The following is a 53,884-nucleotide window of genomic DNA, read 5'->3' as shown; positions in this document are numbered from 1 at the left end:
CATCTCTACTAAAAATACAAAAATTAGCTGAGTGTGGTGACAGACTCCTGTAATCCCAGGTACTCAGGAGGCTGAGGCAGGAGAATTGCTTGAATCCGGGAAGTGGAGGTTGTAGTGAGCTGAGATTGCGCCGCTGCACTCCAGCCTGGGCAACAGAGTGCTACTGCATCTCAAAAAAAGAAAAAAGAGAGGGAAAGAGAGAAACCTGTAAACATGAAATACAGGATAGTGGCTAACTCTGGAAATGAGAGAAGAAAACATTCTGGATGGGTGAGAAGGACATGGATTGATTTAAATTATTGGTTATTAGTAATTTTCTGGTTCTGGGGTTGCTTGGTGAGTGTGTGTGTTAAAGCTGCAGAGCACATCATTTATGAATGACCTTAACTTTCAATAAACCCACATTGCTACCCTCGCAGGTTGCTTTCAATATTTTGCTATTACAAACTACACCACGTGTGGCCTTTCTTGACTTTCCTTCTTGTGAACCAGATTCCCAGAAGTAGATTTGCAGGTACAAAGGTGAAACGCATTTGAAATTTTGATAATATTACCATATTTCCCTTGATAGAGGTTGTACCATATTGTAATCCCACCAGTAGCAGATAAAATTACCTGTTTCCATCAAGCCTCATGAACAGACTGTGTGTCTAATTTTGGGGTTTTATTTTTAACTTTTATTTTAGGTTCAGGGATACACGGATAGGTTTGTCGTATAGGTAAATTGAATGTCATGGAAGGTTCGTGTGCAGAAGTATTTCATCAGCTGGTAATCAGCATAGTACCTGATTAGTTTTTTGATCCTCACCTTCCTCTCATTCTCTACCCTCAAGTAGGCCCTAGTGTCCATTGTTCCCTTCTTTGTGTCCATAGGTACTCAATGTTTAGCCTTCATTTATAAGTGAGAAAATGTCATATTTGCTTTTCTGTTCTTTTGTTAGTTTGCCTGGGACAATGGCCTCCAGCTCCATCCATCTTGCTGCAAAGGACATGGTCTTGTTCTTTTTTATGACTGCATAGTATTCCATGGTGTTTATATATAAAACATTTTCTTTATACAGTCTATCACTGATGAGCAATTAGCTTGATTCTATGTCTTTGATATTGTGGATAGTGTTGTGACACACATACTGCATGCATGTATCTTTATATATATATCTTTATATGCAATTGTATATATAAATATATATATAAAGATACATGCATGCAATATATATATATATATATATACTTTATATATATATATTTTGCATTTTAGGTTCTGGGGTACATGTGCAGAACATGCAGGATTGTTGCATAGGTAAATACATGCCAGTGTGGTTTGCTGCCTCCATCCCCATCATCTATATCTGGCATTTCTCCCTATGTTATCCCTCCCCAACTCCCTACCCCCCACTGTCCCTCCCTTATTCCCCCCCGACAGACCTCAGTGTGTGACACCACCCTCCCTGTGTCCATGTGTTCTCATTGTTCAACACCTGCCTATGAGTGAGAACGTGTGGTGTCTGATTTTCTGTTCTTGTGTCAGTTTGCTGAGAATGATGGTTTCCAGGTTCATCCATGTCCCTACAAAGGACACGAACTCATCATTTTTTATGACTGCATAGTATTCCATGGTGTAGATGTGCCACATTTTCCCTGTCCAGTCTATCATCGATGGGCATTTGGGTTGGTTCCAAGTCTTTGCTATCGTAAACAGTGCTGCAATGAACATATGTGTGTGTGTGTCCTTATAATAGAACGATTTATAATCCTTTGGATATATACCCAGTAATGGGATTGCTGGGTCAAATGGAATTTCTATTTCTAGGCCTTGAGGAGTCACCACACTGTCTTCACAATGGTTGAACTAATTTACACTCCCACCAGTAGTGTAAAAGTGTTCCTATTTCTCCACATCCTCTCCAGCATCTGTTGTCTCCAGATTTTTAATGATTGCCATTCTGACTGGTGTGAGATGGTATCTCAATGTAGTTTTAATTTGCATTTCTCTAATGACCAGTGATGATGAGCATTTCTTCATATGTTTGTTGGCCTCATGTATGTCTTCTTCTGAAAAGTGTCTGTTCATGTCCTTTGCCCACTTTTGAATGGGTTTGTTTGTTTGTTTGTTTTCTTGTAAATCTGTTTTAGTTCTTTGTAGATTTTGGATATAAGTCCTTTGTCAGATGGGTAGATTGCAAAAATTTTTTCCCTTTCTGTTGCTTACTGGTTCACTCTAAAGATTGTTTCTTTTGCTGTGCCGAAGCTCTGGAGTTTAATTAGATCCCATTTATCTATTTTGGCTTTTGTTACCAATGCTTTTGGTGTTTTAGTCATGAAGTCCTTGCCTATGCCTATGTCCTGAATTGTTTTGCCTAGGTTTTCTTCTAAGGTTTTATGGTGTTAGGTCTTATGTTTAAGTCTTTAATCCATCTGGAGTTAATTTTAGTGTAAGGTGTCAGGAAGGGGTCCAGTTTCTGCTTTCTGCACATGGCTAGCCAGTTTTCTCAACACCCTTTATTAAACAGGGAATCCCTTCCCCATTGCTTGTTTTTGTGAGGTTTGTCAAAAATCAGATGGTTGTAGATGTGTGGCATTGCCTCCAAGGCCTCTGTTCTGTTCCATTGGTCTATATCTCTGTTTTTGGTACCAGTACCATGCTGTTTTGACTACCTGACTATAGCCTTGTAGTATAGTTTGAAGTCAAGTAGCTTGATGCCTCCAGCTTTGTTCTTTTTGCTTAGAATTGACTTGGCTATGCGGGCTCTCTTTTGGTTCCATAGGAAGTTTAAGGTGATTTTTTTCCAGTTCTGTGAAGAGGGTCATTGGTAGCTTGATGGGGATAGCGTTGAATCTATAAGTTACTTTGGGAAGTATGGCCATTTTCACCATATTGATTATTCCTAACCATGAGTATGGAATGTTTCTCCATCTGTTTGTGTCCTCTCTTATTTCATTGAGCAGTGGTTTGTAGTTCTCCTTGAAGAGGTCCTTTACATCCTTTGTTAGTTGTGTTCCTGGGTATTTTATTCTCTTCATAGCAATTGTGAATGGGAGTTCATTCTTGATTTGGCTCTCTTTAAGTCTGTTATTGGTGTATAGGAATGCTTGTGAGTTTTGCACATTGATTTTGTATCCTGAGACTTTGCTGAATTTGCTTATCAGTTTCAGGAGATTTTGGGCTGAGACGATGGGGTCTTCTAAATATACAATCATGTTGTCTGCAAATAGGGACAGTTTGACTTCCTCCTTTCCTAATTGAATACGCTTTATTTGTTTTTCTTGCCTGAGTGCTCTGGCTAGAACTTCCAATACTATATTGAATAGGAGTGGTGAGAAAAGGCATCCTTGTCTAGTGCCAGATTTCAAAGGGAATGCTTCCAGTTTTTGCCCATTCAGTATGATATTGGCTGTGGGTTTGTCATAAATAGCTGTTATTATTTTGAGATACATTCTGTCGATACCTAGTTTATTGAGAGTTTTTTTAGCATAAAACGCCATGAATTTTGTTGAAGGCCTTCCCTGCATCTATTGAGATAATCATGTGGTTTTTGTCTTTGGTTCTGTTTATGTGGTGAATTAACGTTTACAGACTTGTGTATGTTGAACCAGCCTTGCATCCCCAGGATGAAGCCTACTTGATTGTGATGGATAAGCATTTTGATGTGCTGTTGCAATCAGTTTGCCAGTATTTTATTGAAGACTTTTGCATCTATGTTCATCATGAATATTGGCCTGAAGTTTTCTTTTCTTGTTGAGTCTCTGCCGAGTTTGGTATCAGGATGATGTTGGTCCCAGAAAATGATTAAAGGAGGATTCCCTCTTTTTGGATTGTTTGGAATATTTTCAGAAGGAATGGTACCAGCTCCTCTTTGTGTGTCTGGTAGAATTCGACTGTTAACCCATCTGGACCTTGGCTTTTTTTGGTTGGTAGGCCATTAATTGCTGCTTCAACTTCAGCCCTTGTTATTGGTCTATTCAGGGTTTTGACTTCTTCCTGGTTTAGGCTTGGGAGGGTGTAAGTGTCCATGAATGTATCCATTTCTTCCAGGTTTACTGGTTTATGTGCATAGAGTTCTTTGTAGTAATCTCTGATGGTGGTTTGTATTTCTGTGGAATCAGTGGTGATATCCCCTTCATTGTTTTTTATTGCACCTATTTGATTCTTCTCTCTTTTCTTTCTTATTATTCTGGCTCGTAGTCTGCCTATTTTGTTGATATTTTCCAAAACCAGCTCCTGGATTTACTGATTTTTTGAAGGGTTTTTTTGTATCTCTATCTCCTTCAGTTCTGCTCTGATCTTAGTTTTTTTTCTTGTCTTCTGCTAGCTTTTGAGTTTTTTTGATCTTGCTCCTCTAGCTCTTTCAATTTTGATGATAGCATGTCAATTTTAGATCTTTCCTTTCTTCTCATGTGGGCATTTATTGCTAGAAATTTTCCTCTAGACGCTGCTTTAAATGTGTCCCAGAGATTCTGGTACGTTGTGTCTTCATTCTCGTTGGTTTCAAAGAACATCTTTATTTCTGCCTTCATTTCATTGTTTATCCAGTCAACACTCAAGAGCCAGTTGTTCAGTTTCCATAAAGTTGTGCAGTTCTGAGTTAGTTTCTGAATACTAAGTTCTAATTTGATTTCACTGTGGTCTGAGAGACTGTTTGTTATGATTTCCATTCTTTTGCATTTGCTGAGGAGTGATTTACTTCCAATTATGTGGTCAATTTTAGAGTAGGTATTATGTGGTGCTAAGAAGAATGTACATTCTGTGGATTTGGGGTGGAGAGTTCTGCAAATGTCTATTAGGTTTGCTTGGTCCAGGTCTAAGTTCAAGTCCTAGATATCCTTGTTAATTTTCTGTCTCCTTAATCTGTCTAATATTGACAGTGGAGTGTTAAAGTCTCCCACTATTATTGTGTGGGAGTCTAAGTCTCTTTGTAGGTCAGTAAGAACTTGCTTTATGTATCTGGGTGCTCCTGTATTGGGTGTGTATATATTTAGGATTGTTAGCTCTTCTTGTTGCATTAATCCTTTTACCATTATGTAATGCCCTTCTTTGTCTCTTTTGATCTTTGCTGGTTTAAGTCTATTCTATCAGAGATGATAATTGCAACTCCTGTTTTTTTTTTTTTTTTTGTGCTCTCCATTTGCTTGGTAGATATTCCTCCACCCCTTTATTTTAAGCCTATGTGTATCCTTGCATGTGAGATGCGTTTCCTGGATACAGCACACTGATGGGTTTTGCCTTTTTATCCAATTTGCCAGTCTGTGTCTTTTGATTGGGGCATTTGGCCCATTTACATTTAAGTTTAATATTGTTATGTGTGAATTTGATCCTGCCATTTTGATGCTAGCTGGTTGTTTTGCCGATTAGTTGACACAGTTTCTTCATTGTGTCAATGCTCTTTACCATTTGGTACATTTTTGCAGTGGCTGGTACTGGTTGTTCCTTTCTATGTTTAGTGCTTCTTTCAGAAGCTCTTGTAAAGCAGGCCTGGTGGTGATGAAGTCTCTGAGCAATTGCTTGTTCATAAAGGATTTTATGTTTCCTTCACTTATGAAGCTTAGTTTGGCTGGATATGAAATTCCAGGTTGAAGGTCTTTTCTTTAAGGATATTAAATATTGGTCCCTACTCTCTTCTGGCTTGTAGGGTTTCTGCAGAGAGATCCATCTGGTCCAGTGTTGAGTTCAGGTCCCAAATATCTGTTACTTTTCTGCCTCAAAGATCTTTCTAATTCTGTCAGTGGGGTGTTAAGGTCTCCCTCTGTTATTGTGTGGTTATCTAAGTGTCTTCATAGGTCTCTAAGAACTTGACTTTGGGATCTAGGTTCTCCTGTGTTAGATGCAAATATATTCAGAATAGCTAGGTCTTTGTGCTGAATTAAGCCTTTCACCATTCTCTAATGCCCTTCTTTGTGTTTTTTGATCTTGATCAGTTTAAAGTTTGTTTTTTCTTAAATTAAAATAGAAACCCTGCACTTTTCTGTGTTGTGTTTGTTTTGGTAGACTTTTCTGCATCCCTTTACGTTAAGCCTATAGGTGTCATTGCTTGTGAGATAGACTCTTGAGGACAGCATACAGTTGGGTCCTAATTCTGTATCCAACTTGCCACTCTGTGCCTTTTAATTGGGACATTTGGCCTTTTTACATTTAAGGTTAATATAGATAGGTGTGGTTTTGATCCTGTCATCCTGGTTAATACACAATTTGATTGTGTGGTTGCTTTATAGTGTCAATGGTTTATATACTTAAGTGTGTTTTTCTAGTGGCTGGTTATGGTCTTTCCTTTCCATATTTAGCACTCCCTTTAGGACATTTTATAAGGCAGATCTGGTGGTAATGAATTCTCTTAGTATTTCCTTCTCTGAAAAAGATCTTATTTCTCCTTTACTTATGAAGCTTAGTTTGGCTGGATACTAAATTCTCAATTGGAATTTCTTTTCTTTAAAAAAGCTGAATATAGGCCCCTGATTTCTTCTGGCTTACAGGATTTCTGCTGACAGGTTTGTTGTTAGCCGATGGGCTTCCCTTTGTAGGTGACCTGCCTCTTCTTTCTAGCTGCCTTTAACATTTTTTGTTTTATTCTGACCTTGAAGAATCTGATGATTATGTGTCTTGGGGTTGCTCATCTAGCATGATATTTTGCAAGGGTTCTCTGCAGGTCCTGAATTTGAATGCTGGCCTCTCTAATGAGGATGGGGAAAAATTTGTGGGTAATATACTCAAATATATTTTCTAAGTTGCTCACATTCTCTTCCTCTCTTTCAGGAACATGAGTGAGTCATAGATTTGGTCTCTTTTCATATTCTCATATTTCTTGGAGGTTTTTCTCATTCTTCATAGTATTTTTTTCTTTATTTTTGTCTGACTGAGTTATTTTGAAGGACCAAAATAGCTTTGAGGTCTTAAGCTGTGAGATTCCTTCCTCATCTTGGTTGATTCTGCTGTTAATACTGGCAATTGTATTCTGAAAAACTTGAAGTGAGATTTTCAGTTCTATCAGATCAGTTTGGTTCTTTTTTAAAATGGACATTTAATCTTTATCTCCTATATCATTTTATTGTATTTCTATGATTTCATGGAATGGGTTTTTGCTTTCTCCTGAATCTCAGTGTTCATTCCTATCCATACTCTGAATTCTATTTCTGCCATTTCAGCCATTAAGCCTGATTAAGGACCATTCCTGGAAAACTAGTGTGATTATTTGGAGATAAAAACATACTGCCACTTTCTGAGTTGCCAGAGTTTTTGCATTGGTTTTTTTCTTATCTTTGCAGGCAATGTTCCTTCAACATTTGAGATTGCTGTCCTTTGAATGAGGGATTTTTTTTCTTTTATCTTCTTTGAAGGCCTTGGATGGTTGATTTCAGTCAACTGGGTGGTTGAGTTCAGTCAAATGGCAAATGGTGTGCATGTTCAGGCTGCACCCTCTGATCATGGGAAATGCTGTGCTTATACTGATGCTTCAATCTCTGATCATAACACCCTCTGCTATAGGCAGATAGCTTCTGGAGTGAACTTGTTGTAAAACCACTTCTTTGTTTCTGTAGTCTAGGGCAATTCAGGAATACAAAGCCCCATTGACTCTCAGAGCTAGGCTGTTAAACAACCCAAATGCCCATCGATGATAGACTGGACTGGGAAAATGTGGCACATATACATTATGGAATATTATGCAGCAATCAAAAATGATGAGTTCGTGCCCTTTGTAGGGACATGGATGAAACTGGAGAACATCATTCTCAGCAAACTGACACAAGAACAGAAAATGAAATATCACATATTCTCACTCATAGGCAGGTGATGAAAAATGAGAACATATGGACACAGGGAGGGGAGTACTACACACTGGGGTCTATTGGGGGGAATAGGGGAGGGACAGCATGGATGGGGGGAGCTGGGGAGGGATAGCATGGGGAGAAATGCCAAATGTGGGTGAAGGGGAGGAAGGCAGCAAAACACACTGCTGTGTGTGTACCTATGCAACTATCTTGCATGTTCTGCACATGTACCCCAAAACCTAAAATGCAATTAAAAAAAAAAAGATTGATCCAAACAAACAAAAAAAAGAAACCTTCCATTTGGTGAGAGCTATAAAAATTGTGGTACTCAGTCCATGGCCAAACTCCTTCCAGGAAGAGTGAGTATGCCTAGATTTACCTTTGGGCAAGCTGGATGGAAGGCTCAAGAAGTGCCAAACCCTGGCTCCAGCTGCCAGAGGCGATTGTTTGTTTACCCCATTAAGTCCCAAATGAAGTTCATTAGTCGCCAGGCCATTAATGAACTTCATTTGGGACTTAAAGGGGTAAACAAACAATAGCCACTGGAAGTGTGTGTTGTAAGCTCTTTCTGGAGAGAACACGAGAGCTGCACATTCTTGCTCCTTTTTTGCACTCCTTCAGGGGGGAGTAGCCTATGGAATTTGTTACAGTCCCATTTAAAATCAATTTTTTTGTTCTATAATCTAGAAAGACTAGAATATGCTTATCCCCTGTACACAGAGCTAAGAAGTTTAAGAAGGAGTCCATTAGGAGGTAGCTGTATGAGTTGGGGCAACTGCTATATGGCGTAAACACCTTCTGGGGGAAAACAGGGGACAGGGTTTTTCTATACCTCTTCTTACAATTCCTGGTCCATGTAACCCCCGGATATGCTCATATGCCCATATAAAACTGTCACATTTTTTACTGTGGTCTGAAGAGACATACATTCCAGTCTTCTCTGCTCCCAGGACTAGGAGGGTTAGTATACAGTCCCTCAGGTGGAAATTGTAAAAATTGGGCACTCAATGTATAAACAAATTCCTTCCAGGAGGAATTAATAGACTTAATTATCACTGGAGTGAACTGGGGAAGAAAGTTTAAAAAGTGCCTATATACTTCTAGGGTTAACACTTGTCTGTCTCTTTAACTCCCCAGTGCAAGTTAGTTAGAAGCCAAGCCACTAAGTAGCCACTGGAAGAGTATGTCATAAACTTCTTCCAAGAAAGAAAAAAGTAGCTGCATTTTTATTGTTGTTATTATTGTTTGCCTTTTATCTTTCTTTATTTCTTTCTTATTTGTTTTATTTGATTGAATCTACCTTTGACATTCTTGATTGTATTTTTTCATTTTATTCATTGCATTTTTCAGGTCCAATATTCTATCTGATCTTCAAAAATTATATTCAATCTCTCTGTTAAATTTTCCTGACACATTTCTGAATTGATTCTGTATTAGTCTGTTCTTACACTGCTATAAAGGATTGCCAATGACTGGGTAATTTATAAAGGAAAGAAATTTAATTGATTCACAGTTCTGTATGGCTGGGGAGGGTTAGAATTATGGTGGAAGGGGAAGTAAACACATCCTTTTTCACATGATGGCAAGAAGGAGAAGTGCCAAGAAAAAGAAGGAAAAGCCCCTTAAATAAAATCATCAGATCTCATGAAAACTCAGTCACTATCATGAGACCAGCCTGGAAGCAACTGCCTCCATGATTCAATTACCTCCCACTGGGTCCCTTCCATGGCACGTGAAGATTATGGGAACTACAATTCAAAATGAGATTTGGGTGGAGACACAGCCAGGAAGTAACCACCCCTGTGATTCAATTACCTCCCACTGGGTCCGTCCCATGACATGTGGAGATTATGGGAACCAAAATTCAGATGAGATTTGGGTAGGGACACTGCCAAGCCATATTATTCTATCCCTGGCCCCTCCCAAATCTCATGTCCTCACATTTTAAAACACAACCATGCCATTCCAATAGTCCCCCAATATCTTAATTCATTCTAGCATTAAACCAAAAGTCCAAGTCCAAACTTTCATCTGAAACAAATAAGTCCCTTCCACCTATCAGCCTGTAAAATCAAAAGCAACTTAGTTACTTTCTAGATATAATGGGGGTACAGATATTGGGTAAATACACCCAGTCCAAATGGGATAAGTTGGCCAAAACGAAGGGGCTACAGGCTCCATGCAAGCCAAAATCCAATGAGGCAGTAATTAAATCTTAAAGCTCCTAAATAATATATTTGACTCCATGTCTCACATTCAGGTTACAATGAAGCAAGAGGTGAGCTCCCACATCCTTGGGAAACTCTGCTCCTATGGCTTGGCAGGGTACAGCCCCCTTTGGGGCCACTTTCTTGGGCTGGCATTGAGTATCTGTGGCTTTTTCAGGTGCAGAGCACAAGCTGTCAGTGGATCTAACATTCTGGGGTCTGGAGGATGGTGGCCCTCTTCTCACAGGTCCATTAGGCAGTGTCCCAGTGAGGACTCTGTGTAGGGACTCTTCCACACTTCCCTAGCAGAGGTTCTCCATGATGGCTCTGCTCCTGCAGCAAAATTCTGCCTGGACATTATGGTGAACAACCTCTGAAATCTAGGTGGGGGTTCTCAAACCTCAGTTCTTGAGTTCTGTGCACCCACAGGCTCAACATATGGAAGCTGCCTAGGCTTGGAGCTTGTAACTTCTGAAGCCATGGTCTAAGATATATCTTGGCCCCTTTTAGCCATGGCCAGGAAGCAGGGCACCAAGTTCGAAGACTGCACAAAGCAGCAAGCCCTGGGCCTGGCCCTTGAAACCATTTTTTCTCCCAGGACTCCAGGCCTGTTATGGGAGGGGCTGCTGTGAAGACCTCTGACATGCCCTGGAGACATTTTCCCCTTTGTCTTAGCAATTAACATTTGGCTCCTCATTACTTACAAAAATGTCTGCAGTGGCTTGAATTTCTCCTCAGAAAAATGGGTTTTTCTTTTTTAACACATCAACAGGCTGAAAATTTTCTGAACTTTTATTCTCTGCTTCCTTTTTAAACATAAGTTCTATTTCTAAACCATATCTTTGTGAATACATAAAACTAAATGCTTTTAATAGCAGCCACATCTTGAATGCTTTCCTGCTTAGAAATTTCTTTTGCCAGATACCCTAAATCATCTCTCTCAAGTTCAAAGTTCCACAGGTCTCCAGGTCAGGGTCAAAATGCCACCAGTCTCTTGGTTAAAACATAGCAAGATTCACCTTTATTCCAGTTTCCAATAAGTTTCTTATCTCTGTCTGAGACCAACTCAGCCTGGACTTCATTGTCCATATCACTATCAGCATTTCAAAACCATTTGACAAGTCTCTAGGAAGTTACAAACTTTCCCACATCTTCCTGTCTTCTGAGCCTCCAAACAGTTCCAACCTCTGCCTGTTACCTAGTTCCAAAGTCATTTCCACATTTTTGAGTATCTTTACAGAAGCATCTGACTACTCAGTACCAATTTACTGTATTTGGCCATTGTCATTCGGCTATAAAGGACTGCCTGAGACTGGATAATTTATAAAGGAAAGAGGTTTAATTGGCTCACAGTTCCACATGGCTGGGGAGGTCTCAGGCAACTTACAATCATGATGGAAGGGGAAGCAAACATCTCCTAATTCACATCATGGCAGGAAGGAGAAGTGCTGAGCAAAAGTGGGAAAAGCTCCTTTAAAACCATCAGATCTCATGAGAACTCACTCACAATCACAAGAACAGCATGGAGGTAACTCTCCCATGATTCAGTTACCTCCCAGAGGGTCACTCCCACTACACATGGGGATTATGGGAACTACCATTCAAGATGAGATTTGGGTGGGGACACAGCCAAACCATATCAGATTCTGGGTTTTTTGGTTTTTTTGTTTTTGTTTTTTGGAACTTTGTGGGGCTTCCTTAAAAGCTATTTTGAATTCTTTGTCTGAGAAATCACACATCTCCATGACTTAAGGGTCAGTCTTTGATGTCTTATTTTGTCATATTCAGTCAGGTTATATTTTCCTGAATGCTCTTAATGCTTGTGGATGTACAATAACGTTTACACATTCAAGGATTCAATATTTATTTTAATCTTCACAGTCTGGCTTTGTTTGCTCTTATTCTTATTCAGAGGGACTTCCAGGGATTCTAAACAGACTGATTAATGTGTTCCCTGTGTCTGTGACCACTGCAACCATTTCAACACTAGAGGACACTCTAAGCCCAGGCTTCTGTAAGTCTTGCAAGGCTCTGAAGTTAATGCAGATTTCCAGTTTAAATGGATCTGCAGAAGATCCAAGGAGGGTACTGGGGACATGTGGGAATGCTGGTGAGAAATCATAGTCCAAAAATGTTGTCATGTCCCAAATGGATAAAATTTCTTGCAGGTCTCTACATATGCAGATGGGTTCCCAACCGCAGTGAGAGTGGCTAGAGTTGAGACTGGGTCCACTTGGGATCTACTGCGGCAAGAAGGCCATTCATTGACTCTGACAGCATGTATCACCTAGAAAGTTTCTACACAAGTAGTTAATTCCTAAACTACATCACCAGAAGCCACAGCTGAGATGTGGCCCCCTCAGGATTTACTATGGGATAGAAACTGGCATACCTGTCATGTTGGCTCAGGCAGAAGCACATCTTCAGGGAGGACCCTGAACAAGTGGGATAATTCTCCAATTGCAGCAGGACTGGCTGGAACTAGAACTGGGATCTCTTAGGATCTGCTGTCAGGGAGAGGATGGATGTACATGTCATTGGTTCAGATAGGCACACATATTTCAGAAGATCTTAGCAGATGTGGTAGTTTCTCAATTGCAGTCAGAAGAGGAGTTGAGACTGGGCCCCCTCACAATATGCTGTGGGGCAGAGGCTGAAAAGCCTGGTCATTTGTTTACAGGTAAGCACATCTCCCAGCAAATTCCTGTAAAGACAAGAGAGTTTTCAATTTCAGCAGGAGGGACCAAAGCTGCAACTGAAACCCCCTCAGGATCTTCTGTGGGTTAGAAGCTGAAGAGCCTGTCTTTTTGGTCCGGGCTAGTACATGTCTCCCAGAAGATCTTAGTACTGACAGGATAGTTCCCCCAACTAAGACAATATGGGATGGAGCTGAGACTGGATCCCATCTGGATCTGCTGTGGGACAAAGGATGGCGTGCCTATCCAGCAGGCTCAGACTGCTGGCCTATGAGATATGGATGGGTCTCTCTGTGAGTTGTGTAAGCAGCTCTAAGCTGAAATTCAGCTGATGGGGGCTGGACAAAGCTACATGGCAACTTTCAGGTTCACTATTTAGACAATGTCAGTGAGCAGAGCAGCCTTTCTGCCAAATGTGTGTAATTCCTTCTGGACCCCTCAGCAGATGGTTTTGGTTGCAGCCTCAAGTCAACATGGTGCAGTAGCCAAACCCTGGGAGGACTGGGCCATTTCCAGGATTGAAACCAGGAGCAAGCTTAGCAGATCAGTCACCTGGGTGTCTGTATGCACTCTCAAAATAATCCTCTGAAAGCCTGGGCTCCACTGACGTTTCACACATTCCTCCCTGAATCCAGGGAGACTTTGAACTCTAGATGGGAGTAGAATTCTTATGCTTGTGGTGGGACATGATTAGGTGAATTCTATTTCACCATCTTGGTGATGTCACTTTTTCCTCAGCAGTGGTGTGTGTGCGTGTGTGTGTGTTTGGTTGGTTGATTGTTTTGGCCAATTTGGCAAAGCTTTAAGCTTCATCGTGGGGCTGGAAAGGGCAGGAGAGTGTAAGTCCTCAGCACTGGGATTTGTTGTTTGTTTCCTTTTCACTAACAGGTATTTTGTATTTTTGGCATTCTTGGTTTTCAAGTTATGTTGAGGGTGAGGTTTTGCTTAGAAATTTCTTAGTGGTAGAGTTATTTTATACCGCTTGGGGAGGAGGTTGTGGAAGTTACTCATTCCTCGTCTTCTGCCTTCTATTGTCTTCAGCTATGCCAAAGATCCCCTGGAAACTGCTCACTGAAATAACTCAGAGAAAAATTGTTAATGCACTTGATGGAGATCAACTGAGAAAAAAGAAACGGTGAGTAATGTCTTGGGTGAGTTGAAAAGATGCTATTTTTCTTGCTTCCATTTCATTGCTTCCCTCTGCAATAATTCTGAATGTGATCCATGCATTGGATGTGTCCTCCAGACACAAATCAGGTTTCAAAGGCATATATGGGGTTCCAGTTCTCCCAGCTTCCCAAGCAATGAGAGGTGCTGTCACTAAGGAAGACAGCCTTGTCCAAAGAGTGCTGGAACCAGACAAGGGCTTGGAGACCCAGGACTTCAAAGACAGGTATGAGGCCCCAACATGTTTTACTTTGCTGCCTCTGCATGGCCTCCCTAGAGATATTGACAGTTTATTAACAAAACAATCTTTGAAGCTGGGCGTGGTGGCTCAAGCCTGTAATCCCAGCACTTTGGGAGGCTGAGGCAGGTGGATCACGAGGTCAAGAGATCGAGCCCATCCTGGTCAATTTGGTGAAACCCCATCTCTACTAAAAATGCAAAAAATTAGCTGGGCATGGTGGCGCATGCCTGTAATCCCAGCTACTCAGGAGGCTGAGGCAGGAGAACTGCCTGAACCCAGGAGGCGGAGGTTGCAGTGAGCTGAGATCGCGCCATTGCACTCCAGCCTGGGTAACAAGAGTGAAACTCCGTCTCAAAAAAATAAAAAAATAAAAAAATAAAAAACAATCTTTGAAGGGCATAAGGAACAATTAAATCACTGTGGAAAGATGTATTTCCTTCTTTGCTTTATCACAATTGCACAGGCCCTTGAAGAAAGGAATGCCTTTCCTAATTTCACGCAGTAGGTCAAGCCCAGAAAAGAACTGGCTCCCTGATTCCCAGACATGGGTTCATTCTACCATTGTATGAAAATAGCTGACTTGATCAAATTGTTTCAGACATAATTTCTATGATTCCAACTGATGCCTGAAGATGTCTCCTGATATTTGGAGCTTGTCATTATTTCCAATTATTTTGAATTTCAAAGGAAATTATTAATTGAAAGAAAAAAGAATTTACAACACGATGAGGGTCCATTTTGGGGAGATACAATTTTGGAGCAAATGTTCTTTGGTTTTAGGCCTATCAAGACATGTTCCTGACCACCTGGAAGACTGTGTGACTGGGCAGAGAAGAGAGTGCTTTTACCAGCTTCATCCTCCTTCCAGGTACCCTTTGTTCTCTGATTCCTTTCTGGAATTCAGGAACAGCCAGTACTGTGCCATCTCCCAGATGAGTCCTACTCCTAATAGACATCGATAAGTTCTGTTCTTACTAATCTCATAACATCATCTAGAAAAGCGAAGGCTTGAGCATGTGGTGTTTTCTGAGCCCTCTAACAGAGCCTCCAAACTACCTAGAGCTTTCTGAGGGCATATCTGAATATGTGGATGAGACGTTAGAAGAAGGGGGAAAATGACTTGATTTGGGGTCTTCCTTGCACATCTAAGTTGCCTAAAATGCATTCAAGCCACTCCCAGTGGCTTCCATGAGTACAGCAAATGTCAAGTTTTCAGTTACAGGAGGAGACACATATTCTCTGTCCCATTCCTCTTGTTCCCACCACCTAGACCCAACAACACAACATCCAATAAGCCCTGGAGCCCCGGCTCCATGATCATCCTTGAGAAGGAATAATAGAGCAGCTACTGGACAGCTCAAGGAAAGCTGAAGCCACTTTTTATGCCCTGTCTAGAACTGGGACAGAGAGACTCTCTTTCATCCAGTCATTAGTCCAGCCCTCTCAGGGTAAGCAGGTGCCAGCCATAGGAGGTAAAACAGCCATCCAGTGTTTATCAATTCTTACCATGTCCCTTGATCACACAGCATTTCATTCAATTTAGAACAGAAAGTACCCCTTGATATTATGACGAACCACCTCCTCTCATTAAGGATGAGATAACTGAGTCCCAGAGAGGAGGATGAAGGTCTTTTACTCACAGAGTGCGCCATAGCCATGCTGGGCCTAGAACTAAGATGTAGAGCTAACTTCTTAATAAGGTCACATTGATGGATCCATTTGATCTGGACCATGAAAGGTGGTCCATAGGATTGAGACTGACAGCCTAGCCTGATGGAACAGCATAAGGTAACACGTGAAAGCAAAAGCAAAGAGATGACACTGCAGATGGAAGCACCCCCTTATTCTCTCATTTTAATTAACTCAGTGTTTTCTATTTTTACCTCATTACTTTCAGGAAAATGGCTTTGATAGAACATTCAGCCTCAGGTCCAACACAGTGGCTCATGCCTGTAATCCCAACACTTCAGGAAGCCAAGAAATGTGGATCACTTGAGGCCAGGAGTTTGTGACCAGCCTGGCCAAACTCGTGAAACCTCGTCTCTACTTAAAAATACAAAAATTAGCTGTACATGGTTGTACATGCCTGTAATCCCAGCTACTTGGAAAGTTGAAGCATGAGAATCGCTTGAACCTGGGAGGCAGAGGTTGCAGTGAGCCAAGGTCACACCACTGCACTCCAGCCTGGGTGACAGAGCAAGACTCTGTCTTAAAAAAAAAAAAAAAAAATGCAGCCTCTTTCATTGTTGAATGGACTGAAGGAGTTTTTAGAAAGTCTTTCCAGATCATTCATTTTACATTTGAGAGATTAAGCTTCCATTTAATTTTATTTTACTTTCCAAATATGGAAAAGAATTTGCCTAAAGTTTTTAGCAAATCCGAAGTTATTCAAGAAATGCACTGGAAACATGATGAATTCTTAACCTGTGTTTAATGTTCAATGAGATGGTACAGCTTTCACATTAATTCAGGTGTTAACATTTCTTTACCCTATGAACTGCCTTTAACACCCTTAGCTTCCTTTTCTACTGGATTGTCCAGATTGTTTGAATTTATTTGTCAGAGTGCTTCTTCTTTAAACAAGATTCAAAATTTATTCTCATGCATGTAATACATAATTTTCTGGGGAGCTGTTAACTATAGTTGTAGGTTGCTTAAGAGGTGATACATTCTGAGAAATGGATTATTAGGCAATCATGGCTGTAGAACCATCCTAGAGTGTACTTTTAGGAGTAGAGATGGTGTAGCTTACTACACACTTAGGCAGCATGGTAGCTCCTATTGCTCCTAGGCTACAAACCTGTACAGTATGTTACTGTATTGTAGTGTAGGCTGTTGTCAAACAATGGGTATTTGTGTAACTAAATATGTAGAAACAGAAAAAAGTACTATAAAATGTGGCTTAAAAAATAAAAAATGGTAACCTGTAGAAGGCACTTGTGAGGAAGGGAGCTTGCAGGTCTGCAAGTCACTCTGGTGAGTCAGTGAGTGAGCGGTGAGTACATGTAGAGGCCTAGGCCATCACTGTACGCTACTGTGGACATAAACACTGTAATACACTCAATTTACTTAAAATAATTTTCTTTCTTCACTAACAACCTTATTTTACTGTAACTTTGTTTTTTTAAACAGAGTCTTACTCTGTCTCCCAGGCTGGAGTGCAGTGGCGCAATCTCAGCTCACTGCAACCTCTGCCTCCTGAGTTCAAGCAATTCTCACGTCTCAGCCTCCTGAGCAGCTGGGACTACAGGCGCGTGCCACCACGCCCGGCTAATTTCTGTATGTTTTTAGTAAAGACGGGGTTTAACCGTGTTGCCCAGGTTGCAAACTCCTGAGGTCAGGCAATCCGCCCGCCTCGGCCTCCCAAAGTGCTGCGATTACAGGCTTGAGCCACCACGCACAGACATCTTACTGTAACTTTTTAACTTTATATGCTTTTCAATTATTTTTAACTCTTTGACTCTTTGGTAATAGTACAACTTAAAATACAAACACACTGTACAGCTATACAAAAATATTTCCTTTTTATATTGTTAGTCTATACGCTTCCATTTAATTTTATTTTACTTTTAAGACTTTTTTCTTAAAAACTAAGAGACTAACACACAATAGCCTGGGTCTACTCAGGATCATCATGATCACTTTCTCCCACCTCTCCATCTTGCCCCTCCGGAATGTCTTCAGAAGCAATAGCACGCAGGCAGCTGTCTTCTCCTATGATGGCGATGCCTTCTTCTGGAATACAGCCTGGGAAACTGCCTGGAGCTGTTTTACAGTGAACTTATTTTTTAATAAGTAGAAGGAGGGCACAAAAAGTATAGTAAGTATATAAACCAGGAAAATAGTCATGTACTATTGTTATCAGATGTTACAGAGTGTACGTGATTGGATATGCTACACTTTTATCCAACTGGCAATGAAGAAGGTTTCTTTATATCAGCATCACCACAAACACATGATTAATACATTGCACTATGACATTATCATGGCTGTGACATCAGTCGTTGGTAGCAATTTTCCAGCATTATGTTCTTATGAGAGTACCTTTCATATGCTGTTTGTGGTTGACCGAAGCATTGTTATGAAGCACGTGACTATATTGTTTTCCTTTGCTTATAAATCATATTTAATCTTCCAAATGTTATCAACTTTTATAAAGTCAAATTTTATAATTCTTACAAAAGTATCCCCCAAGTCAGTGTTTTACCAAAAAAAATTATTACCAGATTTCCACAAGAGCTGGAGTCATGTGAATGTCATCTCATAACACATTCTTACAAAAACCATATGATTCCACAAGAATAACAATGAATCATAAACACCATTTCTTCACCATAATCGGTAACCAGAGAACAGTAGAAACTTTACACTACATGTATGGAACGAACAACTGATTTTCAATGAAGGTGTCTCTTGAAATTTTGCCTCCACCCTTTTCAGAGAAAAAAGTGGGGTCAAGAAATACATGTATAAAGAAGAGAAGAGAGAAATGGAGAGCCTGCAATGAAAATAAATTCATGGCTGGGTATGGTGGCTCACACCCGTAAATCCCAGCACTTTGGGAGGCTGGGGCGGGGGCAGATCACAAGGTCAGGAGTTCGAGACCAGCCTGGCCAATATGGTGAAACCCCATCTCTACTGAAAATACAAAAATTAGCCAGGCATGGTGGTGCATACCTGTAGTCCCAGGTACTTGGGAGGCTGAAGCAGAAGAATCGCTTGAACCTGGGAGGCAGAAGTTGCAGTGAGCCAAGATCATGCCACTGCTCTCCAGGCTGGGCAAAAGAGTGAGACTTCATCTCAAAAAAAAACAGTAAATTCATTTCCGCAAGGATAATCACATGAAGCACGGAAAGGAGTGCTGGCACCTCAGGGTGTCTGCTAGGGTTCCTGTGTACTAGCACACTGTCCCTCCTGCTGCAACAGCTTACGTTACTAGGGCATATTTGTCACAAAGGTTGAATCATTATTGACACGTTATTATTAACAAAAGTCCAGAGTTTGTTCATATGGCCTTTGCTACTACCAGTGTTCTTTCCAGGTTTCCATTCAGGACATGTTTCATTTAGTGGTCATGCCTCCTTAGGCTCTTCTTGGTTGTGACAGTTTCATAGACTTTCCTTGTTTTTGAAGACCTTGACAGTTTTGAGGAGTACTGCTTAGGTATTTTGTAGAATGACCCTCAATGGAGATTTGTCTGATATTTTTCTCATTGTTATACTAAGGATATGGGATTTTTTGGAGGAAGACCTCACAGGTAAAGTGCCCTTCTTATGATGTCATCTCAAGGGTATGGATGTCAACATGACTTATGATTGATGTTGCCCTAGATTGCAAGGCTGAGGCAGTCTGTCAGCTCCTCACACTATGAAGTCACTCTTCACCCCGCCCTTTCCATTCTGCACTCTGGAATGAAGTGACTATGTACAGCTATAACTTAACACACTCTTTAAAGAAAAGGCATCTGAATAAAGTATTTGAAATTTTTCTATGTCGGAGATTTATTCCTCATGTATTCTCTTATTCAATTGTCTATATAAATCAGTGTGCAGTCATGAATATTTATTATATGTTGTAATTTTTTTTGCTCAAATGGTGAAACATTTGAATGCTGAAAGTCACAATTCTCACTAGCTATACCACTTACAGGCATGTAAGCATTATATACCACAGCAAACACCTTCATAAAGAAGAAATATTGGAGACATGCAAGGAACACTGACAATAGGAGAATTTAGCAAATTATTTTAGGACGAGATAAACCAAGTGAGATTGCTGGGTGAAATGGTAGTTCTACTTTCAGTTCTTTGAGGAATCTTCAAACTGCTTTCCACAGAGGCTGAACTAATTTACATTCCCGCTAACAGAATATAAACCTTCCCTTTTTTTCTGCATCCTAATCAACATCCGTTATTTTTTGATAACAGTAAATAAAGCAATAAAGATAAAAATGTAAATATATGAAGCAAAGAATAGACAAACAGGTAATCTGCTTAATAAATATTAATCCGATTTTTCTAATACACTTACAAAATACACAAAGCACTAGCTACTGTAATCAAGATGAAAAGGAAGGAAGCACAACTAAATACAATCAAGAATAATAGAGAATTACACTGAAAGAGGGAGAAAACCCTGAGATTGCTTTGTAGACCAGGTTCCTTTCTCACCTCTTGGCTACTGTCCTGACCCCTAAGGTTTTGAGGATGAGGAGGCTGGGAAAGGGCCGATGATAGTGTTTGTCATCTGCCTGGGAGTTGTTTGGGTGAGGGCTGAGAAACCTCCTACTCTGTAACTTCCCTGACATACAGCAGGAGCTGTGAATTTCAAAGATCATGGTGAATAATGCTTCAGCTTTACAAAGCAGAGCTCCAAACAAATATCCTAAGAGTTAAAGGGCAGATTCTTTTAAGTAGCTGGTCTGCTCAGCCAAAAGAAAGAATTTATTCTAAATTTGAATTTGCCATCCTGGCTTGAGTAGGGTTTGGTTACCCCAGGAATGAGGTTTTGGGTCCCACCACAAGGTAACACACTGAGAGTAGTTGTGAGGGTGGCTGAGGACATGGGGACTTTAGAATGGGAAGACAGGAGGGTGATGAGGAGGATCCATTGCAGCCCTGACACCAACTGCAGAGGCCGGAGCTGTTGTGCCCCAGTCATCCTTTCTTCCATGGTTTCCCACAGAGGATGAGCACACCAGAGCCCTGGAGAAGCTGTTCCCAATGTGTGCAGGGCAACACCAGGGGTGCACTGCAGGTAACTAGGAAAGGTGCTGCTCACACCTCCCTTGAAGGAGCGCTTGTTCCCCAGGTGCCTGGAGCGTGGTTAGCTGACTGCTGTCAGCCGGTTCTCCTTCAGGCGTGTTTCAGCTCTGATCACATAGAACCAGGGGCCCTAGCTAAGAGTAGAGTAAGGCTGTGGTACAAGGGTCTACCTTTCCGCCCAATGTGGGACTCCTCTAATGGAAAACTCTTGCCCCAGAGCTCCCTGATGGATTGCCAGAGATGCTGTCAGGTCAGGTTGGCAATGGCGCCCTCTGCCAGTCCTGCTTCCTCTCCTTTACTGTCACAGGTGTGACCTCACAAGGCAACTTGCCCTCTTAACTCTGTCTCAGTTCCTGCTTTCTGGATAACCCAATCTGTAAACGTGCTCACAGAATTTTGAGAGAATGGAAGATTCAGAATCAGAGGCAATGTAAGAAGTAAGAATATCCAGGCAGCATGATCATAGCCAAACTACCCCTCAACAATTATGTGACATGGACCCTACTGCTGCAGTCCTGGACGCTCATCACTGTCACCCATGACCCTGGAATCAAGTGTCACTGTGGACAATAAAACTACCTTGTGCTGAGAAAGAATGTGCCTTTATCATTGCTGCTTCAGGTGGAAGAGTCATTTGCTGAGCATATTAGCACAGCCCTAGGTCTAACGGGTGAAGAAAAGTGACTCTCTGGTCTGCTTCATTCCTGCAACAAGAGGCCAGATCTGTCACTCATCAAGTCACCAAGTCTCAAATATGGTCTCAAATAGGGAGGTGCCACAATATGTGACACAAAGGAGTGCCACATTGTGAGCAGTCAAAAGCATACAAATATCTTTTACACTGTGGATTTTCACAGGGTTCCAAACTCCCCATCAAACTCCAGGCACTCCTTACATTGGCAGGTGCAACAGAAACAGCAAAAATGTTGCCACCTCCGGAAATAGGAGGCTACACTCTACAATTACCTTGAAAACATCCCTAAAAATGTGCTTTGTTTTACTGAGCTAGAGAGTGAGATACTCCTTTTTGAGTTTCTCACCAACAGTAATTTATTTTACAAGATCACATTTAATGGACCTGACCCCTTTTTCTATCTATGTTTTAATCACAGGTTGCATCCTCAGCTTCTCCACACTAGATGATACTTTGTTCTCCAAGCCTACTGCTTAGTGATTTTTATGGGCACACTCATTCCTCAACAATACCTGTCCCACAGCCTTTTCCTCTCCAATCACAACAGAGCACACCACTGCTACCTCCAGGCATGGTGACGCCACATCTGTTGCCCACCAACATTGCCAAATTAGACACCACTTCCACTTGTCTCCCTTGAAGTAGATACCCAGCCACTGATGCCACTGCTACCAGAGTAAACTCACTTCCTGCCATCTCCACATCTGCCTCTTTCTCTATGCCAGTTCTCAGTTCCTCACAGAGTGTGTGCCTCTGACTGTATGAACCACTGCATGTACATATGTGGAGGCTTCCAAGAAGGCAGGGAAGTAGGCATGTGGACTTTGCAGCTTCTGAGAGTGGTGCTTGTATGCTTGGAATCCAAGATTTGAAGTTGTCCACACGACCATTCTCACCTCATTTTGAGCACCAGAGCACAATGTTCCACCCTCTCCTCTACTCTGTGTTCTAGCTTCTGCTTGTGACCTACAGTTTACCCAACTGTAAAAGCGAAGTAGAGATTGGAGATAGTAGACTCTCTAGGGTTTTTTGGCTGGATTCCCTAAACTACCTACTGCCTTGTAGTATCTCTGAGTGTAATGGTGAGGTGAGATCAAGAACGATGGGAAAGATGAGACGTTTGGGGCTGCATAATAATACTGAAGTTACCCAGAGGTGCTAGTACGGTAACTCACTACTCAGAATTCGCATTGCAGACAGAAAACATATGGTTATTCAGGTGCAGCTTCACTGCAGCCATGATCCTCCTAGAGACATGGTTTCACTAGCAAAGGAGTTTTTGCTGAGACTAAAAACTCTGCTACCATATTCGCAGGCTCTGTGTGTGCCATGGGGGTTGCGTAGAATAACTAACGACAATTTTTGGACAGTCTTGTTAGGCTCTCCTTGTCCAGTACATGCTGGGATGGAGAGACTCTGTTCTAGCCAGCCATGTGTGTTTGTCTCCTGGAGTCCAGAATCACAAGGATCATGCACAGGCATCAAGTGCTTCTTGGCTTAGAACAGATTTCTGAGCTGCAATCTTCTGTTGAATTTGAAGTTGGAAGTCCTCTTTGAAATAATCTAGACAAACATCCTCATCATGAAGATGGAAAAACTGGAGTCCAGGAGAGCCATCAAGTTTACTCTAGAAGTCAGAAGCAGAGCTGGGGCTGGGAACTACCTGTCCTAACATGTCATTTCTCTTTGCTAGGATGTTGACCAAGGCAGGAAGATTCGGTAGCCTTTCAAGAAAGACTAGTGATGAATTCATTTTGCCAAGACAGAAAGCAAAGTAATAGAACCAGAGTAATGGGATGACTGAGCCAAGGTGTGGAATCAAATAAAAACATAGATTTGAGGACGCCATGAAGATGAAAGGAACTTGATTATAAAGTGACATGCTGGCCAGGCACAGTGGCTCACACCTGTAATTCCAGCACTTTGGGAGGCCAAGGCAGGTGGATCGTCTGAGGTTAGTTCTATACCAGCCTGACCAATATGGTGAAACCCTGTCTCTACGAAAAATACAAAAATTAGCCAGGCATGGTGGTGTGTGCCTGTAGTCCAAACTACTCAGGATGCTGAGACAACAGAATTGCTTGAACCTGGGAGGCAGAGGTTGCAGTGAGCTGAGATCATGCCACTGCACAACAGCCTGGGTGACAGAGCAAGATGTTGTCTCAAAAAAATAAAATAGAAAATAAAGTTACATGTTACAAAATGTAAAGTCTGTCAGCATCAATGTCTTCTGCATCACCTTGGTGTCCTCACTTGCATTGATTCAACTGCACAAATCTTCCGCTGCTCTTGCAAATTCACTCTTCACCTGGCAGAGACCTTAGCTTAGATCCCAGAAATCTTTCTGATTGTAAGAAAGGTCTTAAGAGATCAAGCTATTTATTTCACAATAACTGAGACACAGACCACTGACAAATGAAATCTGCCCCAATCAGTAGTAAGAAGACCATCTCATAGGAACAAAAAGATGACTCCTGTGTTTGTTTTAAATAACATTTCTTAAATTTTGGTTCAAGTATTTATTTTCTACTTTTATTATCTACTTACATTACTTTTTCTATAAATCATGTATATATGGTTCATGTTCACTTTTCTATTGGTTCATCTGTTTTCTTTTGTGTTATAAAAGTTCTTTCAATATAATATAGAATATATTCATTCCCATCACATGATTGTACTCATATTTTTGAATTTCTAATTGTTTATATTACTATATGTTGGATTTTTTCCAAAAAAGATTTTTATTTGCATATGATTAATAATAAAATTTGCTCCAGAAAGTCATTCCCATAACAACATTCTAAAACTTCACTCATGTGTTCTTTGAGTACTTTTATGGTTCAATCTTTATGTTTAAATTCTTGACCAGCTGAAACATACTTTGAGATAATGTGTAAGATACAAATCCAGTATTTCCCCTAAATCACTGGTAATCTGTCTTAATATCATTTACTGACTTATCTAACACTTCTTGGATAATGTAGGATTGTGCTTTTATTTTTGAAGGCATCAAGTTTCTTTTTTTCCATTGATTGTGTGTGTGTGTGTGTATTTCCTTCATTAATACCATATATTCTAATTATGTTGACATATCATGACAAAATTGGTGGCATTAAAATATGTCATGGCTAACCCTCTTTTTCATGACAGTTTACCCTCAATATATTTCTGGAAATTCTCAAATGCTACTTTATCAGGTGGTATGTTCAATTTCCCTAATCATTAGATTTTCTGGATTGGAGCTGCCAACCTCCTCTTCATCATTTGGCACTAAAATCTCCATTGTTTTTTGAAGAGCACCTTTAGGCTGGACATTCCTCACACTCTGTTCCGAGATAAAGGTCAGTTTGTTTGGGAGGACTTTGGAGCTCTCTGTTCTTATAGCCTGCCTTTCTCCCTTGGAAAATCAGTGAGCTCCTTCTATGGAGCTGTTTTGGAAATAGTGGCCCACTTCTATCAGAGTGACAGCCTTGTTTTACCAACACAGTTCTGGGCATGAGCAGTAGCCTCTGATGTTGTTGGCATGCATTCCCTAACTTGAAAACTCTACCCTACTAATTAGCTGTGCCGGTGGTGGGGTATGGGGGGTCACAATATTCTTTACCTCCAGTGCCTGGGGTAGACCTTCTCCAGTACAAGTAGTGTTGGGTGGAAGAATGGGGTCTCGTAACTCTTGGTCGTAACAAGTGCAATACAACCTCTGCAACATAACCTGGGAGGGAGATCAAGAGATGTTTGCAACCTTTTCCTCCTGGGGAGACATCATAATCCTTGACAGGGAGGTGGGAGAAAAGGGATTTTTCCATTACTTGGCCAGTGATGAATTCATTTTGCCAAGACCAGAAAGCAAAGTAATAGCCAGAACCAGAGTAATGGGATGACTGAGCCAAGGTGTGAAATCAAATAAAAATATAGATTTGGGGACACCATGAAGATTAAAGGAACCCATTTCTCATGAAGATGAAAGATACCCAAGTGAGGCTTCCCTCATGTTGACCTTAGAGTTAGAAAGTACAGAGTGGGTTACAGCCCATTGGCATGGATACTTGTGTTCTCTCAAGGTTTCGTAGAGTTTTAAAAATAAATGTATGCATGTAGGACAATTCCTAAATGGTTGTTTGGTTAAATAGTACCTCTTCACACTGCTATTGCAGAGTAGAAGTCACTGGGTCACTCGATTATTAGTATTGCCTGCTGGAAATTTGGTAAGAGAGCAGATTTTCTGTGCTCTTCCCACAACAAGATAACTACGTGAGACAATGAATATGTTAATTGGCTTCACTGTAGTAATTAACTATGTATATGTATATCCAACATCATGTTGTATGTATACCTTAAATATGCACAATAAAAATAAAATATAAAGTAAATTTAAAAAATAACTTTCACCAGCTGTGATTGTTGGCTGGGAGTAACTCATGGAGCTCTCAATACAGCCATTCCCTAACAACAGTCACCGAGTCATTCACTTCTTAATTACAAAGAAGTCAGTCTTGGCTCAGTTAAAATTAAGTGGATCACAAAACCATTAGGGAACCAATAAGCCCAAGTTATGAGAAAAGGAAAAAGCAAGCAAGGCTATGAATGCAGAATCACAGTCAAAATGAGACACATATTGGCCTTAGTGAAGCTCCTTGGTGATACCTCAAAGTAGGTGGAGGTGACATGACTCACAGCCAATGTCTGCACAATGCATGGACCATCATTTCCATTTCTCTTCTGAAAAGTCAAATACAGCTGCCATTCCTGTAACTGTCCCAGGAATAAATATTCACATCCTATTATCACTAGCTCCCAAGTCCAGTTTAGAGTTTGTGCGTCATATGATATTACCCCAGCATATATTCGTATGAGGTTGTCTCTCAGTGGAGGCAGAGAAAACAAGCATCCAGATTTTCCTGCTTTGTTATAAAAACTGGCACAGCCTCTAGCTTCCAGGGCTCATATGGTGGTTAATTTCTCAAAAATAGGAATGAAATTATTACACTTAGAAGCCAAGAATGCTAATTGTTTACAACAGCCACCCTCATTACATCTTGGGTCCCAGGGAAAGAAAAACTTTGTTTTCCTTCCACAGATTGTATTGTAGCCCCATCTGTGCTACCAACCTGATACAGGACTTTGGACAATCTCTGTCCATTTCTGAAACGGAAATCACCTTCAGGGAAAAAAACAACAGAAAAATCAGGGTTAGAGGGGCCCTCTGAGCACTCCTGACTATGTTACTTCTTGATTGTACAGATACTGATGGCCCCATTCCGGCAACTTTGGATTCCTTGTTGGGGAAAAACAAAAAAAAGAAACAAAGATAAAGGTTCCCATTTTTAAAAAATGGTAGAAATTACCCAGAAAAGGCAGCTGCAATGTTCAGTGTGACTTGCAAGTAGAGAAGTCAGAAAATGTGATTTTAGGTACAACTCAACTGACACCACCCTTCACTGGAGACCTAGGTTCCTCGGCACTACAAAGTTTTACTGTAACAAGGAGCCCAGATAGCATCTCTCCAGGCTCTGGGTACATTTCAGGGGTAGAGCAGTGAGCATCACTGATAACCTCAGGCACAGTGGAGCCACTTGCAGACTCTGTTCTAGCCAGCCATGTGTGTCTGTCCCCAGGACTGCAGAGTGCCTCGGGGCCAGGACAGGCTCCAGGTTCTTTCCAACTTGTAACAGATATTCTGAGCCACAAACTCCCATTGAATTTAGAATGAAACCCCTGCTGGCATATCCTAGAAAACTGCCCTCCTCATACAGATGGGAAAATTAATTTGGAGTCAAGAACAGAGCTTGGAATTGAAATGATCTGTTATGATTTCAAATCACTTTTCTTTCCACAGGATGTAGACAAGACAGGAGGATACAGAAGTCTTTTACAAAAGATATTCATTGATCAGCTTAGGTTGTCCCTGGTTGAAAGAGTTACGGCAGGAATGCCAGACAAGTAAGACAATCCAAGCCAATGTGGAAAATTAAAGTAAATGTATTAATTTCAGCATTGTTTGTAACTTCAAAGCAGTGAAAACAACAAACATGCCTACACAGTGGAGAGTTGTTGAGTAAATGATGTTATAGTAGATCCACACAACAAAGTATCATGCAGCTGTTCAGAGGAACGGTGAAGATGGCTGTAAACTGAGGTTTGATTTCCAGATACATTATGAAGTAAAAGTGTCTTGTAATAAATAATACAAAAGAAGAAAATATTCATTTATCTACTCAATGCAGGAAAAAAGAAACGCACAAAGGAAAAACCAAGAGACCATGAAGTGATCACCTATAGGGTGTTGTCAGGGATGGTGTAGAAAGGAGAGAGAGAATGGAGATGGATACCTGATTTTGCACAGATCTACTGTGGAACCATGTTGAAAGTTTCACATACCCAAACAAATAATTAAGTGAATAAATTCCATGGATTGGGGGAAAATTTATAATTGAGCACAAACTGTTATATGTTAAAAAACAAAACAAAACAAAACAGAAGGTTGGAGACAGATCAAGGTGGTCAAATAGAAGCCTCCATGAATCATCTTCCCTATAGGAACACCAACTATAACAACTACTTACACAAAAAGAATACAAAAAGTTAAAAGATAACCAAAAAGCAGGTGAGTGATCTCAATACTTGGATCTAACTTCATATCACTGAAAGAGGCACTGAAGAGGGTATAAAAACACAGTTTTGAATTGCTGATGCCACCCCTTCCCATCCTCTGGCAGAGGCTACATGGCACAGAGAGAAAATATGTGCACTTGGGAGAGGGAGAGCTCAGTGATTGTGGGACTTTGCATTGGAACTCAGCGCTGTCAACACCAGAAATAACTCAGCCAATGCCCACAGAGGGAGCATTTAGATGAGCCTTAGCCAGAGGACAACCACCCATTTCAGCAGTTGGAACTTGAGTTTTGGCAAGCCTCACTAATGCAGGCTAAAGTGCTATGGGCCACTAAATAAATTTGAAAGGCAGTCTAGGCCACAAGGACTACTACAACTCCTAAACAAGTCCTGAGCTGTGCTGGGCTCAGACGCCAGTTGTCATGGGGTGCATGCAACCTAGTGAGACATCAGCCTGAGCAGCTGAGGGAGTGCTTGCATCAGCCTTCCTCAACCCCAGGCAGTGCAGCACACAGCTCTGAAAGAGGCCCCTTTCCTCTGCTTGACAAGAAGAGAGAGACGAGTAAAGAGGACTTTGTCTTGCAACTTGGATACCAGCTCAGCCACAGCAGTATAGGGCACCAGGTAAAATTGTGAGGCCTCTCTAGCAGGCCCTAGCTCCTACATGACATATTAAACAAATGTACAAAAGTAAGTAGCATTTCTATACACCAACAATACCCAACCTCAGTGCCAAACCAAGAATGCAATCCTATTCACAATTGCCACAAAAATAAAATAAAATACCTAGCAATACAACTAACCAGAAAGGCAAAATATCTCTACTACAATTATGACAAAACTGCTGAAAGAAATCAGAGGTTACACAAACAGATGGAAAAACATTTTATATTCATGGATAGAAAGAATCAATATTGTTAAAATGGCCTTAACACCCAAAGCAATTTACAGATTCAATGCTATTTCTATTAAACTACTGTGATGGTCAATACGTAGTGTCAACTTGATTGAATTGAAGGATGCAAAGTATTTGATCCTGGGTATGTCTGAGAGGGTGTTGCCAAAAAAGATTAACATTTGAGTCACTAATTTGGGGAAGGCAGAGCCACCCTTAATCTGCAATTCAAGATGAGATTTGGGAGGGGACACAGTCAAACCATATCACCTAGCCTTGCTTTATTCCTTGCACAGAGCCTGAAATTCAGCCAGAGGTAGCTATTAAGGCATTCCTTGGTCTTTCCTTAGCATGTACACAGCACTATGGCAAACACACAATGCTATGCAGATGTGTGACCTTCTAGATTCTCTACAATTATGATAGAGATGTTCAAAGGCCCCTGGATATCTCATTTCTCACTTTTTTTGTTGTTGTTGTTTTGTTTTGTTTTGTTTTTTTGGGTTTTGTTTTTTGTTTTTTGTTTTTTTGATCAGGCTCTTGTTAGCTCCAGGTGCCTCACTGTCTGAAGTAGCTATGATATCAAAAAGTTGTCCCAGAAATTGCATTGTCCATACAGAGCACACTGAGTTAGGTGAGGCTTATATAAGTTATAAGAAAGAAACTCTAAATTTTAGAGAACTGACATATAGCTGAAATACTGAAATTTTTCTGGAAATGGAGCTTTTGAAGGCAGAAAGGGGGAGTTTTCCTCCCATAAAGTGACTTATGCTACTGCTTTTCACAACCACTCTAGAGTAAGCCTCTTGGCCTTCAAGGCTGCTAGACAGTTGGGGACAAAGATGGAAATAGAACAAGTTATATTGCCACTAAGCTCTCTGCTATTGCTGAGATTCATCTGGTTTTTTCTTCAATAAATATGTACTGAATGTATTGTTGAAGCCTCTGTTTACATATTGTTTCAAGCCTTGGTATTGCAGCAAGCCTTGGTTACGTTCCAGAGTTCTGAAACAATTGACTTTGGCAAGAATTTTCAGTATTCTCATCACTCCTATGGAAGAGAATATTTTACTCCCTCATTTTGAAAGTGCTTTTCTTTGTTGTAGGCTTTTTGTAGAGGCTCACTATCAAATTAAATAATTGAACTTCTGGTCCTGTGTCATTTACTCTTTTATCATGAATAGATAAGTGATTTTTTCACACATTCTATTGATGATATGAGATAATCAGACAAGTTCCCCATTTACTCTATTAGTGACAAGTATTCCAATGATAATTTGGAATGTGAAACCAACCATATATTTTTGAGATAAATCCCACTTGTTCATGATTTATCACCATTTTTATACACAAAAAAATTCACCAGTAATATTTTGTTTAGGCATTTTAACTTTACATTTATAGTAAGATTATCATATAGTTTTCCTTTCAGGTAATATGCCTGTCATATTTTGGTATCATAAAATTCAGTGAATATCAAACTTCTTTGAAAACAGAAAGGTTTTGTGTTGGTGTGTGTGGCTGCAAACAAACATCTTGAGAATAAACGTTCAGACACACTTTAACTTATTGGTATGTCATACAAATTGGAAATATTTTTTATTTCTAAATTTTGGCAGAAACTCAGTGAGGACAAGCCCAGCCAGAAGTAGAAGAAAATAGCACAGATGCACAGCAAAAAGGCACACAGCTGGGAAGTAGCCACAAGACTGCACTAGAGAGAGAGGAAGAGTGGTAGATAATAGATACATAGCTACACAGATAGATGACAGACAGACAGATGATAGATAGACAGACAGACAGACAGATGATAGATAGATAGACAGATAGATAGATGATAAAACACCTGCATCAGAGAGTTTTTCCTCAGTATTTCTCTACCTTCCACACCAGATACCAATTTTCCTGTGTGCGCTCATAAACCCATTTCTTACCATTACTGATAGCTGTGTTCTTAGCTACCAAGTGAGTAGACACATCAAAGTGAGTGCAGAGAGGCAGAACGGTTATTTAGCCTAGGGGTCACATTCCAAAATGACGCTCTTAGACTTTTTCAACAAATAAAGTTTTTGCAGAGTCATGGCAACATAAAGACAGGAGTTAAAGGAGCAAACACTAATAACGCAACTGAAACATTTCTCTGTATTTTCTGTGAAGCTAGAAATTATCTTGCTAATAGCACAATATCTGGCTTTGTCTTTGTGTCTGTGCGTGTTTCAGTGTTAATGTGGTAAAAGTAAACACCCCAAATGCATTCATATCTAAACACCCCTGGAAGGGGTGGGTTTCAATTGCTCTGGAGATATACAGTGGGAAGAGGAGAGTTGGTCAGACCTGATGCAAACCCTGGGAAAGACAGTGGCCTCCTGCTGCCTCAAAATCTGCTGGATAAAGTCAGAATGAGGAAGAGCCAGGGCAGCCCTGCAACACCCTGAAGAGAGGCACAGTCCATGAGGGCTCTCATAAATTATACCGCACAAATTGTTTCACGTTGTCTCTTCCTGGAAGTAAAAGGAAACAGCTAATGGTTCCGGGTCAAGTTGAGGCACCTCTGATTGCCAGCCTCCCTAGCCACAGCGCCGCCTACTGGTAGGGCCCCGCCAGAACTGACATAGACAGGTGCAGTCTCCAGGTGTGCCCATACTTTTCTTGCACCATGAAGCTGAGCAGCCTCTCTCTACTCTCTGTGACCATCCTCCTTTGCCTCCGCATAGCTCAGCCTGGAATCCTGAAGAGTAAGATTAAGGAGTGGCAATCCTGGGTGTGGTTGGGGTTAGGGAATGTTTCCTCTGAGGAATCTGTGGAATGAGCTGACTCTGATGCCTGGAAATGACTTATGGTTGCCCTCGACTGACCCTGTGGTATTTTTCTCCAGCTGCACCGAAACCTGGATATTGCCCAGAGTTTGATTTTGACTGCCCTTTCACCCTCTTACCTGTGTGCTGGTACGATAAAGACTGCCGGGGGGTCAAGAAGTGTTGCTTCTACAACTGTCAATATCAGTGTATGGAGCCCTGGTGGACTTTGTATTAAGGTGAGGAGCCCCAGATCTGCCCTTCTCGGCTTCCCCTGAAACCTTCCTGCAGAAACGTTCATCTTAGAAGTTGAGAACTGCCTGTGTCCCTAGAAATCATTCAGATCAGAGGTTTCAAATAGGGTTGACCCACAGATCTGCCTCTGAACAGTGAAGGGGATGGCTCAGCAGACCTCCTTGCTCAGGATAGCACCATCCATTTCACATAAGGGGCATCACCCTTTTCCCCTATATGAAGGGGACATTTGGACAAAATTATCTTTAAGCTGCTCAAGGGTTATTGAATTTTTATTATTATTTTAACTTTCACACCACCTTTCTCTTTATATTTAAACTGTAGGGCAAGGGATTATAAATTCATGATTCCTTAGGATGGCTTGCCTAGAATCCCTGATCCCCAGTCCCTGATTCTGGGGCAGCATATCTCATTGTTCTTCGAAGGAGAGTACTTAGCAGGATTTCTGCCATGGTGCCCCTGGAACACAAAATCATGTCCCCTGCAATGCCATGTCCTCGGCATTAACAAAGTACCAGTCAGGCTGAACCTTCCCTGAAGCTTTGCACCTTCCTACATCTCTAATTCTCTCTTCTCTCTCAAGGTGGAAACTCCTTAACCAAGCCTGAGGAGGTGCCGGTTGCTACAGGCTCAGATTTGGATAACTGGTCTCCAATTCATCCATGATCTTCCCAGGCCCAAGATGTACTTTTAGAATTAAATGCTTATTAACATGACAAGAAGGCAAAGAGATAAAGCATTGTATATTTGAAACCACAGAAAAATCTGTAAGAGTGTTGGCTCTCCTTTCTCTTCCCCCTCCACCCCCCTCCTCTCTCTCTCTCCCCTTTATGGCTTGTCCCTTAGGCTCTGAAAAAAGGATGTGGTTACTATTTTACATTTACTTAAGAACCACAAAGGTAGTAGAGGTTTGGACAAGTCTTCCAAAGTTTTATTTGTAACTATCATAAACAAATTTTGGAAAGCTACTTGTTCTCTAGCATGGTTTAAGTTGACATCAAATATTTTTATCATAATTGGGTAATAGTTACAAGGGACACACTTTTAAGAATATGGTGAATATAGTCATTTAATTTAAAAAATGTACCTAAATATTTTTAGTGTTTCTAATGGAATTTAATCATCATCTTGATTTGGCAGTAATAACTAGTAAGAAAAAAAAAGCACGTTCTTTCCCCCATCTTCTTCCTCTTCTCCTCCCTTTCTTCATCATTTCCTGAACTATTCAAACCAAAACTATAGGTGAGTAGGTTTGTTTAGACTCATTCTGAAAAGTAGATGCCCAGACAGGATTAGATAATCAAGAATGTGTAACAGGGAAAATGTCAGCGAGGGGAAAAGGGATCAGACCATGATGGAGGGCTGACTGCTCTGAAGGAGGTGAGGAGGAAGAGTCTCAGAATGATAAAGTACCAGCCAGGCTGAACAGCAAGGCTTGAACTGAAGTCATCTATCAGAATGGTCACTTCAGTTCTCAGAATAGGCCTGCGTTAGTGTTTGGGCAGCACTCAGTCATTGGCTGGGGGTAACCTGAGGGAAGCATGATTTCAGCATAGACATGGTGGCAGATGCAGAGGACAGTAGCTGGGGGCATCCATCAGTTACATACCCTGAAGCAGCAGGAGACCTGAGCGGTGCATTTCCATGCACACCACTCTCCTCTACCTTGTGCTATGCAGTTACTTCTCCAGGTATGGTGATGAAGGCTAGTTATCCCAGCTACCTGGGAGGCTGAGGTGGGAAGATGGCTTGAGCCTGGAAGTTGCAGTGAGGGGAGATTACACCACTGCACTCCAGCCTGGGTGACAGAGCCAAACCCTGTCAGGAAGGAAGGGAGGAAGGGAGGGAGGGAGAGAGGGAGAGAGGGAGCAAGGGAGCGAGGGAGCAAGGGAGAGAGGGAACAAGGGAACAAGGGAGGGAGGGAAAAGAAAGAGAGAAAGAAGAGAAAAGAAAGAGAGAAAGAAGAAAAAAGAAAGGAGGGAGGGAGGAGAACAAGAAAGAGGAAGGGAGGGAGGGAGGGAGGGAGGGAGGAAAGAAGGAAGGAAGGAAGGAAGGAAGAAAGCTGGTTAATGTCAACTCATTGAGTTTTTCATCTTGGTTGTCAGTGTCTAATCCACCATAGATGCTTCCCAGCAGGTGTTAATGTGTAATACACAAATTTTCAGTTAAGTGTCTGCTCACATGTCGGTCCTCTTGCTCTACCACAGACATCCTTGCTACTGATTTTCTAGTCCTTTGTCTTCCAAGCTCCTTTTTAAAAAATTAGGTTTTAATATTATTTAGGTATGACAAGACCAACATATCAGATTACTGCCATTTAAGAGTTTGTTAAACTCACATATCTCAAAGGAGGGCCACACCTTGCCATGGAGTGGGTGGGGCAGGGGGGCACTTAGGAAGCACCTTTTTGAGTCAAGAGGTAGAGGGAGTGAGGGAGAAACATGGGCAAACCTTTCCTGTGGTTCTTGCAAGGAGCAGGAAGGCAGGGAAAGTGTCTCAAGATTGGCCAGTGTTAATAATTTCAGTGGTCTCTGAGGCAAAGGTACTCTCCCTAGCTGTCTAGTGCCTTGAACTAAGGTGTCCAGTGTAGGGCTGTTGGGCCCCAAAGGGTCGTAGGGTGTCCCTTATGCTGTGCCAAGGTGCAGGATCTGAGAAGTTAAGAGACAGGACACTGAAGAACTGGTGAAGAGCAGCTGGACTCGAGGGGCCACACAACCTGTGAGCAGAGATCAGCGAGAGCCCCAAATACCCAGAAGCATCTGTATTTATTAGCTACAAGCAGGGGGCAGGGTCATGAGTGAGGTCATCATCTATAGGCTTAGTAATAGAGCATACATAATCAAATGAGTGACAAGTGAGGGGGCCACCCCATTATGTCACTTGGGCAGAGATATGGGTGGTATGCAGTAGGGGGCCATGCCATGCACAGTAGTAGAGGGTCATGTATAAAAAAGGGTTCACCCCAATTAGGTCACCAAGGCAGGGAGGTGGACTGTGTGCAACAGGTGTCGTACACAACACTTCTTGTCTGGGGGCTGGAGACTTCAAAGGATTTCTAATGGAAGGATACTGTAAGCCAAGACAGTGGGAGCTGACAGACTTGTGCTCTTCTCTTAAGATATTTATGCGAGGATGATTTGAGCTAGCACAGAAGCAAGAAAAGACTGACAGTGTGTACAGCCACCGTGACTGGTCACACCAGAGCGGTTCTTCTCCCTCGGTTATTTCCAAGATCTCAGGCCTGAGGCCTACTTTCCACAGGAAGTGGATGCAAGGTACTACAACTCCTTTATCAGGAGGAGAGGCTCTTGATCCAAGCCTGCCATACAGCATATGCCCTTTCAGGCAGGGACACCACCACCTGGGTCTTTGGTTCTTGTCCTGGTCTGGCTGTTTTCCCATGTACTGCTTCTGTTCTGTGACTGCTCTAGGCATTCCTCCTACTACAAACTACTATATGATTATATGGAAGAATTATATAAATCAGTACTAAATGTGTCAGTACAGCTCCGACTACAATACCTATATGATTATATAGAACTAAGTATGCTAGATATAAGTATTAAGTATGATTATATAAGCTAGATATATGTAAGCAGTAAGCTATACTTCAGGCACTAATTCTATAAACTAATATATGATTATATATAAAGGTTTATATAGGGGAAATAGCTGAGTAATAACACTATAAACTAAGATATTCTTCAGGCACTAATTGTGCCTTGGGTCTGGACAGTTCTCCTTCCTCAGTGCTCACAGGGGGTGTTACTCACAGTCCAGGGTAGGGTGATAGTGGCCAGAATGTAATAAGTCAATAAAGGAGATTGTTGGGGTACAGGCTCTAGAATTTAGTCTAAAATCATATATGTGTGTGTGTGTGTGTGTGTGTGTGTGTGTGTGTGTGTGTGTCCAATCAACCATCTCAGCAGAAACTGTCAACTTGGGCCTCAGTTTACAGATCTTGGATGAAATGAAGGGAAGCTGTCACACTTCTGTGATTCTACAGGCAGGGAATGGGCTGACAGAGTTACTCGGCTGAGAACATGTTTGATCCTCAAGGAAAATATAAGAAAAACTCCGAGGTTGGTCAAAGGACAACAGACCTGCAACTACAGGCCCAGATGACACAGGTCCGGGGAAGGGACCACTGTCTCTTTGATGCAATGGTGGGGCCACCTCCTTATTTAAAGCAGGCAGAGCCACATTGAAATGGGCCTGAAGAGTATGGCCACTGACCCTGTGGGCCCAGAAGAGAGAGCATCAAGAAACAAGGAATTGGCTGGTGCGGTGGCTCACACCTGCAATCCCAGCACTTTGGGAGGCCGAGGTGAGTGGATCACTTGAGGTCAGGAGTTTGAGACCAGCCTGGCCAACATGACAAAACTCTCTCTACTAAAAATACAAAAAATTATCCAGGTGTGGTGGTGTGTGCCTGTAGTCCCAACTACTCTGGAGGCTGAGGCACAAGAATCACTTGAACCCAGCAGGCGGAAGTTGCAGTGAGCCACAATTGCACCACTGCCCTCCAGCCTGGGTGATGGTGAGATTCTTTCCAAAAAAAAAAAGAAAAGAAATAGAGAATTGTTTTCAAACCTTAAAACCAATAGAATTTGCCCTGCTGAGTTCTGAATTTTTGTTTGGGAGCCATAAATCATTTTTCCTTTCTAATTTCTCCCTTTTGGAATGCAGATATCTATGTCCTACTTGTCTCCATTGTACTTCGGAGCTAGATAGCTTATCTGGTTTCACAGGTTCACAGACAGGGAAGTATTTTGCCCAGGGTTGGCCATAATCAGAGTATCACATTGATTTAAATAACAGTAACTAAGATATTCACCTTACAGTTGACCACAAAATGGGTTAAGACTTTTGGTGATGTTGGAATGGAATAACATATTTGACATGTAGAAAGAATCTAAATTTTGGTTGGCCAGAGGGTGGGCTATAACTAGTTGAATTGGCTTCTCCCCCCAAAAAAATTCATGCTCAATCCCAAACCCTGTGCCTCAGAATGTGACTTTATTTGGGAATAGGATCCTTGCAGATGTAATTAGTTAAGATAAAGTCACACCAGAAAAGACTGGGCTTTTAATTCATTATGAGTGGTGTCCTTTTAAAGAAAATACCTTGTGAAAGGACACACACACACACACACACACACAAAGAATCCAGTTGAAGAGAAAGAATTAGAGTGATACATCTAAAAGCCAAGAAGATTCCATGGCTACCAGAAGCTAGGAAGGAGGCATGGAGTAGATTCTCCCTCAGAAGGAGTCAACCCTACTGACAGTTTTGTTTTGAACATGTAGTCTCCAGAACTGTGAGACAAGAAATTGCTCAAGCTTTTGGAACTTTGTTAAAGCCGGCCAAATAAGTAATTCATGATATAATTCATCCATGTCTCTCTCATAGGTATTTACCATCAGATGAAATATTATGTCCATACAAAAACCTGAACACAAATGTTAATGGCAACTTGATACACAATTGCCAAAAATAGAAGCAACCACTATGTCCTTCAACAGCTGATTGGTTTTAAAAGATTGTGGCACATTTATAAAATGGAATATTATCAGTGATGGAAAGAAATCACCTATTCAGCCACAAAAAGAGATGAAGAAAGCTTAAAGGTCTATTACAATGTGAAAAGATGGTTATCTGCTAAGGCTACATACTACATGATCCAACCATATGTCTTTCTTAAAAAGGTAAAACTATAGAGACAGCAAAAAGAATAATGGTTTCCATGGTTCAGGGAAGGGAGAAAGCATAGGGGATTTTTAGGACAGAAAAACTATTCTTTTTTTTTTTTTTTCTTTTTTTGAGACGGGGTTTCGCTCTTGTTACCCAGGCTGGAGTGCAATGGCGCGATCTCAGCTCACCGCAACCTCTGCCTCCTGGGTTCAGGCAATTCTCCTGCCTCAGCCTCCTGAGTAGCTGGGATTACAGGCAGGCGCCACTGTGCCCAGCTAATTTTTTGTATTTTTAGCAGAGATGGGATTTCACCATATTGACCAGGATGGTCTCGATCTCTTGACCTCGTGATCCACCCGCCTCGGCCTCCCAAAGTGCTGGGATTACAGGTGTGAGCCACCGCGCCCAGCCAGAAAAACTATTCTTATGATACTGTAATAGAAGATGAGTAACATTATGTATTTTTCAAAATCCAGTAGAACTATATGGCACAAAGAGTGAACCATAATGTAAACTATGACTTTAGTTAAAAACAATGTGTCAGTATTGGGTCATCAGTTGCAATAAATGTACCACAGTAATGCAAATTTTTTAAAATAGAGGACACTGTGTGTACAGTAGGGACAGTATTTCAGAATTTCTGTGCTTTATGTTCCATTTTTCTGTAAAGTGAAACTAGTTTGAAAAATTAAAGTTTATTAATAGTTCATTTAAATCGATATGACATAGAGAAAACAATAGCAAAATAATAGAAGTTTTTCCTTATCAGTAATTACTTTACATGTAAATGGTTTAAAACTTTTAATTAAGAGTCAGAGATTCCCTGGAAGACAATCTTGGCAATACCACTCTGGACATAAGAATGGGCAAAGATTTCACGACAAAGATGACAAAAGCAATTGCAACAGAAGCAAAAATTGATAAATGGGATCTAATTAAAGGGATTCTGCACAGCAAAAGAAACTACGAACACAGCGAACAGACAACCTACAGGATGGGAAAAAATTTTTGCAAACTGTGTATCTTACAAAGGCCTAATATCCAGAATCTATAAGGAACTTAAACAAATTTACAAGAAAAAACTTTAAAAATGGGCAAAAGACATAAACAGACACTTCTCTAAAGAAAACATACATGTGGCCAAAAAGCATGTGAAAAAAAACTCAACATCATTGATCATTAGAGAAATTCAAGTCAAAATCACAGTGAGATATCGTCTCACACCAGTTAGAATAGCTATTACTAAAAAGTCAAAAATAAAAGATGCTGACAAGGTTATGGAGAGAAAGGAATGCTTGTAGACTGTTGGTGGGGTGTAAATTAGTTCAAACATTGTGAAAAAGTGTGTCAGTTCCTCAAAGACATAAAAACAGAACTATCATCTAACCCAGCAATTACCCAAAGAAATATAAATCATTTTACCATAAAGACACAGGCATGCATATGTTCACTGAAGCATTGTTCACAAGAGCAAAGACATAGAGTCAACCTAGATGCCCATCAGTGGTAAACTAGATAAAGAAAATGTGGTACATATACACCATGGACTACTACACAGCCATAAAAAGAACAAGATTATGTCCTCTGCAGAAACATAGATAGAGCTGGAGGCCATACATACTAACACAGTAACCAAAAAACAAATACCACCTGTTCTCACTTTTAAGTGGGAGCTCAATGATGAGAACACATGGACACATAGAGGGGAACAGCAAACACTAGGGCCTTTTGGAGAGTGGAGGGTGGAAGGAGGGAGAGGATCAGGAAGAAAAGCTAATGAATACTAGGCTTAATACCTGGGTGATGAAATAATCTGTGCAACAAACCTCCATGAGAATCTACCTATATAACAAACCTGCAAACGTACCTCTGAACTTAAAATATAATTTAAAAAAATATATTAGATAAATAATTCAATGCCATGAAAAATAAAATTGTGGAAGGGTTATTCCAGACTAATGGGACATAACCCAAAATTTGTACTCAATATATGTACTATTAGATAATATATGAGAATTGTTGTGACTTTTCTAGGTATAATAATAGTATCGTGCCTATGTGAAAGAATGTCCTTATTTTCAGAACATGTATGCTGAGCTGTTTTGAAGTACAATTTTCTCAGAAATGATTCTGCAGACAGGCTGAAATGTTAACAATGGTTGAATCTCAGTGGAGGGCATATAAATATTCACTGTATTATTCTTTCAACTTTTCTGTGTGTTAGAAAAATATTTGTAATGGGAGTAAAAGTCTTATTATGGTAGTGTACAAACTTTCTCTTTAACAGCTGAATCTTTCCTTAAAACAAAATCCTCCAAAGACTCATGGGAAATAAAGCAGACAACAGCAAAACTGTTCTGACTAAAGCAGGTTGAGGAACCAATGGTCCATCCCTGTCAGCAACACCCTCACCAATTGAAGGGATGCCTGAAGCCTTCAGAGAACCTTAGTTAGAGAACAATGGATTACTAAACCATCTCCCATCATGACAAGAAGGGCTGGAGGGTAGCAGAGCACCAAGTACCTGAAGAAAAGAAGTGTGCACAGAGAAAAGAGCATTAAAAAAGGAAGACAACAGGCCGGGTGCAGTGGCTCATACCTGTTATCCCAGCACTTTGGGAGGCCAATGAGAGTGGATCACATGCTCAGGAGTTTGAGACCAGCCTGGCCAATATGGTGAAATCCTGACTCTACTAAATATACAAAGATTAGCTGTGTGGTGGCAAGTACCTATAATCCCAGCTACTAGGGAGGCTGGGGCAGAAGAATGGCTTGAATGCAGGAGGTGGAGGTTGCAGTGAGAGTGAGACTCCATGTCAAAAAAAGAAAAAGGAAAACAAAAAGAGAACTTAATATACATTTCACAATAAAAGCTATTTACGACAAACCCACAGTCAATATCATACTGAATGGGCAAAAACTGGAAGCATTCCCTTTGAAATCTGGCACTAGACAAGGATGCCCTCTCTCACCACTCCTATTCAATATAGTATTGGAAGTTCTAGCCAGAGCAATCAGGCAAGAAAAAGAAATAAAGGGTATTCGATTAAGAAAGGAGGAAATCAAATTGTCTCTATTCACAGACAACATGATTGTATATTTAGAAGACCCCATCGTCTCAGCCCAAAATCTTCCTAAACTGATAAGCAACTTTAGCAGTCTCAGGATACAAAATCAATGTGCAGAAATCACAAGCATTCCTAAACACCAATAAAAGACTAACAGAGAGCCAAAACAAGAGTGAACTCCCATTCACAATGGCTACAAAGAGAATAAAATACCTAGGAATACAACTGACAAAGGATGTAAAGGACCTCTTCAAGGAGAACTATAAACCACTGCTCAAGGAAATAAGAGAGGATGCAAACAGATGGAAAAACATTGCATGTTCATAGTTAGGAAGAATGAATATCATGAAAATGGCCATATTGCCCAAAAATTTATAGATTCAACACCATCCCCATCAAGCTACCAATGACCTTCTTCACAGAACTGGAAAAAAACACCTTAAACTTCATATGGAACAAAAAGAGAGCCCACATAGCCAAGAGAATCCTAAGCAAAAAGAACAAAGCTGGAGGCATCAAGCTAACTGACTTCAAACTATACTACAAGGCTACAGTCATCAAAACAGCATAGTACTGGTACCAAAACAGAGATGTAGACCAATGGAACAGAACAGAGGCCTCAGAGGCAATACCACACATCTACAACCATCTGATCTTTGACAAACCTCACAAAAACAAGCAATGGGGAAAGCATTCCCTGTTTAATAAATGGTGTTGGGAAAACTGGCTAGCCATGCACAGAAAGCAGAAACTGGACCCCTTCTGAAACCTGACACTAAAATTAACTCCAGATGGATTAAAAACTTAAACATAAGACCTAACACCATAAAAACCCTAGAAGAAAACCTAGGCAACACCATTCAGGACATAGGCACAGGCAAGGACTTCATGACTAAAACACCAAAAGCATTGGCAACAAAAGCCAAAATAGATAAATGGTATCTAATTAAACTCCAGAGCTTCTGCACAGCAAAAGAAACAATCATTAGAATGAACTGGCAACCAACAGAATGGGAAAAAAATTTTGCAATCTACCCATCTGACAAAGGACTTATATCTAAAATCTACAAAGAACTAAAATTGATTTGCAAGAAAAAAACAAACCCATCCAAAAGTGGGTGAAGGATATGAACAGACACTTTTTTTTTTTTAGATGGAGTTTCACTGTTGTTACCCAGACTGGAGTGCAACGGCACGATCTCAGCTCACCGCAACCTCCGCCTTCTGGGTTCAAGCAATTCTCCTGCCTCAGCCTCCAGAGTAGCTGGGACTACAGGCACACACCACCATGCCCAGCTAATTTTTGTATTTTTAGTAGAGATGGGGTTTCACCTTGTTGACCAGGATGGTCTCGATCACTTGACCTCATGATCCACCTGCCTCGGACTCCCAAAGTGCTGGGATTATAGGCGTGAGCCACTGCGCCCGGCCCGAACAGACACTTTTCAAAAGAAGACATATATGAGGCCAACAAACACATGAAAAAAATGCTCATCATCACTGGTCATTAGAGAAATGCAAATCAAAAGCACATTGAGATACCATCTCACGCCAATTAGAATGGTGATCATTAAAATATCTGGAGACAACAGATGCTGGAGAGGATGTGGAGAAATAGAAACACTGTTACACTGGTGGTGGGAGTGTAAATTAGTTCAACCATTGTGGAAGACGTGTGGCGGTTCCTCAAGGACCTAGAAATAGAAATTTCGTCTGACCCAGCAATCCCATTACTGGGTATATATCCAAAGGATTATAAATCGTTCTATTATAAGGACACATGCACATGTATGGTCACTGCAGCACTGTTTACAATAGCAAAGACTTGGAACCAACCCAAATGCCCATTAATGATATACTGGACAGGGAAAATGTGGCACATCTACACCACGGAATACTATGCAGCCATGAAAAATGATGAGTTAGTGTCCTTTGTAGGGACATGGATGAATCTGGAAACTATCATTCTTAGCAAACTGACACAAGAACAGAAAATCAGACACCACATGTTCTCACTCATAGGCGGGTGTTGAACAATAAGAACACATGGACATAGGGAGGGCAGCATCACACACTGGGGTCTGTTGTGGGGGCTGGGGAGGGACAGTGAGGGGTGGAGAGGTTGGGGAGGGATAACATGGGGAGAAATATATATATATATTTCACATTCTCATTAAGGAAAGTTCTTCCCTAGGGCATTTGGGGATACTAAGGTAAATTTTCACTGACAGTATATAAAGTCAGAGACTTGAACCTTAGGGACAAAGAGGCATTCTTGAGCCAAAGTGCCCATCCATTCTAAACTGCACATAAACAGATACAGAGGGAAGCCAAAGCTTCAGATTTAAAATAAAATAAAAAATATGTAGTTGAAAATCCAATTGAGTTGCACTTTAATTACTAAAAAGTTTCAGACTTGGTGAAGTTTCTTTGCTAAAACACTGTAAATTAGGCAAATTCTTATTTACTTCCTGTTCAAAACACATTTCACTTTTAGAAAAGAGCCTACTAAATGTATCCATGTTTTAATTATGTGCTATTTTAAGCATAATTGGAGAGTATACATTTTAAGTAGGTACTGAGCATTCATTTTCATTTTTCTGTATTCTGTTGGGTATGTGCAGGTATTTATTGTTTTAAAGACCTGACTCTTCTTTAATTAGTTCCCACCCAGTCTGGCTTTCTCTGAAATAAGAAGCTACATCATCTATTGTGTACATCTAAATATGCACAATTTCCTAGGAGACAAAGATTTTCTAAGGAAGTGAATTTGTGAACATAATAAAATAGCATTTTTGGATGAGCATGGTGGCTCACACCTGCAATCCCAGCACTCTGAGAGGCCGAGGTAGACAGATTATGAAGTCAGGAGTTCAAGACCAGCCTGACCAATATAGTGAAACCCTATCTCTACTAAAAATACAAAAATTAGCCAGGCATGGTGAAGCATGCCTGTAGTCATGCTTCTCAGCATCATGCTTCACAGCTACTCAGCGAGCTGAGGTAGGAGAATCGCTTGAATCCAGTAGGCAGAGGTTGCAGTGAGCCAAAATCATGCCACTGCACTCCAGCCTGGGCAACAGAGTGAGACTCCATCTCAAAATAAATAAATAAACTTTTTTTTAGGTTTCTTACATCTGGATACATGCTTTGATTAAAGTTTCATATATATTTGCATTTATCATGAAGGTCTACAAATTATTTAAATTTAAAACAAAAAAATAGAGATAAAAAAAGGATTTGAAAACCTGATTCAACTCTGTAATGTCTACAAGAGACTCACTCTTAATCCAGAGACCCACTTTTAGTTCAAAGACTCAAATAGGTTGAAAGGGAAAGAATGCAAAAATATGTTCCATGCCAATAGAGGCAATTACTGAGCTGGAGTGGCTACTCTAATATCAGACAATGTACAACTTTAGAAAAAAACCGTCACAAAAGACAAAGAAGAACAATATGTATTGATAAAGAGGGAAATTCATCAAGAAGGTATAATAACTACAAACATATGCACACCTAACGTAAGAGTTCCAGAATGTACACGGCAAAACCTTACAGAATTTAAGGAAAAAATAGGCAGTTCCACAATAATAGCTGGAGAATTTCTTTCCCATTTTAATAAGAGACAGAAGAACTTAGAAGACTAAGAAAACAGAGGACTTGAACAAAACTATGAAGCAACTAAACCTAACTGATTTATATAGAACACCACCCAACAACAGCAAAATACACATTTTCGCTGCAAGTGCACATGACCCTTCTCCAGGGTAGTCTATATGTAAAGTCACATCGGTCTTAAGTAAAAATCTTAAAATTATACAAAGCATTGGGGACATCAGTAAGGTGGTGAAATGGGACTTTTCAGTCCTGGTTTCCCCACAGAAACATCAATGTGAACAACAATCCACACGTGACAATATCTCTGTAAGAGCTAAAGTAAGAGATTACAGCTCCTGATTATAGCTCAGAAGTAAGAAAAGATGCACTGAAGAGGATAGAACGGACAGTTTTACTTAGGAGGCTGAGGCAGGAGAATTGCCTGAACCCAGGAGGCGGAGGTTGCGGTGAGCCGAGATCGCGCCATTGCACTCCAGCCTGTGTAACAAGGGTGAAACTCCGCCTCAAAAAAGTAAAAAAAGAAAGGACAGTTTTACATTACCTGAATCACCCCTCCCCTCCCTTAAGCCCAGGCAGCACAGCATGGAGAGACCACCTCCACATGGGGGAGGGAAAGGGAAGCCCAGACACCAACACCAGGCCAACCCCAGTAAAACTTAGCACCAGACAGGCCTCCACAGCTACAGGCTCCATGCTGGTACCATGAGCTGAGTCTCCAGACCCGACCCAGGGCCAGGAGAGAGCCCACATTCCCAGGCTCCAGGCCTCCCTGGCATACTCAATGTCTGGACCACCTTATCACCAGGCCAACCTCAGTGGTCCCAGGTCCTGGACCAGCACAAGCACCAGCCCCAGAACCAGCTGGCCCCCATGGTCTAGGCTTTAGGACTGTCCCAGCACAAAGGGACATTGCAGCCCTAGTCATCCAACACAAGCATCTGGTAAAACAACCTCTAGACCCACCGCTGCAGCTCTAGACTATAGGCCAACCCCAAGTTATAGACCAGCCCAGAGCCATGTTAGTTCATAAAGCCCCAAACTTCATATTCTCTCTAGCACCAGGTCAGTACTCCTGGCCTCAGGCTCCAAACTGGTACCCACAAACACAGCCTCCGAGCCAGTACCATGCTGTTCCCTAGGGCCCCAAGCTCTAGTAGACCCAGGGTCCAGCTGATCTCAGTAGACCACAGCACTGGACTGGCCCCCAGAGACCAGGCTCCAGGCTAGCACCTATGGCCAGAACCCAGGACAACCCTTGTGAACCTAGCCTCCAGGCCAGCAACCACACACCCAGCCTCCAGGGTCAGCCCCAGTAAACCCAGGCTCCAGGCAGGTCCCCACAGACCCAGGCTCTAAGCCAGCACACATGTCTCCAGGAAACTGACCAGCATCTGCAATGCCAGGATCCAGACCAGCCCCCACAGACCCAGGCTCTTCAGCTGCCGCAATACCAAGCCAGACCCAGACTCTACGCTAGACTCTGTGTTCTCAGAGTCCTGAAGACAAAGGGTCCAGGATTGCTTTAACAGACCCAGGATCTAGGCCCACCCCATAGACCTAAATACCAGGCCAACTCTCCATGCAGTGAAGATCCAGTACCATCCCTGATGCTATGGAAGTTCTTAAAATAATTAAAAATACAACTAAAATATAATCCAGCAATCCCACTACTCGTTACATATCCAAAGGAATTAAAATCAGTATTTTGAAGAGATTCCTGCTCTTCCATGTTCATTGCAGTATTTTTCATAATAACTAAGATACAGAATCAACCTAAGTGTGCAGAATAGGATGAATAAATCAAGAAAAGGTATATACACACAATGAAATACTATTAGCCTTTTTAAAAAAACAAAACGTTGTGATTTGTTACAAATGGATGAACCTGGATGGCATTATGTTAAATGAAATAAGCTAGGTACAGAAAGACACATTCTGCATGATCTCACTTATATGCAGAATCTAAAAAAGTTGAACTCATAAAAGAAGAGAGTAGATTGTTATTACCAAGGACTGGGGGAAAGGGGAGTGTGGGGAGATGCTGATCAAAGAATACAAAATTTCAGTAAGATAGGGAGAATGAGTTCAAGATGTCAACTGCACAACATGTGAATACGATTAATAACAATATTGTGTATTCTTGAAATCTGCTAAGATAGATTTTAAGTATTCTCATTATGATGGTAAAACTTGAGTTGCGTCTGAGTATTAGATGAAAAGAATGTATTAGTGTTAATTTCCTGATGTTCATCGTTGTATTGTGGTCATGACAGAGGATATCTTTGAGGGAAAAGAATTTTGACAATTTTCTCTCAACTACAGAAAATCATGGATATGTACGTCATTACAAACTGTGGTAAATTTGAGTACAAATATAAATAAACTATTCATAAAACTATCTGCTCTGAGAAAAAGTTACAGGGAGGGTGAAAAAGTCTTTTTTGATGTAGCACCATTGAAGCTGAGACTTGAAGAATAGGAAAAACTTAGCCAAGTTGTGGTAAAAGAGCAAGAAGTGAAGAACACATGCTCCAGCAAAGAGACCGGTATTTACAGAAGCCTTGAGATGGAATAGAATATAATAAGGTCAAAGAACAAATACTCAAGAACTAATATGTGTTTTACATGATCATTCTGGAGAACGTGTGGTTTGTCAGTGGGAAGACCGGTTATCTAGCTATTTCTCTGATCCAGATAAGAAATACTGCAATTGCCTGGGTTATTCCCAACCTTGTCACTATTGACGTTTGGGATGGATAATTTTTTTGTTGTGGAAGGCTGTCTGGTGCATTCTGGGATGTTTACTAACAACCTTGATCACTCCCATGTTTGCTGCAGTGTTATTCTCAATAGTCAGGAGGCGAAAACAAACTAAAAGTTCATTGACAGACGAATGGGATAAAGACAATGGTATTTACATATCATGGAATTTAAACAGCCAACAACGTGGATGAACCTTGAAGACATGAGCTAAGCAAAATAAGCCAGTCATTGAAGGACAAATATTTCATGGTTCCACTTTTATAAGTGTTGTCTAAAGTAGTCAAACTCATTTAAAAAAGCACAATGGTGGTTTCCAAGGGTTTCAGGAAGGGGGAAGTGGGGAGTTTCTATTCAATGGGTGTGTTTCAGTTATTCAAAATGGAAAAGTTCTAGAGATCTGCTGTACAACGGAGTGCTTAGAGTTAATATGGTACTACACACTTAAAAACAAGTCATGAGGGCAGATCTCATGCTAAGTGTTCTTACCACAATGAAATAATTTTTTAATCCAAATTTAAATTTCCAGAAATAGCTACATAAGAATGTTATTTAGAAATGTGGAGATGAATATTAGAAACAGCTAGAAGAGCTAAAATGGTTACCTCTAGTATCAAGACCTCTGATCAGGAATCAAGGTAAATAGGAGCGACGTAGGCGATTCCCATCGTAAACCCGGTTTTACACTTTACGTTTCATACTGTGTGTGTATATTATAGTGATAATACCTTAAACTGAATTTCATACCTTTAAAAATAGGGGAAAAGTAGCTGAAGAACAGGCATAACATCTTCCTGGTTTACCTTCCTTTAAGGAAGCATGTGCACCTTTGTCTGGCTCAGTAGAAGGTGCAGGAAGGGTTCGGATGATCCGGTTTCCTGAGTTTTAGGCATTAAATACTTTGGGATCCCACAATTTCCAATTAGGGCATTAATTCAGCTTATGCTATTCAGCCAGGCACACAGTTAGGACAAAGATTTATTGTGATGTTGCCTGTCATTAATATAAAGATACACACACACATACACACACACACACAGACACACACACACACACACACGAGTCTCTCCTGTTTCTCCTGTTAAAGTGAGTGCTGCAGCAAGCAGAATATGTTTGTACATGGCAGGTAAATAAGGAATTAAATCACCAAAATGTAAAATTGGGTTAATACACACGGTTTTTCATAAGGTGACTATGCCTTGTCCTGTCATATAATACCAATCAAATGCAAAAATACTGAACATAGTGTCTCTGGAGTGAAACACAAAATACATACACTTCATCTCTTCCCTCTCATCTCACTCTAGGCATTGTCCTACCAAGTGTGTGATCTGCTGTTGTCCCGAGTTCTATACTCTTCTTGATAGAATTATTTACTACTCTGTTCAAAGTCCCAGAAACAAGAATCTGAAACATGATTATAAAAGAAATGCCTTAAGGCCAGGTGTGGTGATTCACACCTGAATTCCCAGCACTTTGGGAGGCTGAGAGAGGCAGATCACTTGAGGTCAGGAGTTTGAGAGCAGCCTGCTGGCCAAGATGGTGAAACCCCATTTCTACTAAAAATAGAAAAATTAGCCAACCTGTAGTCCCAGCTATTGGGAGGCTGAGGCAGGAGAATCTCTTGGACCCAGGAGGCACCACTTGAACCCAGATTGTACCACTGCACTCTGGGCTGGGTGGCAGAGGGAGACTCTGTCTCAAAAAGTAAATAAATAAAAATTTACAAATAAATAAAAGAAATGCCTTAAATATTGAGAAGTTTTAAATAATAAAATATTTTTAAATAAATGAGAGCACATGATATTCACCACAGCAATAAGCTAAATGTCGCACACCATCAGAGATGAGGCTGCTAGCGAGCTTAACACATCAGTTATTTTCAGCTTCAAGTGAGACTGATAAAATGTTGTAGCGAATTAAAGGTCAATATATTTTTTTAAGACAAAGTCTTGTTCTGTCACCCAGGCTGGAGTGCAGTGGCCTGATCTCGGTTCACTGAAACCTCTGCCTCCTGGGTTCAAGCGATTCTCATGCCTCAGCCTCCCAAGTAGCTGAGATTACAGGTATGTACTACCACACCCAGCTAATTTTTGTATTTATAGTTGAGACAGCGTTTCACCATGTTGGTCTTGAACTCCTGACCTCAAGTGATCCACCCACTTCAGCCTCCTGAAGTGCTGGGACTACAGGCATGAGCCACAACGCCCAGCCAGAGGTCAAGATTCTAATGTCAAGAGCATCAGGATAGAACTTTGCAGTTACCCAGTTTCATTTAGAGTTATGCAGCTTCCTTACAAAATAGAGGAACTTGCCAATCAGCAAAGCAGATTGCTATTTTAAGTCAGCACAGAAGCAAAAGATGGAAGACAAGGACCTCTGGTATAACAACATTTAGTCCAAGAATGATGATGTTCCTCATTCCACCTTTTGTGATACCTCAAGAGGTACTTCACCATACCCACTTACCAAGCAAACTCCTTAGCTTTTGCTATTATTTACTACGGAATTTCTTTATTAGGAAAAGATGTTTAAAACTGTGGTCACGTTTTTATTGGGTATGGATTCTGTTTGTTTGATATAAAACACTGAATGTTCTACTTCAACTCTATTTTTTTCCAGAAGTTCTGTTATTTGTAGTGGGTGACACTCTGTAACCTAATGATTTTCAGGGATATATACTCCATGCTTAGGAGAAATAGAGCATATCTTCCCTTTTATTCCCTGTTTTAGGCTAGGCCATTTCGGTTCCAGGCTTTCCACTTTCCTGAAGCACATAAATAAATGATGCCCCAAAAAGACAATGAACGTAAAACCTGGTTAATGTAATTCACAAAATAACGAATTGAAGAGAAAATCCATGTATTTATCTCAATTGACGAGGAAAAGGCATTTGATAAAATTCAACATCCTTTCATGAGAAAAACCCTTAGCTAACTAAAATTAAAAGGGAACTTTGTTAACCTGATTCAGCAGAAACAGGATGAATTCCACAAGGTCACATGGCACAGGCTAAAGGATGCCTTTATTGGGTGAAACCAGTGAGCCAAGGATCAGCACTCCTAAACATGGGATACTCCCAGCAGACACTCCCATCCTTACTCATTTCAGCCTAAATTGAGGTGTTCTGAGGCCATACACCGCTATCAGTCAGTGAAGTAGGACAGCAGAGTTTCTCCACCTCAATACTACTGGCACTTGGAAACAGATAATTGTTTGTTGTGAAAAGCTGACCTGTGCATTTTTAACAGTTAGCAGCAACCTCAGTCTCTAGACACTGGATGTCAGAAGCACATCTGCCCTCGTTGTGACAACCAAATATGTCTCCAGACATTGCCAAAGCCCCCTGGGGACAAAATAACCACCTTTTGAGAAGATAGTTTACTACTGTAAAACAGGAACGTTGTCCCCTGTAATTTTACCTTCTTATGATAAGAATACAAGAAGTTCCTTATGGGGCATGCTTCCTAGACAGTCTAGGTTTCTAGGAAACCTAAATGTAAACTTAAATGTGTGTATGTGTAAGTATGTGTATGTATATACATATGTGTGTGTGTGTATGTATGTGTATGTATATACATATGTGTGTGTGTATACACATATGGAAACATATTTTTGCTATTGAGTTGCAGTAGTTCTTTATTTTTTACTTTTTTAAATTTATTGATTTTTTGAAATAGAGTCTCGCTCTGTCACCCAGGCTGGAGTGCAGTGGCACGATCTTGGCTCACTGCAACCTCTGCCTCCCGGGTTCAAGCAATTCTCCTGTCTCAGCCTCCCGAGTAGCTGGGATTACAGGTGTCCGTCACCACACCCAGGTAAATTTTTGAATTTTTAGTAGAGAACACCATGTTTCCCCAGGCTTGTCTTAAACTCTTGAACTCAGGCAATCCACCCGCCTTGGTCTCCCAAAGTGCTAGGATTACAGGCGTGGGCCACCGTGCCTGGCCTTGCAGTTTTTCTCTATGTATTTTGCAAATTAACCCCTTATCTGATATGTAGTTTGGGTATATTTTTCCCATCTTGTAGTTTGCCTTTATTACTAAATATTTTATGTTATTGGTTTTAAAGTGTTACATTTTTCTAACCAATATTTCTAGTGTATAGAAATGCAGTTGACTTTTATATATTGATTGTTGTGTCAGCTAATCTTGAAAAATTATCTGTCTTGATATATCTGCAGATTCCTTTGTGTTTCTATTAGACTATTGTATCATTTGCAAGCAATGGCTTTTCTCTTCTTCCATTCTAATACATATTTCTTTTATTTCTTTTTTTATGTGTGTGTGCATATATATGTGTGTATATATATGTGTGTATATATGTGTATATATATATATGTGCACACACACACATATGTATATAAAGACCCAATTAAAAGTGAGTCAGAATCAAACAGACATTTCTCCAAAGAAGATATACAAATGGTCAACAGGTGTATGAAAAGATGCTCAACATGTCTAATCATAGGGAAAACGCAAATCAAAACCATAAGATCTCTTCATACCTGTCAGATGGCCATTATTTTAAAAAGAAAAGAAAAAGAAAACAAATACTGGTGAGAATGTGGAGAAACTGGAACCCTTGTGCACTGTCAGTGAGAATTTAAAGGTGTATAGCCACTATGGAAAAGAGTATGGAAGTTCCTCAGAAAATTAAAAATAGAACTACGACATGATCCAGCAATCCCACTTCTGGATATTTATCCAAAAGAACTGAAATCAGGATCCCAAAGAGATATTTGCACCTGCATGTTCATTGCTCTAATAGTTACAATAGCTAAGAAGTGGAAACCTAAATGTGTATTGACCCATTGACAGATAAATGGGTGAAGGAAAAAAATTTATATACACACACACACAAACACACACACACGTATATGCATTCCATGGAATATTATTCAGCATTATTCAGCCATAAAAAAGAAGAAAATTCTGTCACATGCTGCAACATGAGTGAACCCCCAAGGACTTTATGCTAAGTAAAATAAGCTAATTTCCAAATAGATCTCTTGCCATTTTGAGCCTTCGGCTCCACCCACGGCTTGCCTAGCAGGGACACTATAAAGCCAGGCTCAGCCCAGCTCCCAGCCAAACACCTTTCCAGCAACATGGGGTCCAGCAGTTTCTTGGTCCTCATGGTGTCTCTTGCGCTTGTGACCCTGGTGGCTGCGGAAGGAGTTAAAGTGAGTGAGCAGACGTGGTGGATCTGGGTGGGGCTGGGCTGGGGAGAAGTCCTGAGGGGCCCTCTGGGGCTGGAGTTCTCATCTCACCTTGTGGCTTCCTCCATTAGATATAGAGAAACCAGGGGTTTGCCCAGCTGACAATATACGCTGCATCAAATCCGATCCTCCCCAGTGTCACACAGACCAGGACTGTCAGGGGATAAGGAAGTGTTGTTACCTGCACTGTGGCTTCAAGTGTGTGATTCCTGTGAAGGAACTGGAAGAAGGTAAGGAGACCTGCCTCCCAGGGCTAGGGCTGTCTCTTCCCCTGCCTCATACCTGGCCCATGAAAGTTCAAAGGAATTAGTCCCTTCAGCTGGTGTGGGGAGGGATGGCTAAAGCTGGCAGGGCCCTCGGACACCAACTAGTCTGAACATCTCCATTGTAAAAGGAGGAAACAAGGATGAAGACGTATCAAGGCCATGCCCAGAGCCAGGATGGGAAGCCAAGCCTCCAGGCGTCTTCTCCACCAGGTGTCCTCAGAAATGATGCTGGTCCTTTCCACCTCTGGGGGCCACTCTCAACTGGCACCTGCCCCTGAGGGTCCTGAGAATTGGAATATGGAAGAAGAAATACCCAACCCCACCAAGGAAAACTTGATCTTGAAGTCCTTTTCCCCAAAAAAGAGGGAAGAGTCACAAAAAGTCCAGACCCCAGGGACTGTACTTTCCCTCTCTACCTGGTGCTCCTCCCCCACGCTCATGAGTAGACCCCTCATGAATGAGATCAGTGCCCTTATAAGATACCCCAAAGAGCTGTCTTGCCCATCTGCAATGTGCAATCGTGGCTAGAAGGTGCTGTCAGAGACGAGAAACTGGACCTCACCAGATACTGAATCTGCTGGTACCTTGGCCTTAGACTTCCCAGCCTCCAGAACTGTAAGAAATAAATATTAGCTGTTTATAAGCCACCCCGTCTATGGTAATTTGTTACAGCAGCCCAAACCAGCTAAGACAACCTAATAGTAAAAAAATCCTATTTAACATCATCAAAATGAATAAAATATAAAATACCTACAAATAAACATTTCTGGAGATGTACAGAAATTTTCCGAAGAAAACAAACCTGTAAAACCTAATTAAATGATGTTTTAAAAGATCTGGATTAATAGACTAAACTTTTCTACAGTTAAAAAAAAAGAAAGAAAGAGAAAGAAAAGGTTTTTAAAAGATATGCTCTTCCCCAAACAAGAAACCTCCACAAAATATTTATCTTAGTTAGCATAATTTATACCTGAAATATAATTAAAAACAAACCCATTGGGTTTTACAAACCCTGATGAAATAATTGATTCAGGCAATGATCATCCATGGTTTCTGAATATTTACAGAGTGCCATTTCATGACCCCATGAAATGTTTACAGTTCATAAGAAGGGAAACACAAGTTTACAAGGTGAGGATTCAGGTATATACCTAAAACACATTAATCTGTCTC

General features: G+C 40.9%; 1 protein-coding gene and 2 long non-coding RNA genes across 4 annotated transcripts; all 3 read left to right on the top strand.

Annotated features, from left to right (window-relative positions):
* The first annotated feature begins 13,288 nt into the window (after positions 1-13,288).
* LOC118154061 (uncharacterized) lies at positions 13,289-19,556 on the top strand. Of its 2 annotated transcripts, none has more exons than XR_004743992.3 (4): positions 13,289-13,500; positions 13,703-13,796; positions 14,850-14,937; positions 15,967-19,556. It is a non-coding gene; the product is annotated as an uncharacterized LOC118154061 (long non-coding RNA). The 2 variants fall into 2 exon arrangements; XR_004743993.3 differs by having other exon boundaries at positions 13,378-13,549.
* A 12,118-nt stretch (positions 19,557-31,674) lies between these two features.
* LOC103792907 (uncharacterized) lies at positions 31,675-32,835 on the top strand. The gene is made up of 3 exons (XR_619853.3): positions 31,675-31,769; positions 31,910-32,068; positions 32,668-32,835. It is a non-coding gene; the product is annotated as an uncharacterized LOC103792907 (long non-coding RNA).
* A 19,481-nt stretch (positions 32,836-52,316) lies between these two features.
* WFDC12 (WAP four-disulfide core domain 12) lies at positions 52,317-52,937 on the top strand. The gene is made up of 3 exons (XM_002747586.5): positions 52,317-52,413; positions 52,517-52,675; positions 52,840-52,937. The coding sequence occupies exons 1-3, from the start codon at positions 52,335-52,337 to the stop codon at positions 52,935-52,937; spliced, it is 336 nt and encodes a 111-aa protein (XP_002747632.3). The 5' UTR covers positions 52,317-52,334.
* Positions 52,938-53,884: the final 947 nt, after the last annotated feature.

This window comes from Callithrix jacchus, chromosome 5 (genome assembly GCF_049354715.1).
Source record: "Callithrix jacchus isolate 240 chromosome 5, calJac240_pri, whole genome shotgun sequence".
In the NCBI taxonomy this organism is placed as follows: domain Eukaryota; kingdom Metazoa; phylum Chordata; class Mammalia; order Primates; family Cebidae; genus Callithrix; species Callithrix jacchus.
This window is presented reverse-complemented; position numbering and strand designations above follow the sequence as displayed.

Bases quoted from the DNA above. Each gene is read 5' to 3' on its own strand.
- WFDC12 (XM_002747586.5), top strand. From the start codon at position 52,335: ATGGGGTCCAGCAGTTTCTTGGTCCTCATGGTGTCTCTTGCGCTTGTG. The intron at 52,414-52,516 runs GTGAGCAGACGT...TTCCTCCATTAG, and splicing joins TGCGGAAGGAGTTAAAGTGA to ATATAGAGAAACCAGGGGTT. The intron at 52,676-52,839 runs GTAAGGAGACCT...CCATTGTAAAAG, and splicing joins TGTGAAGGAACTGGAAGAAG to GAGGAAACAAGGATGAAGAC.